This window comes from Ammospiza caudacuta, chromosome 19 (assembly GCF_027887145.1).
Source record: "Ammospiza caudacuta isolate bAmmCau1 chromosome 19, bAmmCau1.pri, whole genome shotgun sequence".
Lineage (NCBI taxonomy): Eukaryota > Metazoa > Chordata > Aves > Passeriformes > Passerellidae > Ammospiza > Ammospiza caudacuta.
Window position 1 is genome coordinate 8,115,458 of NC_080611.1, and position 64,217 is coordinate 8,179,674.

General features: G+C 41.6%; 2 protein-coding genes across 2 annotated transcripts; one reads left to right on the plus strand and one right to left on the minus strand.

Moving 5' to 3' along the window:
* Nucleotides 1–32,615: 32,615 nt before the first annotated feature.
* TOM1L1 (target of myb1 like 1 membrane trafficking protein) lies at nucleotides 32,616–55,681 on the plus strand. Its single transcript, XM_058817354.1, has 14 exons — nucleotides 32,616–32,663; nucleotides 34,760–34,838; nucleotides 40,707–40,856; nucleotides 41,123–41,242; nucleotides 42,761–42,868; nucleotides 43,436–43,552; nucleotides 46,389–46,522; nucleotides 49,486–49,546; nucleotides 50,938–51,052; nucleotides 51,807–51,903; nucleotides 52,362–52,440; nucleotides 53,277–53,364; nucleotides 53,639–53,711; nucleotides 54,639–55,681. Exons 1-14 carry the CDS (start codon nucleotides 32,626–32,628, stop codon nucleotides 54,697–54,699), a joined length of 1,320 nt encoding a protein of 439 aa, XP_058673337.1. The 5' UTR covers nucleotides 32,616–32,625; the 3' UTR covers nucleotides 54,700–55,681.
* Nucleotides 55,682–57,038: 1,357 nt separating this feature from the next.
* Nucleotides 57,039–60,654, minus strand: LOC131566061 (cytochrome c oxidase assembly protein COX11, mitochondrial). The gene is made up of 4 exons (XM_058817248.1): nucleotides 60,410–60,654; nucleotides 60,188–60,343; nucleotides 58,982–59,107; nucleotides 57,039–58,509 (listed from the first exon to the last, which is right to left on the minus strand). The coding sequence occupies exons 1-4, from the start codon at nucleotides 60,644–60,646 to the stop codon at nucleotides 58,327–58,329; spliced, it is 702 nt and encodes a 233-aa protein (XP_058673231.1). The 5' UTR covers nucleotides 60,647–60,654; the 3' UTR covers nucleotides 57,039–58,326.
* Nucleotides 60,655–64,217: the final 3,563 nt, after the last annotated feature.

Here is a 64,217-nt window from a genome sequence, read left to right on the forward strand (position 1 = left end):
TTGTAAAGTCACCTCTTATCTCTGTGACTATATTTTGCATCTGTAAAATGAGGGTGACAACACCACCTTTGCCCATTTTAGGATGCAAGCTGCCATGGCCTGGAGTGGGTGCTTTATACAGTTTAACACAACATTTAATAAAAATAGTCACAGTGCTTTCCAGAAACAAATTATTTTATTGTGAATAAGGCTGAAACACTTTTTCTCTTTTGAAATGTCTGGGGTAATGTTGTTGTCTGTCATTTCCTCCTCTCTCTAGCCTGGCTTATGTTTTTGAAAGCTCTGACAGTCCCATGAGTTAATTGCAACCATCGGACTGGGTGCAGCTATTTTATAATGAATTAATCTGCTGGGTGAGGGAAGCTCTGCCTGTAGGTCACTGGCATTTTGTTTGGTGACAGATGATGAGTCTGACAGGTTTGTGTGTCTCAAGGTCTTCTTGGATGATGGAAACCTTACAAATGCTGATCCTCCTGGAGTTGAATGAGATGAGAGATAGAGATGAGATAAGAGGAAATGGGCCATGAGAGAAGTTGAGAAGAATCTTGGTGGGAGAGATGATGGAGTGGCATTTGGCTGGACTTTCCTTGTATAGCCATGGACAGAACCATTTTTCCTGTGACACAGAAACTGCATTTAGGGGGAGGCAATGGCTTGGAGCCAAGGGAGTGCAGTGATGTTATGTGAAGGAGTGCGTGAACAGAGACAAGAGAGGATGGGGTGATGGTGCCCTCCGTCTTCAGGGAAGAAGATCTCTGTCCTCAAGACCTCTCGGCCCCAGGGGGTGAATTTGGGGGGGACTGGTGTCCAGAAAGTGAGAGACTGTGCTCTTTTTGGAACTGGACAAAGCACCCTTGAAAGGAAAACCCTAGAAGCAGCTCAGGTCCATGCACAGTGGTGAGAGTACTGGACATGGAAGGAAAATGTCACGATGGCAAATGATCTCTGGGCGGTGCCATGTGTGACATGGAAACACAAGAGGTCTCAACTGTGTTTCCAGGGGAAGCCTATGGTACAAGAGGGACTCCTCTCTCCTTGATGAACTGAGAATTGATTATCTAAAGGGTGGTGATGGACTGCGAGTTGGTGATCTGAAGGGTGGATATATTGGAAATTTGGTGGGGGGAGGAGGAATGTTTTTTGGAAGGTTTTCATTCTGAGTTCTGTGTGTGTTTCTCTTTCTATATAGTTGTAGGTTAATAAATTTTTTTCTTCTTTATTCCTAAGTTGGACCCTGCTTTGCTCTATTCCTGGTCACATCTCACAGCAGACACCAGGGAGCATGCATTTTCATGGGGGCACTGGCATTGTGCCAGCATCAAACCATGACAGTTACCTTTTTAATTTGAAATATAAGTATATCCTCTGTTAGACATGTCTGGAATCATAAAACTACTACTTTTTTTTTTTTTTTTTTTTTTTTTTTAAGGTAGAAAGCTATAATTCCCTAAAATTTAAAACTTCCGAATAGCGTCAGATTGCAATTTCAGGGACACCTTGTCTTTAACAAAGACAAATATTGCATCTCCATTGAGAATTGCTCTTCAAATTAGAAATTCAAGCCTTAATCTCTCAATCAAACACCACTAAATAAAAACAGCATTTAACTTTTTCTATCACTGTTCCTTGAAATAGAAGATGAAAAGAAGAAACTGTGTTGTTGTAGCCTACTCCAGAAATTCCACATTACTTTGTCAAAGCCTTTTAATGTTGTAAGAGAAGCTTCTGAATTGCAAATAGCTGGGCTTAGAAGTCATAAAAGAATTCCTATAACACTTCAACCGAGTGCACAAATGTTACTTTTAAATATGCTGCTGAGATAAGGAAGACAAGGTCATCCTTGGAGGAGCTGTATTATCCCTTGAGGCCACAGACCACACCAAAGCTGGGACATCCTCGAGCACAGTGTGATATAATCACAAATGAGAAATCGTTCCTGTCCAGTGTGGACATTGCCATCCTCACTGACAATGGTACATGGGAGAATTCCAGTTGTGAGGTTATAGGTGGTAAAATGAGGCATGTGGCAAACTCCTGACAAGAGTCTGTAGCAAGGGTTGTGCTTTCTTCATGAAATTACCAGCAGATTAATCACAAGATCTGTTTTGTTCCTTCTGCTTGAGGCACAGCTCTTCTATAAAAAAGTGAGTAATACGTAGCCTCCAGAAAATTTGCTTCCAATCTACAGGATTAAAGGTCCATTAGTAGATGTCCCTATGTAACTGAGGGAAAAAACCTTATAATCACTTGTGGAAACCCATAAATTTATCTTATTTTCATCTCACCTTACTCTTTGCGCCTCAGCTGGACTACTTAGCAAAACCTGCCAGTCAGAATTCCCTCAGCAGCCACTGTGAGCTCACTGTGGTCAGGTTTTCCAAGCAGGCCCCTCTCATTCCAAGGCCACACACATTCTGCCTTTCCTCATAGGCCGAGTTCAGTAGTTCCTGCTCAGGAAAACACAGCCGTGTCTGCTCCACAGCGGTAGAATGAGGCCATAACTGCAGCAGATGTGCCCAACAGGAAACAACTTCAATGCATGAAAATATCAGAAATATAGAAGAGTAACAGCAGCCCTGGTTACAGCTCTGCAGCTCCAGCTGCTGCCAGAGCTCCTGCAGCTTTGCCAGAGCAGAGTGAATTAAATCAGCTCTGTCTTGGAGCTTCTTTGTGCCATAAATGAGGGAGGTACTTGGAGAGGTGCAGAGGAAAGGCTCCTGCAAACCTGTCTGCCTTAAGCACAGCTTGGATAGAGGAGAAAACTGACATTTTCTCCTTTAATATGCAGTGCTGCGGTGAATTTTTTTTTGCACAGAATTACTTCAGTATGCAGGAAAAATCAGCAAATGTCTCCCAGTGTAAGAATTTACCTGAAGGGGGAGGGAAACCATTAGATCAGGAACAAGCCCTGTCTTTTTTTTCTGCCAAGTTTTGATGATAAAGGTTTCTTGCAGGAGATGTCAAACTAATTTGACTTCATTTTGGAAATATGCAGAGACTGTTCAGTGTGTGATAGAAGTTGTCTGGAAAATGCTATTCCAGGAGGATTAGAAAGCATCCAACAGCTGTGCCAGGTGGCACATTCAGGGGACATTTGCTGCCTGCTAATGTGGAGGGCTTGAGGAGTCCATCCCAGGCAGGCAGATGCTTGCAGCTCAGCACTGAGCTCTGTGACAGTGTGGAAATCTTGGTTTCTTGTGGGTTTAGGGATTTTTTTCCATGTTTCCATTCAGTTATAAAACAATGAACAAGCCAAATGTGTTTGAAATACTTATAATGGGATCAGCACTGTAAGGCGCAGTACAGGCAGTTTTAGTAATAAAGGAAAGGCTGTCCCATGAAGAGTGTGACTCATGTCAGGTGAAGATCCACTCTCCAGGATTCCAGCCAGAGACATTGCAAGTTCCCCAAACCCATACATCCAGTCACAATAAGGAACATTCAAATTTAATTACTTTTTTAAGGTGACTTCATGGGTGAAGTGAAACCTCACTGCATTCCTGAGGTCAGAGTCCTTACCTTGGGTCCATCTTTAAGCTCCCCAGGTCAGGACTGGCCTCAGCAGGACCACGGCTTCAGAATTCCTCCTCCAACAAGTGTATTTATTGATTTCTCCTTTTCCTTAACATAGCCTTAAAAGACCCCTCAGGGAAGAAGCTGTTAAATTCTTCCCACTGAAGGAGCCCTTTCTTCTAGTTTGTAACTACCCACAGTAAGAGCTGTTTCTTGTAAGCACAGAGAGCTTAAATTAGTGTGGTGTGGATCCTTCTGGGGCTTGCTCATCATCAAAAGCATTTCTTCTGTGCTCTAATTCTTCCTTTTTTTGTCTCAGCAGCCAGAAGAGATGGCATGGCTGCAGGCCATGTGATGGGCTCTGTGGGCAGGCACAGAGCATCCTTTGTTTTGTTACTGGCAAGGAGAACCAAGTTGAGATTTGATTTCCGAAATGGAAAAGGTGATGGCTTGTCTGAAGATTTATGAAACAAAATACTCAAAAGAAAAACTGGATGGCTCCTTTGGTCATTTCTTCCTGAGTGTTCATCCAGTTCCCTCTTGCTGTGGTAATCATGCTTGGAAGTGCTCTGTTATCTTCACACTGTGTCTTCAGAAAGTCCTGGTGCTGCTCACGAGAGCCCTGAGTGTTTTTGAGGAATGGGAGAGTCATTCTTGTTTCCCCTCTGTGCCAGCAGCTGCCAAACAAACTTCCCACAAAGAGCTTTTACAAGATCGGGAGGAATTCTTTGTCAGTGGAAATGAATTGAAGAAAAACAGTCCCAAAAAGAGCCTTTCATCAAAAGTCCCTCTCACTCTGCTGGTTTGGGGCAGAGAAATCAGAGCTTAGATGTTCTGGCTGGAGGCATGGAAATTTATTACATCTGCCATCTACTGTGAGTGCAATTTTCTGTGAGTCTGCTGTGTGCTGCAAACAGCTCCATCTTGGTTTTGCTCAAAATGTATTAAAAGAAATCCACTGTGCTTTGTCATTGTATTTACTCCTGCATCTCACCATCTAAAAATAATTTAAGCTGAAAGGATATGAATTTTGTTTGTGCATGGAAAAAAAAACACATAATGGTTTCAACTACTGTGATTTCAAGGAAACAAAGATGACAATAACTTAGAAAGTCAGTGTGTCTGTGTTATCTATGGATTCAAGAAATGTTTAAAGCAGCAAAATTTAGAGCTATTTTTTCCATCACTTACACCTAAGCAAGTGAAGTCAAAAGCAAGTATAAATCAGTGCACAATTGTACCAAAGCAAGCAGCTTGAGAAAACAGAAGAGACTGGCAATTATCTCAAAGAGAAAATGCCTTTAGATTTAAATTCAGTAACAGAAATTGGTGGCAGTCATGGTGGAAAGCCTGTAGTTTTGTTTTAAGCCTCTATTCTTTTTCTTCACCACTGTAGCAACTGTTTAGGAAGCAATATACTGTAGATGAAGCTTGCTGAACTGGAGAATGGAGTATTTCCCTGGTGTCTCTGAGAGACTGTGGAACAAATTGGACTGAGTATGACAAGCTGCACAGTGTTATTTTAGTGGCTGCAGATAACTGGATTTCTCCTTCTAGGCATTAGCTGTCACTAGCTCCTGTATTAAGAGTCAGATCCTGCTGCTGGCCACAGAAGTGAAGGATCTCCAATGGAGCCTCAGCTGTGACTGGGGAAACTTAGAATTTATTGAGCAGGGGCTGCTCCTCAGAGCTCTGGCACCAGCAAAGGTGGCTGTGTGCAGTCAAGTTAAAACTGCGTTTATTAAACAAAATTCTCCATTGTTTAATACAGGTGTAACTTTTTTGTGCAGGTCCATCATGGTGATAGAGGCAAAGGGCCAGATTTTGCCAGATTTTCCCTAGTCCTGGACCAGGACAATTTGTTGGTGGAGTGATTTATTTTTGCCTGTGCTGCTTTTCCTGGCTGTGTTACAAGCTGTGCAGCTTCTCCAACACTTTATGTGTACTGGGAGAAGAGTGTGGTTGTGCTTGGGAAGGAGAACATCTGGTGGCTGGGATGAATTAGAGACAGCTGGGCTCTTTTCATGCTTCTGCCATTGATTTCTGGTTTGACCTTAAGCAGGGAATTCTGCACATTGTTCTGAGCAAGCCTATGGGGAGGCTGCAAGCCAGCTCCAAAACTGGGGCAAAATAGCTGTGCTAGGGTAAGAACCCCTAATTGCCCCTGTTCTTTGGACCTGAGCTGTGTTTTGACACGGCACCCCAGTACTGGGCCAAACTGCTTGTGGCAGCTTATTAGACACACACACAGATTCCCTAAAACTGGTTTCACCATGCTCTACTGCAAAGTGCAGGCATGTCCTTAATTTCTGTGTGGCTCAATCACACGTTATTCTGATCATCTTCTGGTTTGTAATGAGGGGAAATAAAATGGTGGTTAAGTCTCTCACAAGCAGGGGTGAGGGGGAATTAGCAGAAATACACAGCAACAAAGAGAGCAACTCCCTGCCCCACTACTTAAACTGGACTGTATATATGTGTCAAGGGACCATATAGGAAAAAAACACAGGACACAATGAGCAATACTTTGAAAATGGATTTAAAAAATCCAAGAAAGCTCTATTGACCATATTTATCATCGTGCCACTGGTCTGTTATAGCAGTGACAGTGTTTAAAAGGCTGCACATGTTTACTTGTGCTTAATAGTTGCCTCCAGCAATTTACATCTGCTAATGCAAAAATAGATAAAGTTGTCTCACAAACCCTGGTGGCAAAACCCAGCATCCACTGTTTCTTTAGTACCTAAACACATGCAAGATTTTATGAATCGAGAACAGCGTATGCCATTTCCAAACACAGACTGCGTTGAGTGGAGCCAAATTTTTTCTTTATTGCACCTTGAAGTACTATTTCATTAGTGGAGGAGAGAACAAATTTGCTTTTTATCTCTTCCTTTACATTGAATTAAACCAGGTACTTTTAAATTATGGGCCTGGAATTACCAACACTTTGGACTTGTGCAGTTTCCCATTAAATGTGCTAATACTGAATTATGTAACGTGTATTATTTCAGGTGGATTAATACATCAAATCTGTCTGCACCCATTTAGTGTCTCTTAAAAGTGCAAATGTATTTGATCTGGGAGAAGTCTTATGTATTTTATATATAGTGGTGAGATAGCAAAATTTCTCCAATCTTTCACATGCATTTATATCTCTCAGAATGACTAAGGTCAAATAGAAGGTACAGCCCCATCTCTCACCAAATAACAACTGAGTGCAAAATAAAATATTTGCAATCAGAACCTACCAAAAACTTGGCTCTGTGTGTAGTATTCAGACAGAACTTTGCTCTGCTCTTGAATTTGTTTTTAGGGCAGACTGATGTCTGAATTTTTTAGCCATTGGACAGTGAGAATTTCAGTTGATAGTTAACAGTGTTTGTTCTCTAATTAACTATAATTTTTGTGATCATATGCATTAAGGAAAAAAAAATGCTTCTAATTTAAAATTCAGACGCCTTAATAATATAAAATGCAGTCCTGACTTACTTTCCTCTGTAAATAATACAGAGAGCTCTTGTGTAAGCAGAAGCTCATCTCCTGGGTGCAACAGTGCAACAACCCAGGCACAAGCAGGTGAGCCAGGTCCCTTTTTGGGTGATTGTGGCCACAGCTCTCTTCACAGAGAGCAGCAGGCACAACTCTCCCAAGGATTTCTCCTAGGGAAAGGCAGGGAGAAAGCTGAGAGAAAAAGAGAAAATTCTTATCTCTACTTGCTGCGCCTGTAGTTTGGCACATGCGGAATGTGTTATGGAGATTGTTTAGCAAGAGTGATTTGTTAATTGGACACCAGAAATGGTTATTTAAATTGATTAGCCAGTTAGCTCAAAGCTGGGATGTGACTGTTGGAGATAGTCATGAGTTTTTCTGTAGTATACTTATAATATAGTATTAGTGTAGTATAGTATAGCTTAATAAAGCAATTGTTCAGCCTTCTGAAATCACTGCATCTTATTCCCTGGATGGGGGTCACTCTTCTGCCACAGATGATCACCTGGTTTTTCTGAACGACCTCCAAATGTGTCTGTTTGGTACAAGACCATGAAGGTACCACAGCCCTGGGACCTCTGTGCTGCATCCCATTTGTAAATGCACACCCAGGGAGACAGGGGAGATGTTAATACCAGCGACCAGGGGAGCAGCAAAACTGGAATGAGTTTTCCAAAAGTTTATATTTTGCTTGTCCTTATTAACTGCGGCTGTTGAAACTTTTAACAGCCACTCTGGAAATTGGATGGACAACAGGGAAAGGCAGCCAGGATCATAATCTTCTGAAGGGTGCCATAAAGATGGAACTGAAACTCCTCCTGAATTACCTTCCTCACACACGCACACATTATAATAGAATTAGTAATTCTCATAATTCACTGAAATGACAGTCCCTTGCCCAGCATGATTTAATGGGGTGGTTGTTCCCTGCCAAGGGCTGCCACCTAAAATACTGGATTTATGACCTAGCTCAGTAGCTGAAACTCTGTAAGGTCTCATTTTTAAAATCTAAGATGCTTGAATAATCTAGGCTGGCTCTCTCATATTTGGGAGGACTAGTGGAGAGGTAAAATGAGTTGCATAGAGTAGACCTGCAGAAATGTTTCTGACAGGAATATCCTTCCCATAACCAGTAGAGCCATTACTGATATCAAGGTATCAGGAAACTGTATTATTTTTCATTTCTGTTCATAAGAATTTAATCAAAAAGCCACTGGAACTTATTTCTTTCCTCTGAAGGACTTCCACCAGGTGCTGTTATCCCAGCTTTATCTCCTGAAGGTCTGTTACAGTGTTATGAAAAGACTGATGAGAAGAGGGAATTTTCCTACTAAAATGAGAATAAACCATCATTTTTCATTCTGTAAGACCTGCTCATACAAATGGGACACTGCTACCACACAAAGACAAATTTCTCTGTGTTACAGCTTCAGTCATGGAGTCCAAATTACCTGTGGAAGGGCAGGTCCCATCCTCCAGGTCCTCCTTCAGCCAGGCTCACAAGCTCAGCAAGCCAGATGGAGAAGAGTAATTTGCTTTTCGCTGTGGCAGAACACTGATGGCTGTTAATGGAATGAGCAGCAGGTCTTGTTTCTTGTTCTCCTTGGCGAGAAGGAACAAATCTGAGCAAAAGCAGCCTCCGACCAGCCCCAGGTGATGAGTCTGGGTAAGGGCAGCCTCAGATTGGTCCCGGGTGACACAAAGGCTCCTGGGCTCCTGCTCTCCTTAGAAAGGATGAATTCTGGAGAAGCAATGCCTTTGACACAGGAGGGAGTTACAGAGTCACTCACTTTGTAGCCCTGCACAGACACTGCCATGTGCACTCCTCTTCCTTCATTATTTTTCCCTGTAACGTCCCCTTCTTCCTCACAATTAGGTTGCTGCAAATGGTTATTAATATTTATAAACTGCTTTGTTGTCTTCTGCGGGGGGGAGGCTGGATTCCTGCTCAGCACTCAGCCATGACTGTCTCCCAGCCGTGCTGTCCTTAATTAGTGTTACCCAGCTATTCCCTGCATCTCCCCATTGCCATGGCAACGTTATTTAATTGCAGAGTCAGCTGGACCCTCTCACAGAGCATGGCCTGGCTCCTCTGCGTGTTCTGCTGCTCTCGGTGCTGTCAGGGGTAATATCATGTTTTATTCTAAACTGCTAATAATTATAATTTAAAATTATGAAGCAAAAAAGTACTGAGAGAAAGGAAAATAAGAATAATCAGCTCCTTGTCAATGTCAGGGATGAAAAACAGGCTTTCAAATAGTAAATAGCATAAGTGGGTTGTAATACCTGGTGCCTTAAGAGGTGTCACAAGAGGGTAGAATTCTAAAGAAATACAAACAAGAGGATTTGAGACTCCATAAATTTAATTGAAAAGTCCCATTAATTTCAATGGGAGAAAGAAAATAATTGTGTGTCAGAATATTACTAAACTAAAATTAATTTGGGAAAAAGCATTACCTGTGTCTATTGCTGACTTTGTCTGGGGGGAAGTACTTTTGCATTACCATCAGAAAATTTTTTGAGTAGCATCCACCTTGCACATTGTGAGCTTTCCTCTTCTTCTGGCAGGAAAAATGTCACAAGGATTATTTTAATATCATTTTTCCTTTCAGGGGATATGAAGTTTTTGAAGAAATATTTATAAGTTGTTTTTCTTATTTTGGATCCGAATGAGCCATCCCAGTTAAGCATAAATGCACATGGAGAGCAACACTGCAGGCAGACTCAGACTGGGACAGAGTCAAAGAGGGAATTTCAGCTCAAATGGTCTAAATTTGGCAAAGTTAGTAGCAATGGAAAATGGCCTTGTAATGGAAGGAGCCTGACCTGCCTAAGGTGGCTAATTTATGTTAGCAGACAATGTTTTGTGTTTTATCCAAACCACAAGATAGGCATTGCTGTTATTGCTGTTAAGTGGACGTGTTGTTGCAGACTTGCACTGTGAGTTGACAGAAGGGATTTTGTCCCACTCTGTACCAAATCTTCTGAAATCTCATTGCCTGAGGAAAGGAGAGGAAAAGGAGAAAACTTCCCCAGTATTTGTGGTATATTTAAAGGGTTCTTCTCCTTTGTTTGTGCCTATCTCAGGACTGTCTTTTCTTCAGACAATGCCAGTTCTTCTGCCTCTCCCAATCTGTCCAACTGTTATTTCAGACAGACTGGGAGTTCTCCTAATTAATGTAGCTATTTTATTTTAACTCACATCCAGTTGAATCTCAGACAATTTGGCCAGTGAAATTGGGACTCAGGAAAACACTGAGTTTGTCCCTACTTCTAATTTCTTGTTTTGCCTCCCCTCCTTCAATACTATTTTAATCTGACCCCAATATGACTCAGTGTAATTCAGCAGGAACAAGTGCAGCACCTTGTTCTGCAGCTCCCCGTATGGCAGTGAGGGAAGGGAAGCTGGTGCCAATTGCAGATCCAATTGTAGCCAAAACAAGGTTGCCCCATTACTGCATTTGAGGCCATAATTTAATTTGCTAACCATGAAGAGGTGCCAGACCTGCCATTTCTGTGGAACATGGGACATCTGTTTAGTGCTAATGCTGATATGGGATTTGAGAAGAGACATCAAAACTTTCACTCGTTTCTGCTGTTGTATTTCTTCATTTAAAAAAATATTCTAGTTCACATCTCCTTGGTTTCAGTTTGGCATTACTTGAGGCATTTCTAGTGCAGGCAGCCACTCCACCAGCTGCTGTTTAACCAAATGCCCTGAAATGAGAGTTGCCTCTTGGTATTTCAGCATCCAGGTCCATTATGTGGGAGATGAAGTTCTGTTTTTTGACACTCTGTTCTAACACAATGTAAAACAGATTTAATACATGTGTCTGTCTTCACATTTTCTTCTTCACATGCCTTCTACTTCCTTTCAGTGGTTCAGAGCTGAGATGACTCACTCTTAAAATGATAACACAATTTGCTAAATGGAATGTCAAAATACACAGGGAGTTGGATGCACTCTCATGGTATAATTTTCCCCCAATGAGTTAATGTTTCTATGAGTTAATGTTCTTATTGGTAATATACAGTGTGGTTATAAAAAGTGAAAATAGAGCAAGTCTGTGTAGGAGGGAGAAAAAAGCATCAAGGTTCAGGTAAAATGCCTCTGGAGATTGAGTTGGAGACAGGATGATGGATTCAGCTGTTCATTCCCAAAGTATATAATGGCTGTAAGAACAGGCATTGAAAATATTAAAAATTAAAACACGGATTCCTTTATTACCTCTAAATGGCACTTGAGAAATTGGTGAGGTTTAAGGTTGCCGAGTGCACATGTTATGATCTGGCCTGTGTGAACACCATTGGCTGCCATCAAAAGGGAATGTAATTACACTTCTAATCAGAAATTCATGTTTCATAATCACATCACACTTCCAAATGCATTTTTCCTTTTAGAGTTTCAGAGAGAAGAAGAGAGACAACCCAAGAGAATGCACGGCAGATATGTTTATAACTATTTCTACACATGCATTTGATTGGCAGCCTCTGAAGGGGAAAAAAACTGCATCTGGTGGTGTGGAGCATCTGCAAGTAAACCAGGATTTCCTGGTTCTCTTCTCACCTGTCCCTCAATGAATGAGTCCACAGACAAGCCAGGTAACACCTTGGCTCTTTTTACTGGTCAGCCAGAAATTCTAGTTACTCACCAGAGTCTGAGTAGTTAAATGGTAACAGTCTCTACAATTACAGCAAACGCTTCACAATTCTTTACAGTATTAGAAATACTTAGAGACTGCAGTGAACAAACATATAGCACATCACAGGTGAATTACTAAGTGCTATTCTGAATGAGGTCTGGGAGGGGTTCATTAAGTTTAGAGAGGGTCTTTTGCCCTGTATCAAGAGGTGGCTTTACCAACACACCTGTATCAGATCATGGTCGTCCAAATCAAATCAAAGTTTTCTCTCTGCTTTGCAAAAAGCTGTGCAAACCTTCAGAGAACTCCAAATAGCTCAAACGAATAATAATTTATTTTGATTACACTCACCCTTACACAGATTTCTCTGAAAGGTGGCTATAGGGTATAATTGTCTTTATATTTACATACCTTCTTCAAAAGAGTCTTTGGAGCTGCGTACATAATTCAGTATTATTTTTTGGTGAGAGAGTGGATCCAGATGAGTGCTTCCCTTTGCTCATTTCACAAATTCTGTTAGGTTTTTTTTTTCACTTGATCAAGAAATAGAAGAACACAGCTCAGGAAAGAGTCTTGTACAAATAGAATTGGCTATGAGTTTTGTACAAGGACATCTTCTGGACCAGAGAAGTGCAGCTGATGCTCTTAGAGCTTAAGAGGGCACTTTCAGGTAAGCAGTGTTTCTCTGCCAGGCCATCTGCTCTTTCTTGAAGGATTCTTGATGTTGAGATGATGCTTAGTTTAAAGTAGTTCAACTCATCCTCATCACCACCATCTCAAAATCAGCCATGTAACAGTTCTGGACTTTTGAGAGGCGTGGGTTTTCCTTCATTGGACGTGATAAGGTATCGCTCACGGAGACGTGAAGCAGCATTTTCAGCTTCACAGTGTGTCACACAACAACAGGGTTGTTCTGAGGAGCACAGAGGTCACCGAAGCTTGGATGAGAATGGCTGCAAGGGACTTCCATTTTTTCAGTGACCCTGCAGAGAAGACAACACATATGGATATTAATGTCTTGCCCATACGTTCAGGGTTTTCTGTTAACCAGACCTTTCTGGTTTGAATATTTGATTCTGTGGAACCTCACACAATCTGTCTCAGTGCTAGGTACATTGTCAGTACTTCTGGGCTGTGTTTTATGGCATAGATTTGCAGCATAGATTACCTTTTGAGGCTTTTCTTTACCTCTGGCAGATTTTATTTTATTGTGGGATAGTCAGGGTTTGATAAATCTGGTGCTACAGAGCCGAATGGAGTTAAGCTGCTGAGGATATTCCCAGCTTATGTGTTTGATGCAGTTTCCTGCAGTTCCAGGCAAGTGGCTCAGTGACCTGAAGGATCCTTCCCTGTCAGCAAGACAAATGCTTCTGGATTGAACCTGTAATGTTCTGATTTCATGTAATGAATCACTGCTACCAGCCTGCCATGAAATAATATAAAAAATGCAAGACAATAAAAGTGTTAAATGATATACCGAACAGCAATTTTCATACCCAATTTCTTTTATTTCTGGGACATTTGGGTGTTTTTCTTGTGTTTTTGTTTCAACATAGATTAATAGGTGTTTAGAAGTTCTGTGATTTGATGAACTTTTTGAAGTAAATAAAGGAGGTTTGAAATTCAAATAGCCAGACACAGCCCAAGCCAGATTCAGCGTGATTCCTGCTAGAGAAGTGGTATTTCAAATAGGATATTTTACCCCTCTGATCATTTGTTTGCAAATATTCATTCCCCTGGTTTCAACAAAGCAAAAGCAGCAAAGGATTATGCACCTTCTTATTTAATTTAGTGTTAAATTTTGAAAAAGTATTTTGGGATAAAGATTCCTCTTGTAATCAGGCTCCAAGCTCACAGCAGCTGTCATTCTGCAGTACTAACCTACAAAATTAATGTAAATCTTGCTTCCCAGAGGAGTTTGGGCAAGTGTACCAGGACAGTGAGTGAGACTGGGTTTGCAAGGGTCTGATAGGAACAGAGACCCATTGAGCATTGAGGGGATTTGAGTTCCTAAATCACTCTTACATATCTGAAAATCCTGCCCAGACCTCTGTGGGTCTATTCACACAGCACATCTGGCTGTCAGCAAGGGAAGTATAAGTGCTAAAAATTCCATCTTCTAATCTTTTTTTTTTCCCCAAAAAATACTGGCCTTTGAGCAGATCCAAGTCAGCAGATTAAAAGAGATTGTTCATAACAAGAAATCTGATAGAAGGAACTTCCCTGGAATAAGCTGGTCTGGGAGGAAGCCAAGTTAACAGTTCTTTTTAGCAGTACTATAGCAAGGCAGCCAGGTTACTGTAATGACCAGTGCTTAATGAGCAACTCCACACTATGTCAGGAAGGAGAACTTGGTCTTGTGGTTATTAAGGATGCAGTTTTTAAGTCATTTTGGGGTTTCAGTACTTCAGCCTTTCAACAGGACTTGCTTCCCACCAATGCTGTCACAGGAGCACCATCTTCATTAGCCCTTGAAGGATCCAAACAAGAGCCAAACTTCAAGGCACACATTCCTAGAAATCAAACTTTCAGCTGTTCACAAAGCTATGGATTTTCCCATCAAAAATAAAAAGTTGCTGAATGGTGGAACAAGAACACAATTTGACCAGCTCTAGAGCTGGGCTAAGGAGGCAGAGACCATTCATGTGTGTCAATGAAAATATCAGCTCAATATGAAGTGGAATTACAGCCAAAATATTTTTAAGTAACCACATGAGCTGTAAAGAGCAAACACCAGTAATGATTTCCAGAATGCCAAAGACCTTCTTCTTAGAGAGAATGGCTAATTTGCTGATGAGTTTTTACACTGTTTTTTTTTTGAGAGTAGTGGCCAGTGTGTTCTTCAGGTGGACAGCCTTCTCTGGCACATCAGTTCTTGCAGGTGAATTTATGGTCACACGTCACCCATGGCTTTGTCAGGGGATTTGTTTGTTTTCTCTTAGAAGGCCAATAACAGAAGTACCTGTATTTAATAGGGAAATGAGGAACAGCGAAGCAATTTTTGTGAGCTTACATGTTCTGATCCGTGATAGGTATTGGATAGTATTATTCTTTCTTCTGTGAGACTTCATGAAATGGATTACCCAATTTTTTTTAATTGTCTAGTTGAAAAAAAGTCCTGAGAGTAAAGAATATTTCATTATACCAAGACAGATAATATTATAATAAAATTGATGTGATGAAGAATAGCAAGAATCAATTTTTATGCCTGCAACTAATTTTCTGAATGGGGAGCTACTGAACATTTCCATAATTAGTAGATTCCTTAGAAACTATTAGCAGATTGTTTTCAGGGCTGAACTTCCCATGGAGTTGCACTTCCACTTTTAAGTGCTCACCATCATCAGCTGCAGCCAGAATTCTGAGGGCACAATTTCAATGTTGACACCAAGAAATTGGCCAATACATTTCTAGATCTAAGAACGAGTTCACTGTGTTTATTTTTTTAATTTCAACTGATCCTCACCTCATTAAACAAAAATAAAGTCACTTGTGTGGTATTTTCTGGGCTTACAGGACACTAAACTGAGGCCAAAGGCTACATGCTCAGTCCTGGCTGTTGGAATAGGAAGAGAGCAGAGGTTTTCTCACACAGGTTTTCAGTGGGCTTATGAAGTTGGGCATTGATTGCAAATTCTGCCCCCATGCCATCTTTGTCTGCAGGAGAGTTAGCATTCATGGTGTCACTCAAAGTGAACTTTTACTGCCCACAACAACCTATTTCTGTAGCAAAGGTCACATTTGTTATCTATCAGGATGTAGCAGCACAGTGGAATAATGAGTTGCCACAATGAACTGGCCTTTTTACATTCTGAATGGGCTTCTAAATCAAGAAGAGGGAGCATTGACTGAAAATCATTGGGTCTGTCTGCTTGAAAGGTCACAGTCTGAAATACTGCAAGATCATTTCACCCTGGTTTATACAGTGGAGCAGCTTCTGGTACAGAGCCCACCACCTACACCAACTGTGCAGGTGTCTGGCCTTCTTGGGATTTGAGATGGCAATGGGAAAAAAGAAAGACTGCTTGGATCTGACACAGCTCATAGTCAAGGAAAGATAAAAATCAATAATGGTTTGCTGCGTTTTATATATATTTTTTTTTTCTTTGTGGCAAAATCCACCAGAGCTTGCAGTGGCTTTCCTTGGAGAGAGCACACACTTCCTGAAGTCCAAGCAGAGCTGCCTTTCCCAGCCAACAGCGGATCTCACACAACCACATGTGGGCAGTACATCTTTCCAGGCATTTATTTTATCCTGCTCAGTACCCAATTAATTGTATCCATTTCCTTCCAGCCTTGCTTCCCAATTCTAAGGCTCTTCTCTTTTCACTCCTCAGTCAAGACAGGGCATTTCCTAAACACAGGGCTGCCCTTTTCAGTGTAGCTAAAGGAATTCACATGTTCTCATGGCCTGTGACAGCAATTTCTTGTTTGCAGATAGTCTGACATTCATCAGGTTTGTCACATGGAGATGCTACATAAAGGCAATACTCAACATTATACAAGTAAAATATAAACTTCAGTGTCAGGCAAATTAGGCTCTTAATAAATACAACTGCTGTTTGAATTGTTTTGGAAAGGTGTTTGGCCCTTGGCATATGAGTGAGCATCCAATGTTAGGCAAAATCTCTCTTTCCTCATTCCCATTTCTTTTACAGATGAGCCAAAGTTCATTGTCAGAAGCGTTTGAAACAAACAAAATGCTGCTATTTAAGTGAAGAATATTGGTGTAGACAGGGTCCGATTCTCCATCTGAAATTTGCTGTGCACTGCTGTGTTATTTACCTTTACAATGTCATGTCAATATAGTCAGGTTTTCCCAGGAGCCACGAAAATATTTAGTTTTACTGCTGCAAGACATTGCTATGACTTACAAAATATCCTGAGCTTCTGGGCCCGGGAATTTGACCTGGGTGGATTTGTCCTCCTGACACAAATCCCTCTGTGGTGCAAGGCAATGTCCCCTCTGTGGTGCAGGAAGCAGAGCTTTTTTAAGGCTGCTGGTCTGAGGCTGCAAAGCAATGTACTGAGAGTAAATGATTCCATCAGATCTTTCCATCTTCCCTATTGAAACCCACCAAGCATCTCTGAATATCTTTTCCTCGCTGAGTACAGAGCAGTGGATAAAAAAAAAATCTAGAAGCACATGCACCCCATGAAAACAAAGCAGAGCATTCCATGTCCCACATGGCGCTCTACAGAGGCAGGATGAAAGAAAAATGAATAAACCGTGTCTGACAGATGTTAATGAAGCACAGAGACAGTTTTTAATGAAGCACTGGAGAGTGGCCAGTCTGTTGTAGCTGGGACATCATGAGCCATACAGGAAAAGGACAGGCCATGAAGAATGTCTTTGCTTTCTCAAAAGTGTCCTTCTTTAAAGATTTTTGGGAGAGTTTTTTGTGGCATGCTCATGGATGCAGCAGGAGAACCTCCAGCTCCTGAGAGGCAGAAAAGGTCCTGTGCTGACTGGACATTTCTTGGATCTGCCTGTTAAATCCTCCTGCAGCTGCTTGGGGAACGCTTTCAAAAGGTCAGGAAGCACCACAAATTCCAAATGATAGTTCTTGAATTCAGCTCAGAATAAGGTGGCTGGACATGTCTCTGTTCTCCTGCTGTAAATCCTGCAGTTTAGAGGGATGCTGCAGAACAGCTCTTCCCCAAAAACCCAAAAAAACCTCCAGCCTTCCTCAGCAAAGGAATCAGCTGGTGACAGGGCTGCTGCTGCTTGCAGCAATGGGAGACTGTGCCTGGCAGCTCTGGAGCAGACTTTGTGTTGTGTGCAGCTTTTGTTTAATCTGCCAGGGGAGATCGGGATATATAAATGTATTATGTTTGAAACAGGAATAAAATATTAAACTGAATGCAATAATGGGATAAAGAAACGTGCGCAAGGTTAAATGCAAACTTTATATATTAAAAAAAAGTCTAAACCAAATGAGTTCAGGGAACTTGTGGACCAGCAGTCTTAAGATGTATTCCACGTTATTAAATTAACTTCAGAATTTAAATTTGGCTTTTGTTCCAAGCAGAATTCTTAAGGAGTTGTGGCTAATTTTCAGCCTATTTAAGAATGTACACTGAGCCCTCCCCAAAGAGTAATTTCATTACTTGCTTGGTACTACTGCCGCTTGGACTTATAATCCTTTTGTTTAAATAACAAAATATTCAAGCCACAACACCTTCCTTACATGCAGCATCACAAAAGATTCCCCTCCATGACTCTGCTGGGGCTGTTGACACAGTGCTCCTCTGCAAATTTCAGAGTATTTCTGGAAAAGGATCTGTTTATAATAATGTTTGTGTGCAAATGATCCCTACAAGTCTTTGCTTTAATCTTGGTTAAATAGTGAAGTAATTAAATACTAATTCCTGGTGTGGGAAAAACATCATCCTCCCATGAGACAAAACAGGAACAGGCAATGTTTATGGCACTGGCATTTTAAAGCTAATTTAAAGAGGATTTATCACAATTAGAAAAAGAGTTAATGAGGGATGTATGCCTATTGTCTGGCTAACGGTGATTCACATTCCACCACCACCATCAAGCTGAAGCAGAGGTTGGAAGGGCCAACTCTGCCTGCCTGCAAGCATCCACGTGGCTGCCAGGGCTCCAGCAAAGCATCTCCAGCATCACTTCCCAAAGAACCAGCATGAGAGCAGCTGTAAGGAGTATTTAATAGCCCAAGACAACTGCAATGCTATTGACAAGAGAAATCCTGTGGCTTAAGGGCACTATAATTAACCCTGCCTTCCACTGTGGTTTATCTAGAGAAGAAATGCCTGCGACAAATTTCATCAACTGTGCTGATGATCTGTGGGAAGAAAGGTTTGTAGAAATGTGACTAAGTCTTCTCTCCTGCAACACAAAATACACAGCTTACAGAAAAGAATCTAGTAAAAGAATCTGATGTTCCAAATTGTTTTTGCTTTTGGCAAGTTGTAGTTGAAGGTGACGCCTTGCAGAGGACTCCTGGTCTGGGGATCCACATGAAATGGGTTTGAGGTCTAATGCAAACACCAAGTAAATTGTCCCAAAAAGATTGGTAACTTTGGTGTCAATGTTAGCATTGGATTTTTTTCAGTGTTATATTTTAATGTGTTCTTCTCTTGGGACCATGGAGAGGATCATGCTCTAATGTGAAAGTAATTCAGCACATCCTGTTTAAAGTGGATAATTTAACACAGCAGTTTTGACTTTTCTAAGACTGAAGGCTGAATTCCATCAAAAATTAGCCTATTTCCAAGTTACAATACTTTAGAAATATTTTTCAACCTATTAACTTTTACCACACAGTACTACTATTACTTCTAACACCAATCACCTATATTTTTCCCCACGTAGTCTACATCTTTCACAGTTCTAATTCTCTAAAATATCTAATCATCTTACAAAGCCATATTTTAAAAATTATGAAAACTTATTTCTAATTCAATCTCTCTCTCAAAAATGTCATCTCTATTCCATAACCTTCCTAAGTCAACACACCTTATCCCAGTGTTTACATATAAATATATAAGACCATGTAAACTTTCTATCAAGTTTCAAAAATTCTTTAGAAATCCATTTCTCACATCATGTTTTCTGTATTTAGGAAGCTCCAGTTCAACATTCAAGTATGGTATTAAACTTCTGAGGTTAATCTAGTTAGTTCTTTAGCATGTTATAGAAAAAAAAAAAAAAAAAGAGAGAGAAATGTGGTTGTCCATGTTTTTATATTTTACAGCACTAATGATCCTTTGTTTTCCCTGTCCTCACCTAAAGTCTGCCCCAGCCTCTCTGGCAGCCCTGGGGCTATACCTGGACAACCACAACTCTTCCAGTTCCACACAGAGCTGCTTCAAAAGCTGATTATTTTCCTCGGTGGGTGATATCACAGTTATTTGGGTGCTCCAATTTCATGGCCATTGGGAATCCTTATGAATAAAATTTCCTGGCAGTGGCCTGGCCTGGAATGCTCCATCCTGGCTCCCTTCCAGCCCCACAGCAGGTGAGGGATGGCGTGAGTGAAGCTGCTGTTCCCTCCCAGCTGAAGGGTATCAGCTCTGACAGCATTTGCTGATGGCCACTGAACCATGAACCGTATTCTAAAAGTACTTCTGCTCTACTCACTGCCAAGGCAATTCATGAGCAGTTTGTGAGGGGGAAAAAATTTGAAAAGGGAGCAGGGCTAAGGAGGACATGCGAAATTTTGGAGGGGGGAAGAAAGTACTAGGCAATGCTAACTCATCAAAGTAGGCCTTGAAATGAGTAATAAAGGAGATGAAACAGTAAGAGAGGCATCACAGTGAAAATGACTACAGCACCATCCACGTCTGTCTGGTGCACACTTCTCACTCCCTGATTTGAAAGCAATTTTTGACATTTGGGCTCCATCAGAACACTTCTTGTCAAGAGATCACTGTATAGTTTCACAAGTATTATCGAGGATTCACACAGTGCCTGTGAAGTAGATCAGTGAAGTTATTTCATTTTTTCAGATGAGTAAATTGCATCATAGAAGTGAGGGATTATTTTTTTCTATTTTCCCTGAGACCACAGCAAGCCAGCTTTAAAGGAAGATCCCAAGAGTCCCAGCTCCTGCATACTGCTTTTATAACCTGCACTGCACTATCTGTGATTTAACAGAGTCCTGGTAAGTAATTTTGGGGCATTAAATGCCATTTCTAATTAGAAGTGGGATGTGTCTATATATGGAGGTAGGTCCAGTGCATTAAAAGAGGAAGAGGAGGTGCTGCACAACAGGATTGTATTTGCCAGTGTCTTGCCAATCAGCCAAAAATATTCCTCAGCAGTCAGGGGCTGCTGCTCTTACCTTGATGTCAGGAATGTAGAGGAGTATTTGGTAAATCATTGGTAATGCTGAAAGGTTAAAGAGTTTTCCATATTACCAAGATCATGGATATCCCACAATTTCATGTGATGATGCCTCGTCCTGAGGAAAAACTTTGATTCTTGAGGATAGTCCAAAGACTCCTCAATCCTCTAAGTGGGAATTTGTGAATATCAGAAGTGTAACTCCTAAGAGCTGGCAGCAGTGCTTCCTCCAGCTACAGAAACGTGTATTGACTAGAAAAAATACATTTTACATTAGATAAAGTACACATTAAGCAAAACATTTTTATTTGGGAATGTAGAGGATATACTGAATGAGAGACTATTTATGGAGGTTTGTTGGATGATGCTCCTGATCAAAATTAAACCCCTAATAAGTTTCTTTTTACAAATGAAAAGGGCTAAGCACTAAGATTTTCTTGTTAAAAATATAAAATCATTCTATGGAGTGTGTATTTACAACCAGTCATTAGAAAGATAGAAAGAACTGAAAAAAAAATAACAGGGCAATAACTATTGACTCAACTGATAGCTAAATATTAACCATCTTCATAAGGGGAAGGGAAATTACAAAGGCCTTGGCAAACTGAGTTGTCCAAGCTGACTGACTAAATCAAGAAGTTAAACATCCTTGGGTAAAGCAAACTATGCACCAGCAAAGGTCATTACTGTTTCCTCAAAGGGTTTGTCTCTTTCACTTTGCAATTGAGCTGGGGTTTTAAATACAGTTTTAGTGTGCAGACGTAAAACTCTTGGTCTCTGTTGAACAGAAAGGCTTTGAAAGGAATTTCCTCACACAGGTGTGCAGGTATTGGGGTGTTACTTGCAGCAGATTCACATCGGTGTATGTGAGGGCTCCACCAGCCATGCAATGGTTAAAGATCAGAGGTGTAATTAGCTGTGCTCTACTGGGCTTGCCTTTAGGCCCCAGAAATAAAAGGATTAGAAGAAGAGCAGTGGAAAGATTCCTTTTATTTGGTCTTCCATTTAGCAGTCTCAGCACCACCAGCACGCTGTCTGCTGCATCTGTGCCATGGCACCTCTCACCATTGCACTGCTATTTCAGGTTGTTCCAGTAGAATTAATTTCCTTTATTATGTCTGTATTCCATTGCCACAGGAGCTACTTAAAAAACTAGAACTGATGTAAAACACCAAGAAACCAGCGATCCCCTTGCTGGTGTGCAGGTAAACACATCTATATTCAAAAGTCTGCTGACAATATTGCACATATTCTGCAACCGATTTGAGCAACGGGAACAATGAGGGTCTACCTGCGGCTCAAGTGCCCCGTTCACAAGAGGATGTTGCATTGTTAACCCAATAAAAGCTAAGATTAAGGCTTCATACCACTGAAGTGAGTCCAGTTGAAAGCAAGCACCAATTTCCAGGTAGTGACCTTGAGCTGTGGGTGTTGCATTATCAGCTGCAGCTGAAAGGGATTTGGTTCGACCGAGGGATACGCACGGACTCACAGTAAAGAAATTATAAGTAACAAGGCACTGCATGAGATGCTGTCTGCCTTGCTCTCAGTCCCTGTTCTCCACAAAGTCAGAAAATTGATGGTAACTGCACAACATGTTATCGTTCATGGGTGGTTAGAGAATTCCAGTTTGAGAGGGCTGAGGTTATTCTTGCCTAGCAGACTAAATACTAACTATATTCCAGTCCATTTGTGTATAGCAATGGAAAACGTGATTTATCTGGGATGTCAGGAATGACATTGCCTTTCATTAGCCATAAATAATGTTATAAGGCTCTGCTCTACTGCTAGGTATGTTCATGTACTGTCAATTTCTGTGCATTTATACACATGCAGAATTAGTAAGGTGGAAATTCCTCAAAACCATGCTAGAAGAAACCTGTTAAGAGCTTATAGGAGGTATTTATTTTATGTTTTAAAAATTCAATAGGCTCCAATTAATCTGCCCTCTGGTAATCCACAGAATAGTGATTGAGCCAGACACTTAGCTGGTGTAATGTACTGAAGCTCTTCTGAAAGCAGCAGTCAGGCTGCTCCTCTAAGATATAAGAGGCCTAGGCTCAATTCTCTAATTTACAACAGGTCTCCTGTGTAACTTTGGCCAAATTCCTTCCATCTAGATAAAAATAGGGCTTTACAGGTAGCGAACAAAGTTCAAATCCCAACAATGCTCAGACTTCCTACACAATACTTAAGAGAGAAAGGCTCAATGGATGGAGTGCAGAATTAAAACCACAGTGGCTGCATAAAGAGGCACCCTCAGCACCCTCACGTAATTTCTGTGTGCTTTGGGAAGCCAATTCTATGAAAGAAGGCATAAATCTCCATATTTCCAGTGAGAATCCTCTGTTGGTGTTTGCCATAATAGCAGAGCACCAGTTTCTTACTGCTTCTGAAGGCAAGTGGAAATTAGGGGCCAAGCAATTCAGTTCAGTCACAACAAAAGGCTTTGTGGGCAGGCATGGAAGCAAAATTTTCCAGTCTCTGGTCAAGCCACAGCTGCGAGCGCATTTCAAGCATCAGTTCTCTGGAATTAGGCATCAGAAGAAGGATTTTGGAGAAATTACCAACTCCAACATTTAATCTTCCTATTGTTGCTTCAGAATTTCAGTGTGAGATTGAAAGGTAAGTGGATTAAGGAGTGTAAAGCATTCATTATTGTAGCAAAGGGGAACATCTAAGCAGCTAAAATTGATAGGTGCTGTCATTTATAATTGCTGAGAGCTTGAGCACCAGAGTGCGTTACAAGTGAGTGCAGTGGGAAGGTTTGAGCTCCTCAGGGTAATGGTCTGATCCCTGATCCGTACAGGTGCAGCTGTCTGGGGGGCAATTGTGTGCAGATATGCCAGTCTGGAAAGGTCTGCCCTGCAGACAGGACTGCAGAGCAAGCACTTCCACAGCAGTGATGCAAAGCCTGGGTGTGAGTGCTCTGCAAGCAACTGGTGAAAAAAGCAGTGGTGCCAGTGCCTTTTGGTGGCTTTGTTGTCTCAGTTCATTACAGAAGAAATCTTTATTGTGGACATAGTTCCAGGAATAAGCGAATGGAAAACGCTTTAGGGGACTATTATGCCAGAAGAAGGGTTGGAGAAGTGGGCCTGGCAAAGATTCTAGAGGCCAAAAGTAACTGAGAAACAAGGCGAGGAAATATTAAATCAAATCAGGAATGTATGGTGGGCCTTCTGTGAAGTGAGAGAAATGTTTTGGGGCAAATTCTGCAGAATACGAGAGGACAAGTATCTGAGGAAGGTGGGTGTGTGAGCATGCATGCAGTGCATCAGGAAACAAGTTTCATGCTCCTCTCATGCAGCATGCTGCCTTGTCAAATGACATCTCACCATAAGCTAAAAGTTATTTGCTTCCTGCTACACTTGATAGCATTTTCTTCATTCTCATCTTCTCCCCTTCTTCCCATTTGACCCGTGACAGGTATTAATATCCACTTTGACTATTCAGGAGCATTTTCTGACACAGAATCTCAATTTGAGAGAAGTGTGGCGATTTATAGTTGAGTTACTTATTGCTGGATCTCAAAAGCTCCTTAAAGCAGTGCTGCCAGAAGACAGTGATTTGTCAAGTGTGTCAGTGGCAGCCCAGGGCTGTCCTTGGTGATGAGAACAGCCTGCATCAAACCATGGACAGCTCCTGGCTTTGGGCTTTGCATGGAACCAAACATGCAGGGAGAGCACCAGCCATCTTTCCTTCTCTACTGGTTGTGTAAATCCCTATCAAAATTCAGCAGCGGTGCTTAAAAGCATTAGTGTAAAGCCAAGGCATGTGATTCTCTTAGGCTGAGAGGCCAAAAGTACAGTTCAACTGCATTTCTTTTTAAGCAGAGCTATGTGTACCATTTAGGAGTCTTTCTGCTCTCAAGATCAGAAGTAGGGAATGCATATTTATGAGTGTCACTGCAAGGAAAAATGAGTGTACTGAATTAGGCAAAAAGATGGAAGAACTGCCTGTATTCAGTAGTGACCATAGTAGCAAGCAGCAGCAGACTTGGTGTGATGGTCCAGTATGGGAAGACCTCTGACATATTGATCATGGTGGAAAAAGCAAATCATCAAATAATTTTGATACTCTTCTGTATTAAATATTTCATTAAAAACACCTCCACTGCTGACAATACTGCATCATTACCCAGAGACAGCTGTGGTGAAAGATGAAGTACAGACAAGCAGAAATTTCCAGTTTGTCTACAGCACTTGTCTCTTAGAGTGAGTATGCACAGTGCATCCCAAAGCATCCTCTGCTTTTGGAAATAGCAGTGGGATTCCTGCAGTGCATGAACTGTGCCTTTAGACATAATGATAAGTGTTTCACACAACATTAAATTACTTGTAGCTGCATGGTGTTACAAATGCCACAGCTCCAGCTCTCTGGGTAAAATGTAAAATGTTTGCCAAAAACATCAGTGTGGAGGTGCAGCTAAAGCAGGGAGTGCATTCTGAGGTTTACAGCTGTTCTGGGTAGAAATTCAGAGATTTTCACCTTTAGTTTCAGAGCAGCAACCAGCACTAATTCCACCCTGATACAGAGGATGTACCTTACTGAATCTAATTTCAGCGAGCTCAGGCTCCATGACAGGTCACCATCCAACAGTTTCTGTGAACCTGCAGTGCAGAGGAACTCCCTGAGAAATGTGTGTGTTCCTCTGCTGCACAGGCTGGACGCTCAGGATGGCACAGAGGTGACAGTGCCACAAATCCCCATTTAGGCCACATGTGTTAATCTGTGAGTCCCACATGAACAGCTGGGGCAGTGTAGCACTGACCACACCCAGGTGTGGTGTAAATTAAAGAAATCTGGATCGTTTGTACTCACAAGGTTCAGTCCAACCACAAGCAACCTTTGTTTCTATGTCCAGATTAAGAGCTCGGGTGAACATTTGCCTCCCTTAGAAACAGGGAGAGATGTTCTTCAGCCTTCACTGAGTTACAGCGTTAAAATCTGCATTTATTTCTTTATTCTATTGACTGGCAGATATGTGGCTGATTCTTTCCATTAAACAAGTTGCAAAATTTTCTCTACATCCTGCAGTCCAACAGTAGGAAAATCACTGCCTTTCAAGTGGGGCCTTTTGGCAGGTCCCCATGACTGTCACCACTACTGGAGTTTTGGGTTGGGTTTTTCACTTCCTAGCTGTGGCGTAATTACTGTGTAATAAAACTTGCAGCTGATGGGAAATTTTTCCAACAAAACACCCCTGATGAGCAAATACTGACTTGTCAAAATCAAAACTGTCCAAAACTCTAGTTCTGAAATTATCAGCACATCTGGTTCTGCATGCTCAAAATGAAACCTAATGATTTTTTTGTCCTTGAATATTTTTCAGATACACTTGGATGAAAAGCATAGTTTAAACTGTTGTTTTGTTAAAGAAAAAAAGAACATTACAGAAATCCCAACATTTTCTCATTTTTACATGGAACTTACACATGACAAAAACCCAAAATGGATTTCTGAAGAGGATGGAGCCATAAATTGCATATGTATGTTAGTTTAAAAAACAGAACAAAACAAAAAATAAAACACAAAGCGTTCAAACCCTGCAACTTTTTATTCTCAAGCAGAAAACCACCCCAGCAGAGTGAACCTGCATCCAAACGACCTCACTGTCTGCTCACAGCCTCTTTCCTCAGCTCACCTGACACTCTCCATGTCACCTCGATGGACGAGACTCACTGAGACTGTAGATAAAGGCTCCCATGGAATAGAATAATTGACGGAGAGCTCAGAATCATGGCACTGGGTTTTTCTTGTTTTTCTTAAAATCCTGACCTTGGCATCTTTTCAGGCTCTGCCTGTGTTTCCTGTAATGCATTTACTTCATTCAAACTTGTTTTGAAACCGCTTTGTCAGGCAATTGAAGTTATTAGTAAAGTTATGACATTTGTTATCCCTTATAAGAAATGAAAATTAGTGCTTTTCTTTATGAGAGATGCTCAGTGTAACAATAATTGTTGAGCAATCAACTAATTCTATTGATTACCTTGACATCACACAATTTTTTCTTAAATTAGCAACCTAAAAAACCAGTGGGTTTTATTTTCAGAGGAAAGAGGAGCAAAATGGCCCCAGCAAAAGCTAAAAACCAAACTAAGAACACACGTTCATAAGCTTTTTTAAAAACCAGATCCAAACCTGTTGCAATTGTTATTTTTATGCTGGGAAGTCCTCTTGCACTGCAGAAAAGTAACTGGTATTATGAACACTGCTCACTGAACATCAGCTAAATCTCCACCACTCACTTGTTTAATCATTCCTGAGTTTTTCTACCAAGCACCTGCCCTTTAATTTGCTGCAACCCACCTGAAACATCTGTCAATTTTTCTTCCCCCCCATGAACTAATAATGCCGTAATTAAAATCCAGCAGAGAACTCAGCTGAGATTCCTGGTTAATTAGGACAGGAGGGGGCTGTGTGGGCAGCGTGGCACTGCATGGCTTGGATTGGAACCAGGGCTCTGTGGGTGATGAGTTTCTGCCAGTCCACGAAGCTTTTGGATGTTTGTTCCAGCAGCCAGCACAATTATTTGATGGCAATCAAGTATTGCTGAAATTATTTAATTTGGGTGCAATGCCAGAAATTATTTTCTGCATGCGTATTTTTGAGGGGTCTGCGTTTAGATATTGTTTCTCTCTAAGAACCAAGGTGAGAAGCAGCAGTGCTGAACTAAATAAACTCTTCCTGAGAGATGTTTTGCCCTTCAGGTGGCAGTGGGAGTGTCACAAAGAGAAAAATGAGCTCCTTGGTAAAGGCCATACCTGCTGCTCATGGGCAGAGATTGAGGGTGTGATCTTCTTCCAGGATTGATTTCCACGCTGATAATTGCAACGCTGCCCAACTAATCAGATCGTTCCTGGTGCTGAAAACATCAGCTTGCTTCAGGTTTGATACTTGTTGATTCCTGTAGCTCAAGTTCTTATACACACATTGGAGATGTAAGGATTTGGAGATTGGCTGATTTCGTTTTTTTTTGGAACAACAGACAAACTTATTTCTAGTTTTATTGTATTTCAGCACACTTAGAGATGAAAACATCAATCTGAAGACCTCATTTATCAAGTAATTTTTTAATTTTAAAAAGCTTTTACAAATTAAGCTTTTTCAAGCTTGCTCGTTGGAGGCAGAGAAATTTATATTGCACCTCAGAGTGAGATATAAGAAATTTTCATCATGAACTTTAATAATTTGAAAACAAAACTAAACTAAACTTGTAGCACATAGCAATGTCTGAGTAACCTCAGTGTCCTGCTATGCACCAGTACCATGTAACTCAAAAAGCATTCCTGATTTAATTGGGCAAGTGTGTTTTACAACTCTCCGAATTCCTGAAGGGCCTCCCACAAAATAAACTTCTTCAGGTAGCCTCTAATGCAAAGAGATGTTTGGCTGATTCATACATTCTTTATTGTTAGCTTAAATGAGAACTACTTGTTTGCCACTTTCCTTTGAGAACAGAAAAGTTCCCAACTTCTCATATGTTAGTTTACAAAAAATCTGAATTATCAAGTTCACACCTAATTTTCAATTTTGAGCTTGTTTTTATGCAGCATTATATATATTGACATATATATACACATATATATAGCAGTTGCATTCTATTGATGAGAAAACTATCTACAATTGCTATAATTTAAGATTAAGGGAGTTTTTCTTTCTTTGTGAGTTTTCCTGTGATAGTCAAATTGAGGATTCTACCTTCCAGTGGATAAGATATATGATATATTTAATATTTACCCTACTACAGAAAACTTAAGACTCACCATATTCTGCAGCATAATAATAATTTCATAATTTCTTTATAAATCTAGAATCCATTAGAGGACAATACACATCTGGAAAGAAGCTCAGGGAACTGGATGATGCATCTTTGTCTCAGAGAAGGTGAAGTTCAGAAAAGGCTTAGGTAAGTTTCCTGAATATACAATATTTATCTCCAGATAATAGAATATTTATCTCCAGCTTTGATCCAGGGAAAAAGGAGAGCTGTTTCCTGAAAGGGAAGAGAGGAAGTTTTTTGGATTAACACTATATGATGAGGATAAAATCCCAGAGAGAGGTAATGTATAATATCTTGGGGAAGAAAAGAAAAAACCAACAAAAAAAAAAAAAAAAAAAAAAAAAAAAAAAAAAAACCACAAAAAATCCAAAACCAACTGAAAAATAACAACAAAATGAACCAACAAAAAAAAAAAAAAAACCAACAAAAACCTCACAACGCCAAAAAAACACAACCCCACAACAACAAACGAGCAAAACCCAGAAAAAAACAAAAAAATCCAGATTTTACATCCTAAATAGATGTAAAATACTTATTTTCTGCAAGATTCTAGCCTCAGCCTGATGTAAAAGAAGGTAGACATGATTTTAATTTCAAATTAGCTGAGACTCTTGTAGTGTATTATTAAAGGGAAAAAAAAAAAATCATTAGAAATTCTCAGTGTTTTAGGAGTGGGAGAAATACAGATTTGTCTAAATTCACCTGAAAGCCCCAGGGCAGTGAGAGGTGCTTAGGGCATGTGGTCCAGGAAATGCAGCAGAGTCACGAGTGAAAATCTGACTCTCATCCACAAAAATGCCACCTCCCTGACCCTCTCCTAGCTTTTGTTCACCAATGCATGGCATTTACTGAGGGTTTTTTTTTTAATTATTTCAAATTGCAGGAGAGCATTGCAATGCTAACCAGCTGTACCTGAAGCTCAGCAAGAAAGAAAAACCAATATGGCTGAGAGATAGCTGCTGCATGAAAAATGAGGATATTCCTTGACCAAGCTTGCCCTCTGCAGGCCTCTACCTCTTTCTGGCACTGCTAGATTTGTTCCTTTTCCTAAACAGGCACATTAAACCTGCTGCTGACACAGCAGCACTTGGACATTTCTTCTTTTTTTTTTTTTTTTTAATATAAAATAGTAATTACTTAAATAGATATTTGGGGACAGCTCTGTATTCTTAGTGCAACTGGGTCCCAAACATGAATTTATTTTGCCCAAATAGCTCCTGATTAGGTTAGCTGTTACGTGAAGCAGTGATGCTAATGGAGATGATGCAGAAGGGATTTGATTTAACCCTGGAGCTGTTTGTTCAAGTGAAGCTCCCAGCACAGCCATACCCAGCAATGGTCTAATGAGCCGCAGTGAGAATCCCACCGACTGCATCCCTTATACTGGATAACAAGGGAGAGTCACGCTGGAACAGGCTTCTGGTGAAGGCAGTGAGAGTAAATGCAGCCCTTGGGAGATGGAGGAGACACTGCTTTGCAGCTCCCCACTTCATGTCTAACGAATAAGGACCTTTTAAGAATCTCTCATTTTTAAACAAAACCAAAAAATCATTGCAACGGCTTTTAATTTTCATATAACAAGCAAAAGCAGGTACAGGTCAATGCCATAAATCAATTTATGAATGACAGCTGTTTAAGTATTTCACTCAATGTCCTCTGTGCATGTATGTGATTCTTTGAAAACAGGACTAAAACCTGAATAAGGTAAAAGTATGATTTTAAAAATAATTTATGAGATATAACTCTACAATGTAAAGCCAGCAAAACTAAATTAATAAAAGAATCTCTGCATAGCTATAGCAATTTGGGGTTTCTTTTATTTACAATTGACATAACATCATCAAAATCTCTGGTGAAAGTGATATCACATTGACAATTCTGCTTATGTTGGTATAATACATGTTAGCTGAGCTGAGGCAGACAGAAGCTATGCTGCTAAACACTTTTGTTTCAAAACATTTTGCAAAGCAAAGTTATTTAACCTCTTCCTTCTTTCTTCTTATAACACTCTCTATGTGCTTGCAAGGGGCCAAAAATATCCATTAATAGTAACTAAATGTAATAGTATCTCTTCAATATTAGTAAAATTGCAAGAAGTGCAAGGCTCTCCTGGGACTCTTTGACCACCAACTCGTGAATTCTGAGGATTCCAGCCCTGAGAAGGCTGAAGAGCCAGAGAGGTTTTGTTTCAAGCAGAACCTGAAGCCCACCAGGAGTTCACAGGTCTATACCAAAAGCTGATTTCAATGCAGTAAATGCCAATGAAAAAATGCTTTACTGGAATTTTTCCCCCGATTAGCTCAATAAAATATGCTCTTTGAAATGAGATCTGACTTGTGTTGCAGGTTTAACAAGGGCTAATTTAAATAGGCCCTCATTACAGTTCCAGGGTTAAAGAGCAAATGGGTGAAACACCTAAGTTTAGAGAATATCTTTCAAAATTCTGTGAACTAAAACAAATAAACTGACTTCTGTTTTGACAGCTGGTGTCTGGCTTTTAGCCAAGTAACAGGATAACAGAAGTGTGGAAAATTGAGATGTGCTCATTAGAGCAGTCTCAAATGGAGCCTCATCAGACTGCATGATGGATTCCACCCATTTACTGCAGACTGAGTAAGAAAAAGACTCCTACATTCATGGTACATTATCAATTTGCCTAAGAGTTCTTTAACTTGTTTTTCATAGGGATACTTGCAGGTACACCAAAAATGTGGTTTCCTCCTGCATTCACGTTAAAACCATCCAGTAGATGGGGCCACAGAGTTGTACAAAACACAAAAGAAAGTATGATTAGTTTCTCCTAAAAAAAACCTCTCGTAGTGCAAATAGAGCTTTGTTAATCCATTAAATTCTAATGTCAGGCAAATAATTTATTTGCTTATATCATGTCTTGACTGTATGACTCATTAAGCTCTACTCAGAGGCTATTTAATATGATTCCGTGTGTGTTTGATACTGAAATAATTACAACTGTCAGCCAACAAAAATTACAGCTGACATCTTAATTTTCATTCATCGTTCATTCCCAGGTATTGTACAGGTGTGAGATAGGCTTGTGATGAAGAGACACAGTGGAAGTCATTGACAGTAATTGTAGTGAGGAAGTCACACATGTAGAAACGTGTGTGTGACAGGAGGAACATGTTAGTGGCTCCTGCTGAGCACAAAGAGGATGAATTTATGAATGTAACTTGGATGCACCATTGGGAATTTTCCCCGTTTATTTGAGATCTTTGCTTGTATTCTTTTTAAATGTGCGGATCAGAAGAGAAGGCGGTGTTTGGAAGCTCCTGCAGGGAGGTTGCAGGAGCAGGGGCGGCCCGGGGCTGTGTGCCGGTGGGTGCAGAGGTTACACTGCGTGCACACGGGATGCAGCGCGGTACCGGCAGCAAAGGGCTCTGAAGGTGTTCCTGAGCTCCGCCTCACGGAACGCCAAGTTCCTCGTGGATTCACTCGTGAAATCCCATCTGGGACCCGGCTGAGTCGCCTCTGCCTATGAGCGGGGGGCCCGCAGGTCCTGGGGCAGGACAATGAGCCCGGGGCTGTGCGAGGTCAGGGGGTGCTTTAGGTCCGGGGTGAGGGGCGCGGGGGTGGCCCCGGCGTCGCCCCAGGGCAGGGCGACATCGAGCAGCCGGTGTAAGGTGCTGATGTGAAGCGACCCGAAAGACGGCTTGGGTTGCCAAGGGAAAGCTTTGCCTGGCGGGAGTCGGGGGGAGCCCTCTGCCAGGGGATGCCCGGGTGGGAGCGCTGTCCCGGGGGATGCCCGGGTGGGAGCCCTGTCCCGGGGGATGCCCGGGTGGGAGCCCTCTGCCAGGGGATGCCCGGGTGGGAGCCCTCTGCTAGGGATGCCCGGGTGGGAGCGCTGTCCCGGGGGATGCCCGGGTGGGAGCCCTCTGCTAGGGATGCCCGGGTGGGAGCCCCGTCCCAGGGGAGCCCGGGCGGGAGCGCTGTCCCGGGGGATGCCCGGGTGGGAGCGCTGTCCCAGGGGATGCCCGGGTGGGACCCGACCCCGCGGGGCGGGCGGTGCCGGTGCCGGGATCGGGTCGGAGGGGCCGCGGCTGCACCTGGAGGCGGCCCCGCCCGAGCGCAGGAAGGGAGCGCCCGGCGGGGCGGGAGGGAGCGGCCGGATCCGGCGGCGGGGCCGCGGCTGCCGCCCCGCAGAGCCCGCGGGACGCTGCCGGCAGCGGCCATGGCTTTCGGGAAGGCGCCGAGGGACCCGTTCGGCACCGCCGTGGGCAGCCTGGTCGGTGAGTAGCGACGAGCGGAGCCCCCGCGCCCTCCCCGCTGTCCCCGCCGGGCGCTGACCCTCGGCTCCCCTTGGCCTTTCAGAGCGGGCCACGCTCGGGTCGCTGCAGACGGAGGAGTGGGGACAGTTCATGCACATCTGCGACGTGATCAACGCCACGGAGGAGGGGTGAGCGAGCGGGCCGGGGGCTGCGGGGCGCCGAGGTGGCACCGGCGTCGCTCGAGGGCAGGGCGACATCGAGCAGCCGGCGTAGGACGCTGGTGTGAAGTGACCCGAAACGAAACAGCGCAGGGAGCCCGTAGCTTTGGCTCCCAAGGAAAAGCTCTGCCTGTCGCGGGGCCATCGGGGCTTTTACGGATTAGGCTCGGAGGTTCTTCCCCATAGACGCACGGTAGAGAAAGGTGGTGGCGAAGGTTTCTTACCTGCTCGTCACGCTCTGCAAACCCACCTGGGAAAAGGCTTTGAGCACTTGGGTGCCTACAACAATATTTAAAACTCTTGGCTTTCGCCTTGGAGCTCGCCGCCGTGCAGTGTCTCTGGCGGGCTGTGAAGCGCGGGTTGGATCCTGTGCAGGGAGATCCATCCCATCCAGGACTGAGCTGGTCTCTTGCACCGACAGCCACAGCCAGGTTTGCTCAGCCGCTTGCTGCTCTGAACTTCCTTGTTTCCACCTGTAAAAGGGGAAAAAAGGAAACTTGTTCTCATGTAAGGTCTGCTTCAGCATTGCATCTTGAGAACTCATTCTAGTAGGGGCATATTTTAACACTAGATAAAGAGTTTTCTCCAGAACAATGAGGTATGGCTTACTTTCTGCACAGGTGTCTTTTTTACTGTATCAGCTTTTCTCTCCTCTCCTTGTTTTGGATTCCGTGTGCTCACCCGTGGTTCTTAGTACTTGGAATGTCTGTAATAATGACTTCCTTCTGGTTATTGCCATAAGCAACAGCACGCTGTGACCCTCAGTGTTAGTTTCTATGTAAAGTTTCCATGCAACAGAGCCTTTTTTTAAATAAACTGTTTCCTTTTGTGCACAGCTTAAGTTTGCAGAGGAGCTCCTTGTAACTTCCTCCTAGGCAGCTACTACTAGTCACAGTCTGTAACAGAATAGTAGGAGCAGCAGAACTGCTGCATCTAATTAGGCAAATTGTTATTTTAATGCAATATCCAGCTCCTGACCAGAGCATTTCCAGATGCTTCAGTGGGGGAAGCAAATGGGAGTGGGATTGTAGAACAGCTCTCTGAAAGGGAAACTTCTCCACTCCGGTGCCATCTGTCTCTTGATGCTCTACTGATGTGCCTGGGTATGACATACGATTAAGAAAAAGAGAAATGTCTCCTATTTTTTTTCTTTTTTTTTTCATGAAGTATAGCACTTCAAACAAAGAGATGCAGTAATGGTAAACACCCACCTATTTTCATTGACTTTGAAATGTTTTCAACAAAGATTTCTTTGGTTTTTTTTAAGTGAAACATTGTATTTGGGCCTATTGCTCCACCTTAGATTCTAGAGAGATCCTAAAGAGATGTTAGGACATCTCGTTTATGTTGATCATGAGTGTTGGGCTGGCCCTAATAATTGTACACTATAGGTAGTCCATATTAATGAGGCAAAACTGCTTCCCACGTGTGATAACCTCGATACCATCGTCCACCCTTTTCCTCCTACACAGATAGTTAAAAGATATGGGGTATATATATAGAAATAAAAATGTCTTGGTTAGAAATGCCCCTGTCTCTTGGCTGGGGTGGGTTGTCCATGCATCCCTGGTAGTTACTCAGATGAGTTAAGTGCATCCTGCAATTATAAGATTGGAAGTTATCCATGACACCCCTACTCCTGACAGCACTCCCAGGAGAATATTTTCTGATTGTATAATACATGAAAACTGCCAGTCAACTCTTGATATATCTGGCAGTTGATATTTCATTTCATGGCAATAAAAGCTAGACATGTAATTCTATTCTACAACAGTGGAAAAATATCATTTTGGAGCAGACTTTGCAGAGCAAAACTTCATCTCTGCATAAGTCTCTGGAGTAATGCACAGTCTGCAGTAACAAACCTGATTCACTGCTTTGTTGTTCTGCTTCAGTGCTGAAGAGATTTTGCTGAAATCAATGGGGCAATTGCTCTGGTTTTATGTGGGTGTAAGCACAGGGGTGGATTTGGTCCTGTGTCTCAGGTTGGTAGTTTTGGTTCTTGGATGAAGTTATGAACTAGAAAACTTCACTGGTAACTTCTCCTCTTTCATTTCTTGTCACAGGCCTAAAGATGCAGTTAAAGCACTGAAGAAGAAGCTTTCAAAAAACTGTAACCACAAGGAGATCAGGCTTACCTTGTCTGTAAGTACAGCTATATTTATATTAATTAGACACTAAGAAGGCAAACAGTCTAAACGATAAGGTGGCATGCAAATTATCTCTGACACAACTCTCCAGGATGTTTTCAGTCTTTGTTGTTTGTGTGTGCAGCACTGCCACAGTGCAGATCAGATGGTTTGTTGGCATTCCATGGGCTCCTGGGTGATGCAAATTCTGGTGGCGAGGTGGGTAGGGAGCTAACTTGTTCTATGTAAAAGTAGGATAGTTCTTATTTGCTCCAGTGACTGTCCTGTGAGAGCCCCACCTGTTTGTGAAAGACATAGAGGTTAGGATATTACATAAAAGCTGCATTTGACCATTCTATTACTCACCTTCTGGTGCTGATCTTAGTCAGTCTAAGCACAGTGTGCAGCACTGGGGGAATGTGTGATATGTGCTTGGTAAAAGGAAATGTTATCACATATAAATGATAAACTTGAAGGAAAAGGTAACCATGGTGAGTTAAGTAAGGGAGCAAGAGGCAGAGTGAGCTGTGTGAAATTCAGACCTTGTGGCTAAAGGTTGGAGTGTCTGGGAATATCCTCACTTGACGTGTGGCCTCTTGAATCTGACAGTGTTCCTGAACTGCCCCCGGGTTTCGGGAGCTGTTGTGATTTCAGTCAATTTAAGATTTACTGGAGTATGTTAATGCAGGAAGTTCTAATACTGTCCTGAGTTTCTAACTTGAATCACTCTTGACTACCAGTAGTGCTACTGTGACCAGAGTCATATCTTTTGTATTTTAGGTTCTTGAGGATTTTAGCTTTTTGTTAATTGGCTAAAAGCATTTTCTTCACCATTTCCTTTTTTGAGATTTTAGAGGCCTGTCTGGATCACTTTGAGTACTATTACTCATAGGTTTGGTATTTGTTGTGCAAAATCATAGTCTATATCAAGATGTGCTGAGAAGTGATTAGAGAAGATGGGTGATGGATAGGGCCAAATTGTAGGTCGCTTAGCAATTGCCCAAGTGTCTCCTGACAAGTTAGAGATGCAGATAATTGTTAAACGTGTCAGTATAGACCTCTAGCTCACTCTGTTTCCGCACTTCTTCCCTGGCTTTCTCCACCACTGTCTCATGGGTCACATTTTTGTGTGTTCTGTGTGTTTGCATAATGGGAGCACTGGCTTTGCACTGTCCCTGCCATCCCTGTGTCAGGTCTGTCTCCTGCAGCGAGGTCCTGTTGTGGCTATCTGACACAGTCTCTGCTGATAACCCAGGCTTTAGGTTTGGGAGCTGTTCTTGAGTATTTACAGTGCAGATATGCCCAAGGTGACACCATAGCTTAGCTTTTGAGTATGTAAAAGCGGGAGAAGGATCTTGAGCCAGGTCTATACAAGGAACAACTTTATCACACTGAGCTGGGAGCTCATTGTATTGCAGACAGAGCCGGGGGCAAGTTCAGCTGGGAGTGCAATTCCTGTTCTGTTCCAGCCCCTTTCTCTGTCCTCACCCTCTCCCCATGCACATGTGTAACTTGCCTGCCAGGCAGTCACATTTTCTTGGCCCAGCTGCTGTTTTCTGTTTGCAGAGTTCTTATCCCTGTGTCCTTTAATCTTTTTTCCTTATTTTTTTAAATTTAAATAAGTTCCAGCCTTTCTTCTAACTCTCTCTTTCTAGTTTTAGTTCTTGCATAAGATCTTTTATACTTTCTCTCTCCCTGTGCCTCTGGCTTTTTTCCTTTTTCTTTTTTTTTTTTTTTTTTTTTACCAGTACTGCCGTTTTTTTACCAGTACTGACATAATTTTAGCATGTGTAAAATCTTTTCCTTTGATGACCTCATTGCTAGCCATGTGTGGCTTTTACATTTCCCACATCACTCTTCCTATGTGCTGTATCTTCTGGTTTTATCTACTTAATTGCCTTAATGAAATTGTTCCTGTTTTCCATTTTGAAATGCTTAGATGACAACAGCAATTAACTGCAAATGGAAAAAAAGAAATAATTTTCAATCACTGAAACATAAGCTGTTCCCTCCCTGTGCAACTCTCATCTCTTAAAAATTGTTTTCCTCAGAGTTTTGCAAAAATAAGGGTTCTTTTTGGATGAACTGTTAGTGCCTGTATTTCTTACAATAAGTGTGGTCCTCTAGTTTTTGAGACTCTACATCAGATTGTCTCTCCTACCTACATTAGATAAAACTAAGAAGTATCTACAAATCACATTTCTTAGAAGTGCACTTTGATCCACTGCTAACTATTCAACCCTGGCATCCTTGAATTTAATATTTCTAATGAAGCTGCTTAAGGAGCTCATTCCCAGAGGATGCACACGGAGTGGAGTGTGGAAATCTCCATGGAAGCAGCTCGACTGCGCATGTCAGCCCTGATTTTGCCACTGGATGTGTTAAATCTCAGCAGCGTGTTCCTCCTCCTCGCTCTTGGATGATGCTTTATTTACCCGGAGGAAGAGGGCCGAGTGCCAGCTGGATGATGTGCTGGCTGTGGCTTGGCTTCAGGTGCTCTGAGCTGCTGAGGTTCTTGTGCAGTCACGAGGATGGAGGTGTTTATGTCAGGCCCTGGAGTTGCCTCACGCTCAGGCTTTGATAACACCGAGGGATCAGGGCTGGCACTGGAGGTTGTGCAATCAGAGTGAAGGGGATTAGAACTTTCAGGCAGGAATCCAACAGACTCTGTGTGTGTGTGTGTATGTGTTACTTGACTTTTTATTGCTGGTAGACTTGAGGTACATAAATTCTGTTTATGTAATGAGTACTGAGACAGCTGTTCAGTCACCTGCACAGAGCTCCCTTGGTTTTGTAAAGCATTTGCTGCAGCGCCCCAGTTCTGATCCCTGTAAGGTCTCAGGAGCTGAACAGCACATGGGGAAATTGTTTATTGAATGTGTTCCTCTCACTCCTCCATTCAAAGCAGTGGGCAGAAATTTAAGATTAAATTACTGTTTCATCTTTGTATTATATTGTTGGAAAATATTTTAAAGGGAGTCATTCTTCCACAGAAATTGTGGATGCCCCATCCCTGGAAATGTTCAAGTCCAGGTTGGACTTCACCTGACCATTCACCTGATCTAGTGAATGGCAGGGGAATTGGAACTAGATGACCTTGAAGATCCCTTCCAACATAAGCCATTCTGTAATTACCTAGAATTAAAATTTGACAGGTGTTTTTTCCTAAGAATATTTCCACTTATCCTTTTAATTTTGTGTAATTTTTTTGATGCAGAAAAAAATTAGCATGGCACATGTGGCCTTCAGATTTTAGTTTGTTAAGTTAACATTCTACAAAGCAGAGGATCTGAAAAACAAAAGCATGAGGAAGTCCTCCAGCTCCTCAATTAAAAGAGTACTACTCTATTTTATTATACTTTATGGTATATGCTGACAAAGAAGAAAAGAAGAAGACATCAAGTGGGAGCAAAAGAAAACCAAATCTCAGTGTTTGAAATGTGAAATCTAAAAAATTCAAGACTTCTGAAAATTCAGTGTTTTTGAAATGCTGAACCTTGATCAAGTGTACCCAGCCCCTGCACTGTAATTGGTGAGTGGCAGCTGAAAGAGCTGCTCATACCGGTTTGGTTTGAGTGCTGCCCTTGGAAAGAGCACATTGCAGTTCCAAACCTCAGCTGGGCAGGCTTCAGGATGTGTTCAGGATGTGTTCAGTGGAGTGTAATCCTGGAGACGGATTAATGGCTTGTTCCCCTTGAGTCAGAAATGGGAGGAAGCAGGCTGTTCATCTGGGTATTCTTGCAGCCACCTTGGGGCTGAGAAGGGTCCCTCACAAGCTGCACCCCTTGCTCAGCTTATGGACCAAACCTGGCTGCTTTAGATGTGCAGTGAGTCTTGGAATCTGAGTGAGGTCTCTGTTGATAAGGAACATAGCTGACCTTCTGCTATACTCACCAGCTTCTCCCATTTTTTGTTTCTGCTTCACAGTTTAGCTTCACCTCTTTGTAGATGCCTTTTATCATTTTAGTTTTGTGGTTCAGTCCTGTAAACCAGAAGCCTTGGGTTACACAGTTTGCATCTTCTGCTGAGTGCAGATCTCTGGGATCAGTTATCCTGGACCACACCAGCTCTGTCGATTCCAGCACTTCCCACATCCTGTTTGCCATTGACAGGAAGTTTAATGGTTTGATTGAAGTTAATTTGCCAATTTTGTTATTAAAACGTGTTTCTGTTGAGTTTCCATTGAGCTGAGTGGTTGGCTTGGCCACCTTGGATCTGTTCCTTCCGGTGGAAGTGGTTGGGACTGTGAAATCCTATTTGCACCATAAATACCCATGTTGAAATTCTAATGAAAGGTGTTATTAGCATGAAAGTGGCTTGTTCATGAATAGTCCAGTTAAAAATAATTGAGTCAAATTCTTCTTTTTCTTACACCAGCTTAGTTTTTTCCCTGAGTGAGTGGGCTGGGCTGGCATAATTGAGTGGAGGATCCAGACCATTAGTTCAGTGCTTTCATTCAGTGGATAAATACTCAGTCCTCTAAGTAGGGAATTAATAATAGGGAGTAATATAACAAGTTTCCCATGCACTGGGTTGAAAATATTTTACACAAAGCATCTTTGAAGTACTGCACAGGCAAATGACTTGGCTTATTAGCATATGTTTCATGTACTCTCTATGAAAAGTAATGTTTTGAGCCAAGATTTTTTTGTAATTATCTTTAAGTTAGCTTTTTGCACAGCAGTCTGTCAGTGTCTCTTTGTTCTACCCTGTTTTCATTTTGGCAATATATTTTCTTCTGGTCTTCAACCTGTTGTCCTGTAAGTTCCTGATCACAGTGGAAGAAAAATCCCTGAGTCTTGAGGCTAAAGAATGAGTTAATAAAATTATTTCACTTAGTCAAACGTAGTCTGCTCTCAATAGGAAAGTATAGTTAACCTACTTTTATCAAGATCACCATATCATCCCTTTAAATACATGTATCCGTTTGAGAATACATTCTGTCTTGTGACATGATTCAGGGGAAATTTTGTCTCAACACCCATGACATTTTGCAGCCTTTTGTTAATGTCAGCCCTTTGCTTTCACCTTTCTATCTCCCCTCTTACGTTGGGAGTGAAAATGAAGCTTCAATTGAAGAGAAAGAAGCACAAGAGTGACAATCCCTGTGTGGGTCATCATCCATCTTTAGATTTGGGCCAGGCAAGATGAGTTCTCTTCCTGATTCTGCACCTGATCTGGTTGATCCCAGTTTCCTGCCAAGTCCCGGGTGACTGGGATGTAATGGCAGTTTTTGACTTCTCTTCTGCAAAATGGGAGTTGTAATCAGCCACCTCCAGATGTACAAGGGAGAAGTGTTATGTCATTACCACATCCTGCTGTGTTTGATAGGGCAGGCACAGTGCTTGCAGGGATCCTGCTCTGAGCATTTGAAGCATGTTTTTGGAAGCAGACTTCCCTCATGGCGTTGAATCTGAGGATTGAAACATTTCAGCTCATCTGTTTCAAATTAATGTGACCTTTGAAACACATGGAGAAATTGTGCTCCAAGTTGGTGAATTTGTTCTTTTCTATTTTATCATTAATCTCTCACTTACAGGGCAGATTAGAGGACAGGCATTTAGTAATCTGATTTTCTTCTCTTGCAGAGCTCTTCAGAATCAGTTAGACGAGGGTACCTATGTGCTAGTGAATTAATTCTATTGCTGAACCTGTGCAAGTGATCTTTAAAGATATTGGCAGATTTCCTGCTGTTAAGGTACCATGTGTTCAGTAAGTGCTGTGACACAGAAACAAGTGTGACCATGCTTCATATCCATTCCTACTCTTCCCTACAACTACTTGAAATAAATTAAACAAACAACAACAACAACAACAAAAGCTGTCAAGTTGTGGGTTTTACCCCCCTATTCTTTGTGTAATCAAAGGGCTTTTGTGTGTGCAGCTGCTTGAGATGTGTGTGGAGAACTGTGGCCCAAGATTCCAGTCTCTAGTTGTGAAGAAGGATTTCTGCAAAGACAAGCTGGTGAAACTGCTGAACCCGAGATACAACCTGCCCATTGATATGCAGGAGAAAATCCTGACCTTTATCATGGTGAGTCTGGAGTAAACTGTAGGTGTTCACAGAGTCTCTGCCGTGTGGCAAATGTTTAATTGTGCAACGTGTGTAAATCCTGCGAGCCTCTTTTGAATGCACACTTAACTCTGGAGCTGTTGTGGTTCCTGTTGCACTGAATGGACTTATCCAAAGTGCAAGAAGGGAATGACCTGTCTTTAGGACCATACATTTTAAAAGCATTTTCCTGACCCCCTGACTGGCCATTTCTGTGACTGTTACTGTCCCTGATATTTCAAACCCAGGTTTGGGCACGAGGTTTTCAAGGGATGGTGGATGTGAGTGAAGTAAAAGAAGTTTACCTGGAATTGCTGAAGAAAGGAGTGGAATTTCCATCCTCTGACACTAGCAGTGGTGGATCTAAGGTGAGGATACACAAGGACATTTCAGAAATGAGATGTGTTAATTTTATGGGACACAGAATGCATGTTTGATCTGGGTTTTTTTATTTAAATGCTTCAGGGCAGAATATGAGCAAATTGCTTAAGCACATGTGCAGGAATCAGTTTCAGTTATAACAGCTAAGATAACAATGAAGAAACCTGAACTATAGAGTAGTTTATTTCATTTTCAAGTACAGATTCATGGTTTTGTTCTCAGAAATGAAGCATCTCTGTCTTGAGACTTTAAAAGATCTGTGCATGCTGTTTGCTTCAAAATAAATGAGTGCTTAGTGCTCCAAACTTGTCAGCTTCTGAAAGCCTCAACAAAAATGAGTAAGGTTTTCACAAGAACACATACTGTTGAGAATATGAGCATCATCCATCTTTAAGATTAAATGGAGAGATGTAGAAATCTATAAGAAAATATTATTGTCTGTGTATCTCTCCAGCTTTGCACAGTAAGTGTTATTTAAGCCTCTGTCATAGGTAGTATTGTGTGGCATTTATGACATTAAATATAAGTATGGTTTGAACATTGTGCAGCAGCTGGAAATACAGTACATGGTTTAATGCCATTCTTTCTAGATTTCTTTTTTTTTTAAAGAAGAATTTTCACAAGAGCTTTGGGCAGTGTGAAAGCCATCCATCACTGTGTGGAATCTTGCAATTACAGAATTTGATGTCTATAATCAGTGCAGAGAGGAATAATTCTATCCTAAGTTTGATCTTCTGGTTGAATAGTGAAGTACACAAAAGCTTATGTATTTAAAGGTTGTTTGAACAAGCTGTGTGAAGAATGCTCTCAATAGATACTAATTTTTTCCCTCACCTGGTGCATTAGAGATGACTTTGTCTACCTCACTTACTTGCCAGTAAAAATCAATGGCAAACCTTCTGTTTGTCTTAGCAGACCTGAACACAGTTTTCACCTTAGTCTCCAGGAAGTGAAGGGTTTGTAGTGTATAGTGCAGGCTGGAGTTTACATTTGATGGTTTTTATTAGTCAGTTCAGATGCAGTGCTGGTGAAGCTCCCTCAGGCTGTTTCTGCTTTTCAGTCCAGGAGACTTTTGTGTTTTACCTTCTGCAGAGACCCAAACTTGGCCCTCCAGCCTTTCTACTGCTTCCAAGCAGTAGATCACATTCCAAACTGTCCTTCATTGCAAAATTGCAGTGGCACTCTGGGAAGGACTCTTTGCTCTTGGATGGCTTAATTATTCCTTGCTAGCCTGTTCTTAAGCCATTCCCACTTCAACCTGCGATGGAACTTATTTTGCAAACCCTTTCTAAAAATATTTGATTTCCAAGCCTCATTTCATTACAAAATATCCATTAGATTTATTTTTTTAAATAGGACTTGCTCAACAAATTCCCTGGGAGCACTGATGATGAGGAGTGTATAGTCTGAGACGTGTAGTCTGAGAGATGTTCCTCTCTCAGCAGGATGCCTGCTGCAGTTTTGTTCAACCCAAGCTCTGGGGGTTTTTTTGCGTGTTTTCACAGGTTTCACCCCGGCCTTGTGCAAAGTCGTCCCCATCCTCTGCCATTCCTGCCAAACGTTCCTTCCTGCCTCTTCCCGCAGGCCCAACGTTGTTGTTGACTCCGGAGCAGGTGCAGCGCTGCAGGTTTAGGGGAGGGTGGGTCCACCTGGGATGTGCTGTCAGAGTGTGGCTCGAGCAGCCTGGGTGCCCCTGCAGGGACCCTCAGTGCTGGCTTTGTGGAGTCACTGCTCGACTGTGTGGATATCTGATGGCATCTTACAGTGCCCTTACGCAAATTGATAAACGCTGGTTCAGAGATAAGCGAGAAAGGCAAGCTTATTTCACGTGAGGCTTGTGTGAAGAGGTTATTATAAAAAGCAGGAAGGAAAGGACAGTTCTCTTGCATGCCTGCTTGCCCTGTATGGAAGTAAAAGGAGGAACAGGGACATCAATGAGAGGGATTAACTGTAAGAAAAACAAGTAGTGCTGTCAGGCTTGGATCTTAGTTTGAGTGCACATTTAAAAGCTGAACTATTCATTTCTATGTCATGTTACCAGAGTAAAATAATGCTTAATAATAATAATAATAATAATAATGCATATTATACCTAATGGGAAAGAAAGTGTGTATTAGAGGTAAAAATTATTCTTCTTGCTCTGTTCACCTACACAATATTCTCCTGTTGAATTCCAACAGATTGGGAAACTGTACAGTGAACTGGATATGGCAAAAATGAATGTGAGAGTCATGTCATCAATATTGAAAGAAAATGTTCCTGGCTCTGAAAATCCAGATGACATGAATCTTTTACAGGTACATGATAATTCATTGATGGGGCTATTTGTTTGGTTATAGTTGCTTTTTAAATTGTTATATCTTGTCTTTTAACATCTGAATTCAGATTGACAGATGGAACCCAACAACAGGTTTCTATCTCTCGTTTTGCTCAGCTTTCTTTCATCTCCTTCACCTTCCCTTTGACATCTTGATAGTCAGGAAAGGACAATACAGCTTGCAATGCAAATTTCAGCTCTAGGGAATTCCAGTGGCAAAGGAATTTCATAATGGAGCGTTCTCTGTTGAGCGTGTTCTGTCAAACAGCCCCGAGAACATTCCAGCTGGAGAATAGATGATGACACAGTGTCACTCTCATATCCATCCTGGAGTTTGCAGAGCTCTCTTTATTACCACCACTCCCTTAGGGGCAGACTGAGGGCCGGTGAAGAATATGAAGCATTGGCTTTGTGTGTGTGACCTCAAAGACTGGGAACTTGCTGTGCCACAGAGGAATTCATGTGCTCTGTAAGTGTAGCCTGAAGGAGGTGTATTGCAATAGTCCAGTGATGTGACAGTGGACCTGCTCATGCTCCTTCTGTGATATTATGTGCTTATGCTGTATTTTCCAGTTCAGAAATTAAAAGTACAGTGTTACTTCAGCATTGCAATAGTGACCTATGTTAATGGAAGCTTTTCAGTTTCACGTTGTCTCTGAGAACTTAAAAAGCTTTTACTACATCCTTCTGTTTCTAACCTCACCTCCAAACTGCTACAATGAGGAAGCATTTTTGACAGTTTTGCGGCATTAAGTGTTTTGAAGAACTGATCTAATTTTTGCAAGCCTTGTGTGCTTCTCCTCCCCGGTGTAGAAATTCTCCTGTGCAATGAACCCTTACTGGGTGCTATTGAGAATACATTGATGTATTATTCTGGACCACCTCTGTCCAATCTCTGAAAAGGTTGGGAAACAGAAAAAGGTTGTCTTTTATTTCCTGTCTCCTGCCATGACACTTCATGTGTGGGTGCACAGATTGAGCTGCCCACAGTAAGCCAGCGGATTCTTACTGACGCTCCCAGTAATAAAAGTGTTGGCAAAAGGTTGACGACAGGGTGTGGAGTTTCCATATGTAGGAGAGTGAATGAAAACTCATTCCTTTCACTGTTGTTCTTTCTGTTCTTTTTCCCCTGTGCAAGGAGTGGTGTAAAACATCAGGCACAGCCAGCCTGTTCCTTGAACAATGCTTAATGTTCTCTTTTTGTTTGTGGCACTACCCGTAATGCTCGGATTGGACTTCTGTTCTCAGAGAACAAAATCCTTTATTAAAACAGCTGCTTGTTTAGACTTTGACTGAGTTGGAGACATTGATTTTAGTACTTCAGATTATCTGGAGTCCCTCAATAAAAACTGTAACAAGGTGAACTTGATCAGTGTTTACAGTTCTTTATAGTCATTAGTGGTCAGGCTCCTCTCTTTCCCCACCCTCTTTTGGACAAGGCTTAAGATATCATATTTCACTGGAAATAATGTGCTGGCCAATAAATAACTGTAGTTAAAGAATAGTTCAGGATCAGCCAAGAAGAGTAACAAACTTTTGTACTGGATGGTGAATAGACATAATGAACAAATAGTGGATGGATGTGCAGGAATTTGGGTCCAGATCAGCAGCTGGTAAGAATTAGCAAAATGTATTGGAATTACTGGTGACTGTTATTCCAGCTGTTACTCCATCATTGTAAAATCCAGTTTTCAGACAAATCCATGCCTGAAATTAGTATCTCAATTTCCTTGTCTGCTGAGTATTGATATTTGCCAGTCTGTAATGGAGTCTTTAGAAATGCACATATTTTAAACATGAATCACATAGTAAAGTGTGCAGTTGGGGAGATTTTAAATGTAATTACAGACATTAGGGTGAACACAGTTTTGTGTGTTTTATCCTGGGCTGTGAAGCTACAGCACTGAAAAGTAGAGCACTCTGCAATCCTGACACAGATTTAGAAAAGGGGTGCAAATTTCTTTTTAAATAAATAATTGATTTACATGAAGTATTGTATTTTTCTGAGGAAAAATCAGATCACTTGGAATATCAAAGCAATTTCTGAATAGTAGTGTGCAAAGAGAGTCATTTCCCCCCTCGTTTTTTTCTTGTTTCTTTAAGCAGAGCCAGCCTGCATTTGCCAATGTTGTATGAAGGAGCAAAAATGTTGGCTGAGTTAAAGTTCCTGTTGCTAAAGAATTTGTTTCTTTGAACATGCAGAGTTTGCAGAGGGAAGTAATATAAACAGACTGTCTTCCACTTCACCAGGCAATAATGCAAAATTCTGCTTAATAAACTCCCATAATTCTCCTATCTGCTGATTCTCTTAAGGTTTGTGTTACTTTCTCAAAAATCTATAGATTAAGTTTATCCAAGCTTCCCACTTAAACGAATAGTTGGAGCTTGAGATTTTCACAGAGCACTTCTGACCTTTAGACTAATATTGTCTTTTCTTCAAGCAGACATTGAACAGGATTATGTCCAAGTATCCTGCTGAGTTTAATCAGCTTCAGCCAGGAGGGGGTCTCTGTTATTTTGCAATTTGTAATTTACTCTTTAGAGACACATATATCTTTAGAAATGAAGGTGGGTCGAGAGGTAGAGATTGTGTTGGAGTGATGTGGTGCGGGGAGCTGTGACCCTGCATTGCAGAGATCAAGGACTTGGACATTGTTCCATTTGCAGTGGTTGGTACCTGTGTGGTTTGTGTAAATTAAGGAATGTTCGCTGTGATTCTATAGTGCTTGAGTGTCTTATCATTCATCTCCAGAACCGACACACCGAGAGACCACAGTTACAATTTTTAATTTTTTTCCTTCCCTTGCCTTGGGCAGAAATTGTACAAGACCTGTCGGATGATGCAGGAGAGGATCATGGAATTGTTGGTGACAGTGGAGAATGAAGATGTAATTGTTGAGCTAATACAAGTAAATGAAGATCTGAATAATGTCCTCCTGGGACATGAAAGGTAAGTGCAGGGCCTCTCTCCTGACATTTGGAATCCTACCTGAATAAATACACTTATTGGAGAGATGCTTCCTATGCCTATTGTTGATCCTCCCCACGGAGACAGATTTTATCCTAAAATTCAGAAAAGAAATATGATTGCAAAAAGAGAAAATTATGTATTTCCTGCCTCCTAAACACCTCAGAAATGGTTCTGGAAAGTAATTAGGAAACATTAGAGTGGTGTAAAGCGAGTTAACAGCATAGGCAGGAAATCAGATGGAGGCACACAAAAATAATTTGGAATTTGACATCCCTTTTTGGCACAGTCCAGTGAATTTGTCAACAGCTGCTCCAAATCCTTTGGTGCTGGTGCTTATCTCTGTTAAGTGTCTGTGCTTCCAGAAAAGAACACTTGTCCTCCTTCCTAAACAATTTTGACAGCTTTACTGCAGGAATTGGCCATAGAGCAGCCTTCTGCCTCATTGCATGCTTAGGAGAGTTGCTTGCTGTTCTTAGCTGGATTGAAACATGGTGTTCTGCTTGTCTTAGAGGAGAAGATGTTTCTCTCTTTCACACATGAAAGCACAGCAGTACTCCTGCTGACATCCTGGGTATTTGCCTGTTATGGCACTGGTAGCATGACTGCATGCCAGCAAAACTGAAATTAGTTTTCAACTTAAAATTCCAGTGTTGCCCCCCAAAATATAATATTAGTATACTTATGGAGAGTGTTCTGATTTAATGGGAGATACCCTTCCATATTAAGAAGCTGATCTCTTCCATGGCTAAAGAGTATTCTAGGAATCATTATGCATCAAGTGCGATTGTTTTGTATTAAGTTTAGCAAATTTGTATAATTTAGTCATCTTTTTAATCCTGTTCTGAGTGCTGCACTGAAAATATCAGTAATTCTTCTAATTGTCAGGCATAAACTTTGGGCCTAATCATGACAATGTCTTCATTTACTCTTTAATCTTGTTTACTGTAGTGTTGGTGGATTTTACAGCAGCTATCTTGTAAGAACTGTGTGATCACTTCCTTTAGGAGGTTTTTCCTTTTAATAAGCAACAAAGGAATTTTATTCAGCTTTTGCGTAAATCCACTGAAATCAGATGTGGACTTACATTTTTGTTACAAGTGATAAATACTGTTAAGGCCAGGAGCCTCAAACTGTGAACAGGAGTTTATGGATATAATTCAATAGATTCCTCACTAAAGATATGGTGAGGGAAAGAATTATTAATTTGGACAGAAAACTACTGTATTCTAGTAATGTAATGCTATGGTTTGTATGGTACAGGTCTTCCTGAGTGCAGATCCACTGCACCTCAGAGTGGATAAGTATAAAAACGTATCTGGTTAATTTTGTGTTGCATAAGATTTGTTCTTTGTATTTCCCTCTGAACAATGAGGTGTGTAAAGTGCCAGCTGCTTTTAATGAGCTGCATCTGGTTTCACACTGTGCATGTTGTTGGAGGATGAGTTGTGCTGCATTTTCTGTTTCTGATAATTAATGTAGAATCCAAATTAAATCCAGAGCAATCTCAGCTGTGCAGCCAACAGCTCATGTGTGTAACAGTGCCTCCCTCTAGTGTCTGCAGCTTCTTGGTTCTTTCTTGATTTCACATAAATACTTTCTGCTCTGCAGTTGGAAAGGTTTTTTTACTGCTGTTTCTTTATGTATCTATACTCTTTTTCTGGGCCTCCCTAGTACAGTGACCCTGAATAGCAAATGCAGTTGGATAAACTGTCCGTACATCTGTCCAGGCAACTCAGGGCTCCTGGTGCTGAAACACAGTGACCTTCCAGATGTTCAGTGTCACCTGTGTGGGTCTGCTCTGGACCCACAACAGCACTGTTATCACTCCTAGAAAATACATATTTATGCAGATGGAAATTTTTTTTGTTTCCATTTTTTTAAAAAATTCCTGCAAAGGGCTGTGTGCCACAACAGGCGTGTGGGTTGTCCTGGGAGGGCATGAGGGAATGCCCAGAACTCTGAGGACAGAAGGCTTCCTGGGACTCAGCTGGAAGTGTTCTGGTCAGAGGGAATTGGATTTGGCACAGTGGATGTTCAATTACCTGCCTCGTGTGAGCAGAGACAAACTGTCAGGACTCAGTGCATCCCTTTGGGAGTCCAGAGTTGCTGGGACCCCTGCCAGGGGGCTCAGAGACCCTGGCACACAGCCCAGAACACCTGTGGGTTTGATTATGACCCGTGGAGCAAATTATCATCTTTGCATGAAGACCTGAAAGCCACAGAAGTTTAAGCGGCGTAATAATAAAATTATCACTAGGTGAAAAAGTAGATTTTGGGGGTTTTAGAATAGGGGTTTTGGGAACAAGATGGAGAGACTTGGCCGTGTCCAGCCTTTCTTCTTCTTCTCTACCTCCATCTTCTGCTGTAATGTTGGCACTTTTGGATTGGTTTAGAGTAGAAGCTCACTGTCTACCTATAGGTGATAGGTATTGGAAAGTAATTGTAAACATGTTATACATAGTTTGTAGTATACAGAGATAACAACGCCCCGAGGGCAGTCAGTGTGCCTGGAATTGTCCTTGGCAGGGCAGGAGAAAGAATTTTATAGATAAGATACAATAAACAACTCTGAGACCCAGAATCGAAGAACTCCAACTCATTCTTTGAATGTGCGGGCTGAAACAGAGACTTTTCACCTGTTCTCATCCGAGAACAAACCACTGCCAGAGGAGCCTTGGGTTTGTTTAGGAACAAGCAGATGGCTGTCTCCAAATGTGGGGCCAGGAAAAAACCAGCTGGTGTTGGTCATAGGAGATAGCAGGACCACAGCCCTGGAATGGGAGTCAGATTGCCCATAAAGCCAGGTGCCCCAGAGACAGCGCCTGGAGTGCTTGTTTGGTGCCTCTGGAGCCTTTTGAGAATCAAAAGTTGATTATAACTGGTTTCATATTCTTCTGAAGCACAGCACAGGAATGTAAGAATGAACATTTAACTCTCCACAGGTTCTCACGGAACAGAGTTCGCTTCCTGGAGAACCAGAGGATACAGCGGGAGCGGGAGGAGGTAATTAAGGATGAGCTCCTGAGCTGCAGGATTGTGAACATTCCTTTTGCTCTGCCTTGAGAAAAATACACTTCTGATACATGCAGAATTTTATTCTCTCTGGTTGAGAGGTACCAGGAGACAGCAGAGTGACGCTACTCTTACTGATTTTTCTAAAGTCTCAGTTGCAGAATTTCATGCAAATTCATGTAGCTAAAGTAGAAAATAATGTCAAATGCAAGAGGGAAGCTTGGGCATGAAAAATGAGAGAGAGATTTATTCAAATGCTGATTTATTGCCTCTCCAGCTAAGCACAATTATCTGCCATGCAAAAAATGAGAAACCATAGGTTCTTTTCATTTGTTTCCTGTTAATGATCCAGAGACTGAAATACTGCTGCACTTTGAGAATTCACTTCTTCTATTGATTTTTTTTCCTGAGTCAAAGCTTTTTCTGAATTGTGAATAATGGCTTGTAGCAAATCTTTAATGACTGTCCTTTATTGATTGATAATTATGGTTGTTAATTATATTGCCCAAAGTAGTTTTGCACATGTTTTGCCTTCTTCTAAGCCATAATTGTGCAGTCATCTTGGACTCAATGTGAAAATGCGTTGTGAATGCTGAAATACTGCTGACAATTATTAAAAAAAGGTAGAAGATGGTCTTGTTTTCCTTGAAAAGCCACTATTACTACATTCTGATTATGTAGGTGGGTGGTTTTGCTTGATGGATCCACTGTTGGGTCCAAATGGTGCAGTCTGTGCATTTTTATATTATTAAGCAGACTCTGAGTTTAAAATGCATCATCTTTTATTCATTTATTTTTCATCTGGTGTTACCAAACCTGTATGATTCAAGCATGTGGTTTTATTAAACCTTTGGCTGGCTATGTTTTAAATTCCAGCACATTCACGGGAGAAAGGAAGGGAGCTCTTTTCTGTGTCCTAGGAAACATTATTGTGGTTTTGATTTTTTTTCTATCCAAAAAGGGACTGGAAAAAATCAATCTCCTAAGTACATATCAAATCTCACTAACACAAGTAAGTAGCATGAAAAGAATTGTACAGGATTGATCAGAAAATCAATATCAAACCTGTATCTAAACGTTCAGAATGGCTTTATAGAATTGAATCCTTCCTATTTTCTACTTCAGAACTGGTTTTCTTTACTTTTTGAAATTGATCTTTTCTGAAATGCGTATTTTATTTCATTAGCTAAATTTCACACACACAGAGTCCTGATCTTCTCTTATACTTAACAATTTTTAATATTACGATTTTAAAAGTTAATGTTTTGCGAAAACAGCGATTTGCTTAAAACTATGCAAGTTTAAAAAAACAATGCAAATTCCTTAAAAAAACAAAACAGCGGGAAAAACCCCTTGTAACTTATTCTTTTTCAAATGTTAAGCTGTACAGGAAACAGCCATCTGCTCCCTCAAGTGATCTACTTGGCCTCTCCATAGATTCTCCATCTTCTGGATCTGCAGTGCTGCAAAGGGACCCTGCAGTGTCTCCTTCAGCAAGTACGTGGTGAAGGAAGTTCCCTTCCACTCTGGTTCCCTAAAACCCACAAGAGCTTAGTGGAGGAATCAAGAAGTTCCTTGTAAGAAAGAAAAAAAAAAAAAATTATACTCCTTAACTTTAAGGTTGTTCTTTAAATTTTCCTAAAAGGAGAATTGAAATGTGCCCATAGGAACAAAATTGTAAGATATTGTAAGGTTTCATGTAATTTTTTTACAGTAATCTTTCTCCCCTTTTACATAGATTTGAGTAGTAGAATATGCTCTGTTTTCTACTGCAGTGAGCCTGTAAAACACTCTGGTAGCTGCTTGTTCTGTAGACTTGGCAGGAAGAAACAGGAGTTTTTTCAGGAGTGTTAGAAGGACTTGGCTTCAAGTACCCTGAATTACTATTTGCAGAAGCCCCTCCTTTACCTGCTTTAGAGAAGTCCATATACTAAAGCTAAAGGTGTGAATGTCCCCCTGCGAATAAATCCCTAGATTTCAATTTTAATCCTTTACAAAATACCAGCAAGAGTTTTAAGTGGTATCTGTCATGTAGAGCTCTGCTGATGCTGTAAATATAGAGATAAATACCTTGGATCTAAGACTTTTCAGAGTCATTAAAACTTTGCCTTTCATGTGGTAAACAGCAATCCATTTCAGAGCTGTGTAGGCCTTCCAAAGAAAAACTTTACTCTTTTAGTGCTCAAAGTACAAGTAGCTACTTTTGCATAATAATGTTTAAATTACCATTAATTATCACTTTGAATTTCAGATGGCCTATCTGCACACCCTGAAGATAAAACCAGGTCTCATCCATCAATTTACCCACAGCTGGATTCAGCAACTCCTACAAAAGCTCATCAGTCCCCGTGAGTAGTCTCTTATCAAGGAATGGGAATGGATTACAGATCCTTAGGGGTATTAGTGCTCTATAATCCATCTAATGAATATAAGAATCTCTGAGGACACAGACTTACTACTTTTACATATTAGTTCAGTAAAACAAGTGAAAATTCCTTCTGTGCTCGACATTGTTTGAGAGGGTTCAAAATACACTTACGCCTGCATCACTGTTTTGTCATAGACAGACAAAAATGTAGCTGACTTTTGGCAGGGCAAGGGAGAAACGTGAAACAGGTCAGGAAAAGGGTTCAAGACAGGGGAGGTGTCTTTATAATTCGTGTGCATGGGCCACTGGTCCATCTGCCCATGCTGCTCTCAGTTGTAACACACAGGAAAGACTGACCAGCCAAAAAAATGTTGGAACAATCAGAATAAACAGTTTTGATAGTTTCTTACTTATATTCAATGTATTGCTCTCTCCTAGATTTGCAGATGAAGCACAAAACAATAGTTTAAGCAGCCCAGCTGGACACACATACAGCAATGTGAACATCTATAGCAATGTGAGTAATACTTATGTTCGGGATGATCATTCTTGTCTGGCAGCTGTCAAATGAGAACTTCTGGATTTACCCCAACTGCAAAGATGCAAAGGTCTCTTTTGTGGCCGTTCTCCATACCTCAGGGAATATTCTACTTGGCAACCAGGTCAACTTTCCTCTTTTGCTGCCACGGATCCTAATGTGGAGGCCTGTTTCCTTGGGTCCAGCACAATCCCAGGGGAATTTGCAGAAAGCTCTTGCTCTATTATTTAATTTGTTGCTATGCAAAGCAAGCTGAGCTCTCCTCCTGTTGCCATGATGTTACTGTGGTGTACTTTCTATCACAAATAAGATATTAAAAACAAACATAAAAAAAACCCCAAAAGCTGCAAAGCCCCCACAAAAACACAGCCCACGAAAAAGTCACTTAAACCCCAAGTACAGTGCAGGACAAATGTCATGCTGCAGAGAAACACCCATGACAGAAGGAATGGAAAGAGCCTGAAGGGACTTTGAGATAATGTTATGAAGGCAGTATGAAATAGAAAAGATTAGAAGCAGCTCCCAAACAAACATGCATAGTCCTTATTTTAAACTGCAAATAAAAGCAGATGTTTGAATCTGTGTGGTGGAACAAGTCACACAGAAGTAAATTATACACATGTGCTATAGAAGACTAAGTGTTGCTTTGAAGGTTGTGTGGAGAATGAAGATTAATTGGGTTGCTAACTGTTGGCCTTGGAATTTTACCTGCAGTAGTCAGAGAGTTTAAAGATAAGCCAGCAATTATGTAAGTTAGGTCAAACCAGTCCTCGTGGAACAATCTGTTTATGCATTGTTTTGCTTGATGTCCTCAGTTGATGACTCTTTTAAGCCCAGTGCCTCTGAACCCAATAAGTCTGCAGGCTGGACAGATTGTGCCATCAAATGGACCATCACCAGCAGGTAATAAATACTGCAAATCACCTCTTTCATGCTTCCTTTTCTTGTTAGAACTTAAAGCCTTTACCTAACGGCTGTCAGTGACTAGGAACAGCAACAGGCATTGACAAAGTCATATTGCTCATGGAGTCCATTACACATCTGTCCATTTTAGCATGTAAAGCAGCTGAATCCATAGCAGATAATGTGCTACTTTTGGGAAGACACAAAAAACATGCAGTAATCCTGCTTTTCATTCTCATTTGAATCTGAGTGTGTGTCTCTCTTTATTCTACAGCTACATCAAAGAACAAGTCACAGTCACCTCATTACTATGAGATAATGGAATTCGATCCCTTGGCTCCCACTGAGTAAGTAACATTTAAAATAGAATTTTACAATTCTGTGTTACCAAAGGCAAAATGCCTTTTCTTCTGAGAGGAAAACCAGACCACTCCACTTAGGCTGAGTTGACTGACCAGCTGCATCATTGATGTAAATGGCAGTGGCTGCATCTTGTATGATTTCTTCAAATATTTCTGGCATAACCAATTAAGGAATAAACTATTGTGTGTTCACTAACTGGCATCTGTAAAAATGGAAGAGTAATGCTCTATCAAAATTACTAAAATCTTATCCAGTGATATAGAAAGGTGAAGGAAATATAGTCAGGGTCCTGCTGGAGGTGGCTGATTGAACTTCAGCACAGGTAGTTCTGGAACAAAGTAACAATATGAATTCCTGTTCATAGCAATTGTTTTTTTTTTAAGAGTGTTTTTCTACTGCATATGAAAAAAAATCCTTAATTTAAATATAAACTACAGAAGGGAATGGATGCTGTGTCTCTCCAGAAAACCAAAATAGTGAGACAGCAAACTAATACAAAACCTAACAGATGGCAGAACTCCCCTTTCTAACAGTAAATTGCAAAAAAAAAAAAAATTTGACCTATCTGTACAAAACTTATTTCTGAGGAGCCACTGTATTTTGAGATAGGGAAATCTCAACAAAACTTCCATTGTTTTTTTTTTAATTGGTGCAGTAATTGCACAGGGGTGCCCTTGCCTTTTGTGTTCTGCAGTCCTGTTCCCAAACTTGTTTGAACAAAAGTGACAGTATCCAGAGGTTCCTCATTAAATGTACAATCAGATAATCAGGGCAGGGTTGGCTCTTTGTTTCCATGGAGACCTGGGCATCCTGCAAGGGAAGCTACACTGTAAACTTCGGGCAGGATTTCCCTGGTGCCATTTGTCAAAATGAAATGTGATGTAGGAGTCATCCTACTCCTCCTCTTCCAGAGCTATTTATGAAGAAATTGATGCTGTGCTGAAGACAGAAGTTAAAAAGAACACGGACTGAACGTGGAGGTGGAATCCTTTCCTGAACACTCTCTAGTGCTGGTCCTGTGCAGTGCTTCCTGTAACTACAAGTGAATAACAGAAGAGGTTTTGCATTTTGACACAGTAATTAGTGTTGGAGTACTAAGCTGTGTGCAAGTTGAAGAGTTACTTGGCTCCACACCTTGACAATTTGTCCTGAATGTTCAGCTGTCTGCTCTTCAAGGTCACTTGCGTGGTTATTTTAAAGTTTTTTGGGTGCCTGTAAAATGTGACTTCCAAATTCACCTGTGTATGAAGTAAGACTTGACACCTGGCACGAGTGAAAAAAGACACATTATATTCACAGAAACTGCAGAATCCACTTTCTCTTTTGGCCTCACTGCTACGTTCATCTCCCTAGAAATCTATGAGGGTGTTTTGAGATATAAATTGTTTTCCCTAAAATTGGCCTCTTAATAGATGTCTGAAGATGTGCAATGTTACTTGCTTACATCCTTAATACAGATTTTCCTTTATTTTCTTCCTAAAAACCCACAGTATAGTTGGATTTTTGTCTTAGGAAGAAGCTAAGCTGGGACACAAAGTGCTGTGTCATCAATAATTAACAGAACAGGAAAAAAACCTTCTTGTTCCTGTGTTGTTGTTACTTTTCTTTACTCAGTAAATATTGGAGGGGGATCAGTTGTTTCTTTCAATATTCCTGCCCTGCAGAGATTCTTCTGGTGAAGGAAAAATTAATCATCTACAATGCAGATGAGCAATAGTTACCCATTTACTTTAATTAAGTTGTTTAATCCTGTTAATAACTGTTTTATCTTTTAGTAAGTGCCTTATCTATTTTAATGCTGAATGTAAACTGTGCACTTTAACAGGTATAGTTCTCTGAATTTATAGCTGATACAAAATTTGAGAACTTAGTTCATATTCTTACAAGATAAGCTAATTTTTTTGTGAAATAACTGCATTTTAAACATTCCTTATGTTAACTTTTAAGGATAAGAAGTTCTCAGCTGCTTTTGCAATTTTTATAGCATAAAATTCCAAATAAAAGCAAATGCTTACTGAGAAGTAAACTCTTATTGCTTCCAAGTTTTTCTCTCTTTGTGTATTCCCTGAAATATAAATGTAGGTAGCATTGAAAGTATTTTAGTGTGAAACTGTGCAGTTTGCTGCAGGACCATTAGAACAACATCTTTCTATCCAAAACACAACCTTGAAGGAGTCTGGGAGTTTTTTAAGTTGAGGTGAAAAGGTGAGTTGCTTTACTTTCATTTTTCTTGTAATTTGTAGTGGTCTGGACAGCAGCCTGAGAAAACAGCTGAAAATAGGATTGGAGGTGGATTGATTTTATTTTTCCCCTATAGCTGGGTTGTACTGGCAGAACCCCCACAGTGAAGGGTAACAAATCAAACTGGGCTGTTGCAGTGTAATCCACAATGGGTGGCTGCTGACGGAACCTCTCCGTGTTTGCAGAAGCACAATGGTTATGGGATTAGCAGGGTGACCCCAACATCTGGGGAGAAGGATGCATCTGACTCCATGATAGCAAAAGGCTAATTAATTACTTTATTATACTATATTATTCTATACTGTATTACACTACATCTAAACTGAAACTGAACAAGAACTGCACAAAATCTCGTGACTGTCTCCTGACCGAGCGTGAGGACACAGCTTGCAGAGATTGGTCAAGAAAACAAAACATACCAGAATCCAATTACCAAATTCCTCCAGGTAAATAATCTTCCAGCAAGATTATTTCACAAAACAACAGGAGCAACAAATGAGACAAGAATTGTTTTGATCATTCTCTTCTCTGCTTCTCTCAGAGAATGCGAATCCCACAAATGGTCACAGAGATGGAAGGGAACTGGCTAATGACCAAGGTTAGAGCTGGTGTTACAGAGGGAATGTGCTCAGTAGCTGTGCAAATTTAGGCTTTCAAACTCAGGCAGAGAACCCACATTTTTATGGAACTGCCACTTGCCAGGGGCATACTCCTTTTCTTCTAAAGACAGTGGCCAGAATAAAGCAATGGGTGGAGAACTGCCATAATCAGTTCAGCTTTCAGAAGGACAATGGACTAAAGAAAACTGAGGTAAGAAGTTGGGTTTTTTCCCCCCTAGCCTGGATTCAGAGATTTGTCTTGATGTTACTTTTTCTTCCCTGAAGCATACTGGATTTATAAAGCTTGCTGCTATCTTCACATACATATATTTCACTTGTGTGGCCTTCATATGTTCTGCTGAATAAAATGCATTAGAGAGATGAAAGAATGAAAAGTTTTCATTAATAAACAGTGAAGCCCAATATGTCATCCAGAATCTGTTTAACCAACACAAGTAACTGGTACAATAATGGATTTTAAAGATAGCATCCATTTATTTTCAAAAAAGCAGTTTTTGAGTTACTGTATGCGAATATAATTGAGACTTAAGTAACTGGACATTGCCTTTTCAGAGTCCATGCTAACCAACATCACCCTTACTTTAGTGGATCTTCTCTGCTGGAAGGTGTAGAAAGACATGGCCCAGCAGAAGAGATACTGGCTGATAATAATTTCTGTCTGAAAATGAGCAGGCTACTTGAACTTGCTCCTGGTTTGCAAGGCAGTGATGAAGTGTTATTGCACCTACTGCACAGATAATGCCCGAAAGTGACATAAACACCACTGATGTCTTCTGGTGGTAAAAGAGTCCCCCTGGAGAGCTGCTGCACTGCTGGGCAGGCTCAGGCCAACTCAGCCTCTGAATGGGCTGATCTTGGTTTTTGAGGAGACACCTGTGGTGTTCATTCAGCTGCAATTCAGAGCAGTGATACCCTGCCCTACCCTCAAAGCATGTCAGACACAAGCCAAGCTTGTCTCTTGTGGAGGTGCCCAGTGTAGAGCCCTCTGCAGAGGCAAAGTGCACTCAACAGCACCACACGTACTTCAAATGAGTGGGACACAACTCAGAAATAAGATGGTGTTTCCAGATGGAAGCCATCCCAGAGGTCTGATGTGCTTACACTTAAATTACTGTTCTCATGATAACAGCTTTAGAGCAGTCTGCTCTTACCAAGTGAACTACTGATGCAGTAATAACATGAGAGGGTGCATCACCTTCTGAACCATCTTCTCCTCCTGTGCCAGGCAGGCTCACACAGAAATAGCAGTCTAGCTTTGTTTAGTTATGAGATTACCTCAATTTATTATCTGCGTTTACCTTCTTCTAAAGTAACTAAAATAACATGCAAGTTATTTTCCAGAGCCAGCAATGGAATTTTAGATAGTTACCAACTGATTTTTTCTTCCATATTTAAAAGAAGATCTTAATTCACACATTGATTTAAGAATTTGCCTTGTGGTATTCAGATAACATCTTACAAGAAGATAGCCTGAGAAAAACCCTCTCTACTTCAGGAACAGTGTGTTCCCTTCCGCTGTCTGATGAAGAAATACTATCCCTAAGTAATAGGGATACATTAAGTTGGTTTCCAAAAAAAAATATATATACATATACTTTCATAACAGCATGTGCCCATGGAGGTTTAATAGTATAATTTCATACTGCACAGTACTCCTGCAGTTTTTTCTTCCAAGGAAAAACGGCATCAAAACTGGCACTCAGATGTAGCAGAAGTCAGATTTTGTAGAGAAGGCCTGTTACTGATAGCCAGGAAGTGGCAACTTCTGTCCTTCCTTTGCTTCAAAGAAGGTGTAAGAGAGAGTAATCAAATCAACTTTAGCCATTTTAGGGTCCTCTGCAAACTCTGGGTCAATGTAGAAAAAGACAGGCATGTCCACTTCCTCCTGAGGATTTAGCCTCTGTTCTTCAAAACAAAAACACTGCAGGTGGGAGGAAAAAAAAACCACAATTAGACAAAAGCAATGATAAATTTTATCTCTGTCAACATGAAAGATATCTTAATGGTTTAAAATAAACTCTCATTCCCTTTACACCCCTAAAATCCTGGGAAGGATCAATAGTAATTTTGTTACTGTGATGATGTAGAAAAAAAATATATTACCTTTTAATCAAGTGTGTAAAGGCATCAAGGGGCCAGCTGACATCATTCTGCCTGCCCTCAGAGTGGTACTACATAACAGAGATTTTGGAGCCACTCTGATGGGATGAGCAGCTTGATGTAAGGGCAGTAAAGCTAAGAATGAATTGATGCACTTTACCATTTGAAAAAACAATGTATTTTCTTAAAATGTTGGCATACGAAAAGTGTTGTCCGGGATTAAAATGCAATTTATGGGTAACTGTTTTCTTTTGTGTAAAGGAAAATGCAATCTTTGCTTTGTTCATACTTACTTGTATTTTATTGAAATACTGTCCTGCTTCAAAGGGGACAACGTTGTAGGTGGAAATTCCAATTATTGGTTTGTCAGTAGGATTTTTTGCTTTATAAAATGCCAGTGCAGTCTCTCCTGGTACCACCTGTGTAACATAATTGTACAGTGATTTTATTTTTTTTTTTAATTCACTGCAGCCCTCCACCCCTCAAACCAAGTTCTTTAGACTTTATCTAGAATTAATTTTCTCTATTGCTGTTTCAAATTGGTTATTTCACAAATAGTTTTGATTACATGCAGTTCACCCATATTCAAAATTAAAAGCTTCAATACTGTTCTATGTATTTTTAATTTTACCCATTTTGCCTGAGTCTTCTATTATCCTCAGCAGTTCAACAGCACACAGAGCATTTTTAATATGCAGATTTAGATATGATGTGCATTTAATTTCTGAGCTTATTCTTTCAGTACTGGACTCAAACTATTAAGTAGCATAACTCCTTATTTTGAGAACTAATTTGAAACAGAAGAGTCAATTTGTGATTCTTTTAAATATTAAAAAAAAGTACCTATAAGGATAGGGCAATAGGAGAAATGGTACAGATTTAAATACACTGTTACACTGTATATACTGTTATACTGTACATTTTTAAGTATATATACACACTTTTATGGTGTAAGTACAACGTGCATGTGGTGTATATACCATGAAGTGTATATATAAATATAGCTTCAATAACTTTTGATCGTTTAATGGGGTGGCAGAGGGCCAGCTACACACAATGTCCTTTAAGAAGGACATTGCCGTGCTGGAGCATATCCAGCAAAGGGTAACAAATCTGATGAAAGTTCTAGAGAACATGTCTGGGGTTGTTCGGTCTCAAGAAGAGGAGTCTCAAGTGGAACATCAGTCTCTGCAACTACTGACAGGAGCGTGTAGTGGTGTGGGGATCGGCCCTTCTGCCGTGCCTGCACTGAGAGCACCAGAGGAAACGGCCTTGGCAAGACAGGGAGATTCCCATTAGATATCAGAAACTTTTTCCACTGTTGGTGTGGCCAGGCTTTGGGAAGGGCTGCCCAGGGAGGCGGCGGAGTCCTCACGGCGCTGGGCCTGGTGTGGGTGCTGTGGTTTAATGGTTACAGTGCCGCCTGCACGGTCGGACCGAGTGATCGGAAAGGTCGGACCGTGACCAGGGCTCTGCACGGGGGGAAGGCGGTGACTCACGTAGATCTCGCTCTGCTGCGGTTTGAAGTTCCACTGGATGCTGGCGTGCGTGTCGGCGTTGAACGTGACCCTGATGAGCCGGTCCCGCACGGGCTCCATGCGCTCGATCCGCTCCGGGTCGCCCCCCGTGCCCGCCGTCCCGCCGAGCCCCGTGGCCTGTCAGGGAAGGGCAGTGAGGGCCCCGCGCCCGCGGAACCGGCGCCGGCCGCGAGCCCCCCGTACCTGGCAATAGAGGCGGTAGAGCGGCACGGCCGCGTACGACAGCCCCACCATGCCCACGGCCGCCGCCGCGATGTAGCCCACGGTCGAGCGGTTCCGGCGCCGCCACTCCTCCTCCTGCTGCCGGGTGAAGGGGTTGGAGCCCCGCACGCCGCGGGTCCCGCAGAGCCCGGGCCGGGGCAAGGCCCCGAGCCGCAGCCCGCGGGCACAGCGCGCCCAGCCCCGCCCGCACAGCGCCATGGTCGCAGCGCGGGGGCTCTCGGGACGGGCGGCCGGGAACGGGGCGGGGAACGGGACAGGAACGGGGCGGGACAGAGGCGGGAACAGGGCGGGAGGGAAGGAGGGAAAGTAGAGACGGGGGCGGGCCGAGTCGCCATCGCATCATTACCCTGTTTGCCCACTCAGAGCGCGCTGACCGAGGGGGTCCCGGCGGAGCCGCCCGTGGCTGCCCCCGCCTCGCTCGCCAGCGGGACGGCTCGGGCGCAGGTTGTGTACGAGGTAACTGGAGCAGCCCACAGGCCGGCGGGGTTCCGCGGCTCCGGTTACCCGCGCCGAGTGGGCTGTGCTGGACGGGAGTGGCACCGAAGGGCCGGCCAGGAGCGGGGTCACCGGGAGCGCGGTGGTCCCGCAGGTACACCGCACCGGAGGTACCTGGTACCGGAGGCGTGCCCCGGGTCCCGCAGATTCCCGCTTGTCTCTCAGGTTATTCCGCGCTGGCGGCCCCAGGACGGGCGCTGGGTGCGGAGCTGCTCCGGGTGGTCCGTCCGGGGCCTGCAGTTTCTCCCCTGTTGTAGACGCTTGACACCGGTTGTTTGTTTGTTTCTTTTTCCCTCGGTGCTTTACTTCTCGTTAGTTTCATTTGTTCATTTCATGAACAAATTCAGGCAGAGGCACTGACGCGCTGCAGAGGTAGCGAGCGCTGTAGCGGTAACCTGAGGACGGGCAAAGTCGGCCAAGTTCACAAACAATAGTTTTTCACACGGCTGGTGTCATGCACTGTAATAAAATTTGCTGTAGCAATACTTGAATTTACTGCTTTAGAGCTGTGTCTCTCTTCTGTGGTGGTTCCAGTAAGGTGAATCACACAAGGTCTCCTGGAACTTTTTCGTTTTCCACATTGAATAAGAGAATGATAAAGGCTCGCTGTAGCCATTCTGTGTTATTTCCCCTGTCTTTAGATTTTTTTTTTTTGTTTTTGTTGGTTTTTGGTTCTTTAGTGAGCAAAACCTGAAAGTATTTACTGCAGGAGCATTTGTGGCATTCCAACGCGGATTTAACATCTTTTTCACACAATAAGTACGGTCACGCAGGAATTGGAGGGGTTTTGTGGAGGCTGACACTGCACCTGGGGATTCTGCTGTGTGACATTGGTGCCAGGAGCTGCCCTTGCTGTGTGTTGGGAGAGTTCCTTGCCCCACTTGCTTTGGAAATAATTCCTGTTCTGCATTGTGGCATGTGAGGGTTCAGCCGTGCACCTCACAAGGTCAGGAAGATTTCCTACTGCTGATACAAACAGATATTTTTTGCATTAATGCTTTTTTAGCATTTTTTGAAATGACTGTAGTTCAGTACATCCATGGTTTTGTATTTCCTGTCAACCTGTCATATGTACTAATAAAAGCACAATGTAAATTTCTGGAGCTTTTGCTACATTAGTGGTGCGTAAGCCCATTTTGTGTGTTTAAGCCCATTTTGTGTGTTTAAGCCCATTTTGTGTGTTTTGGCCTGTTCTACGTACTTCATGTGAGAAGTTCAGAGACACTAAATACCAGAGTGTAAGTTAAAAAAACATGAGAAAACAAGACACACAAAACAAGACTCCCTTTCCAAGTAACTTTACATGGGGAAAAAAAGGGATTGTCTTTGCCTTCAGCAGTTATGTTGTATCGTCCTAGAATTGTAATCTGGTTTTTCTCCTATTTTAGAAGATTTTGATCCTGTAGGAGCCTGTTCATATGTCAGAGCTCTTAATTTTGAACTTTTATTTTAATAGTGCTTCTAAGAAGATGTCCAGTGCAGATCCCCTCACAAATACAGAGAAGGAGTAAGTACTTTTTTTCCCTAGATGCAGAAATACAGTTAATGGATTGTAATATTAAAATTTTTGCAGTTTCATTGGTAGGATCTTGTCTTGATGAAGACTTAACATAACTTTGATATTGAAGCAGTCTGCAGTAACATCGTAGGAAAGCTGACACCAACACCAGTGAATTCACACTTTAAGGAAGGAATTGTCCCTTAAGCTTTTCATTATTTTAATTGGCACTTGGTTAGGACTTGTTTTGTAGAGATAAAACCCTGCATAGAGATTTCTTAATTTAATGCTTCTGAACTATGAAAGCATACTTGTATATAGTAGGTCTGGGGTACCTGCAGTAGCATAAGACTGGAGGTTTTGTATTACAGTGCATTACTTTTTCAGAATACTCTGTTTCTATACCTTTAATATTTTATATGTAGTACTTAGGAACCATTATATTTTTTACCCGTGTCACAGGGTATAAAAAAATTATGTTCATTCTATAAAACGTAATCTTATCCACTTAGAAGTGGGATCAGATTTTAAATGTCAAATATGGATTCAGTCATGACTGAAAAGTGGATTCAGTCTGGACTGAAAAGTCCAGACCCTTTCCAAACTGCAAATAACCACACCAATGCTCTCATCAAAACCAGAATTAAAACCAGGCACAGGCAGCTCTTGCTGGACTTACCATGTTTGTTGTACTTGTGCAATAGAATCCAGCAAAGAGTATTCAGAAGAATAAAAAAAAAAACTTAACATAGATTTAGAATTATGCCACCTCATAAATAACTTGATTGGTTAGAAAAGAAAGACCACAAAACATTCAAAAAGCTGACCTGCTTTTTACTGGGACCTAAAGAAGCCCAGTTTAATAAAAATAGGTTTAATAAAAGGTTTAATAGGTTTAATAAAAATAACTTTTTGCTTTTTAACAAGGAAATTGGAGAGCCTTGAGCCATGCATTAATTGGGGGATTTCTATGGCAGAAAATGTGATGCTAGTTGATCTGAGTGATGTATTTTGACAAATGCTCCTGATATTGATACCACAAATTGAATTCCACTGGTGTTAAATACAGAGGTCGTTTTGTTGGAGAAAATCTGTTGGTACTTTATCTTCTGTAACCTTGCCTGGAGCAAATCTAATTGATATGAGGCTTAAAATACCAATGGCTTTTCTGTAATGCTGATAACAGCAGCAGAGTGAGCTGACTGAGGAAATGCTGCAAAGGGGCAAATTTTCATCTCTGAATGGATGTGGTCACTGTGCCAGAGGGGCTTTTCAGTATTTGGGAACTGGGAAGGCTGCTTTATGTTCCCATCTCCATCTCTGACCTGCTCCTTACTCTGTGGTGGGTCACTCTGCTCCTTCTGTGTGTGCACTGACCACTCTCTGTGAACGCTGTTCAGCAAGTTGGCTCTCAGCAAAGGGATCCTTTCCCCAGAAGGATTATCTGCTAATGAAACCACAGTCACTGCAGCTTTAAAAAAAAAAAAAAAAAAAAAAAAGGTGCCTGAGATAAGCTTTTGCATTCCTGGCATAGCCAGCCCTCCTGCTGCACCTCCAGGCCTGACAGATGCTGTCTGATCACAGGGCTGCTCCTGGCTAGAGAGGATTCACCTTTCTACTTAAAGCCCTCAGTGAGCACAGGGCAGTAGGCTTGCATTTCAAGCTGCAGTCTTGTTAGGATCTTTTGAGAGAGGGGGAGTAGTAGGGGTACTTCTGTGGTAAGCCTGGAAGGAAACATTCATTAACCAAACTGGTGGCAATGATCAGAATTTCTGA

What these genes read in the sequence shown, in the direction of transcription:
- TOM1L1 (XM_058817354.1), top strand. Translation starts at nt 32,626, where the DNA reads ATGCACATCTGCGACGTGATCAACGCCACGGAGGAGGG. An exon ending in ATGACATGAATCTTTTACAG is followed by an intron (nt 43,553 to 46,388) that starts GTACATGATAAT and finishes TGCCTTGGGCAG; the next exon opens with AAATTGTACAAGACCTGTCG. An exon ending in ATGTGAACATCTATAGCAAT is followed by an intron (nt 52,441 to 53,276) that starts GTGAGTAATACT and finishes TGATGTCCTCAG; the next exon opens with TTGATGACTCTTTTAAGCCC.
- LOC131566061 (XM_058817248.1), bottom strand. Translation starts at nt 60,646, where the DNA reads ATGGCGCTGTGCGGGCGGGGCTGGGCGCGCTGTGCCCGCGGGCTGCGG. An exon ending in CGCAGCAGAGCGAGATCTAC is followed by an intron (nt 59,108 to 60,187) that starts GTGAGTCACCGC and finishes TATGTTACACAG; the next exon opens with GTGGTACCAGGAGAGACTGC. An exon ending in AGTATTTCAATAAAATACAA is followed by an intron (nt 58,510 to 58,981) that starts GTAAGTATGAAC and finishes TCCCACCTGCAG; the next exon opens with TGTTTTTGTTTTGAAGAACA.